The 57,173-nt window shown below is 39.9% G+C and overlaps 2 protein-coding genes across 4 annotated transcripts; one reads left to right on the top strand and one right to left on the bottom strand.

Moving 5' to 3' along the window:
- The first annotated feature begins 13,437 nt into the window (after positions 1–13,437).
- Positions 13,438–35,693, top strand: cplx2a (complexin 2a). Its single transcript, XM_006790827.2, has 4 exons — positions 13,438–13,643; positions 15,000–15,083; positions 32,613–32,791; positions 34,034–35,693. Exons 2-4 carry the CDS (start codon positions 15,053–15,055, stop codon positions 34,223–34,225), a joined length of 402 nt encoding a protein of 133 aa, XP_006790890.1. The 5' UTR covers positions 13,438–13,643; positions 15,000–15,052; the 3' UTR covers positions 34,226–35,693.
- A 698-nt stretch (positions 35,694–36,391) lies between these two features.
- tmod1 (tropomodulin 1) lies at positions 36,392–56,972 on the bottom strand. 3 transcript variants are annotated; one of them, XM_035907635.2, is made up of 13 exons: positions 56,600–56,972; positions 53,310–53,387; positions 53,129–53,188; positions 52,787–52,923; positions 47,302–47,458; positions 45,465–45,581; positions 43,736–43,825; positions 42,273–42,403; positions 41,908–42,015; positions 40,776–40,919; positions 40,267–40,411; positions 39,488–39,587; positions 36,392–38,618 (listed from the first exon to the last, which is right to left on the bottom strand). In XM_035907635.2, exons 4-13 carry the CDS (start codon positions 52,907–52,909, stop codon positions 38,600–38,602), a joined length of 1,134 nt encoding a protein of 377 aa, XP_035763528.1. In that variant the 5' UTR covers positions 52,910–52,923; positions 53,129–53,188; positions 53,310–53,387; positions 56,600–56,972; the 3' UTR covers positions 36,392–38,599. The 3 variants fall into 3 exon arrangements, with proteins under 3 accessions (XP_035763528.1, XP_006790891.1, XP_006790892.1); XM_006790828.3 differs by having other exon boundaries at positions 56,648–56,972; XM_006790829.3 differs by lacking the exon at positions 39,488–39,587 and having other exon boundaries at positions 56,648–56,970.
- Between the last annotated feature and the right edge of the window lie 201 nt (positions 56,973–57,173).

Raw genomic sequence — 57,173 nt, 5'->3', positions numbered from 1 at the left:
GCCCATTGTCACTATCTGCTTTCACTGGTCAATACATCCCTCCAGGTGCATTAGGAATAAATAAAGGAAAAGAATCCGGAATTAAGCGTCAGACTTCTTTTGTCTGAAAAAGAAAAAAGAATGATGCCTGGTTTGTTTTGTTTTTTTAATTTGAGAGCGCTCACAGAAGAACAGGGTAATTTCCTTTTCAGAGCTGCTGACAGATTTGGAGCAGTTTGATATCTGGGTGTGAGCAACCAGCACAGTAACACACAATATGCTCTGTCAGTAGTGGCTCGTTTTTAATTAGGGTGTTTTTCCCCACAAATTCACAATAAGCCCACATCATTATTTTTTTTTAAACTCACATTGAACCCAAAGTTTTCCCTAAGATGTTTAGTCAAGCATCAGAACCCAGAAGCCGACAGCAGTTTTATCAACTCTATTTGAATAGTGAGAGCAGAGTTTAATCAGCAGGTCAGTGGCACTGACAGGTAGTTAATCTGCAGAAGTGTTTGTATGCCAAAGAGGCTAGTGGTGACCAAGATGAGTTTGACAAACTCTTGCAGTTTTTCCCAATTTGATTTGGAGACTTTACTGTTTGTTTCTTGAGAATGTAATCTGGAGGGGTATATGGGCAGTTGGGATTCCAGGAAAGTGGAGAGAGGTTGGTGGAGAGATGGCTTTTAAACTTAACTCAATTAATCTCCCCAAAGCAACAGGACTCCAAGGAAGCTGAGCTATTGCTCTGCCTTCATGCAGTCTACTGGAGAACAGACAAGAGAACAGGGTTCAAGAGCTTGGAAAAACAAAGAATAGGTGAAGACATGAAAGGCCTAACTACCACTATAGAGGTTACAATAATCTGGCCAGCACAAGTTGGTCCTTAAGTACCTTGAGCTGACCAGTGAATGCAGAAAAGCTGTGGAAATGAGATCCCAGGAAGAAAAGGCTACTCCAGGGAGGAAAACAAGCCCACAACTCCACCTGAGAGAAAAAGAGGTGGGAAAAGGAAGAGATAAAGATAACGAGTCCTATCTTTACTTGTTCTGGTTTTGTCACACATAAAATTTAACAAAAATAATCCTCATAACACATCTCTCATTTTAATCATCATTATCATAGATGTGGGTAACAGTGCTAGAGGAGCTCAGCTCATATTTTGTCATTCAATGGGTTTTCCCCTCTGTACTTACGCTGAAACTATTTGCAGCACATTTTAAAAATAAAAATAAAAACCTCTGCAGTTGCACTTCTTCATTTTGTCCACAGGGGAGCAGCAGCGCAGCCACATTGCTGCTCTCATAGCCATCATCGTGACTGCAATGCAAGCCAAGGTTTCTTTCAAGGGCACACATCATATCTGCAAAGTCACATGTAAAGCAGGGAGAGGCTGTATGGGCGTTTTCGGCTTATCACACAGACTATGCAGTAGGGCAGAGAATGCTGAAGCTTAGTCTAGACAGTCACTAAATATCTAATCACAAATCACTCACTGACACCTTGTTGTAGTTGCAAATATTCAAGGGCGAAACCTTAATTTCCAGTAAACATAAAATGCAAGCATGTAGGTTTAGCAGATAAAGGATGTTTACTAACATGCTGACATAAAAAAAAAGGACAGATGCATATATAACAAATGCATCTTGTTTTGCAAGAAATTAGATTTTCAATCAAGGTAATGACAGACAGCATCCTTGCTGCGCTGCTTCTAATGAAAATCTATGTGCTATTATACATAGTGATGTATATTAAGGTAGAAGCTGTGTTATTCAACCTGAAAGGGCAGGAGAGACATCATAGCTCTCCCCCAGTCTTACCTTTTTATAGTCATCAAATATGTATGGTCCCTCTGAGTGTGTATATATAATGTATTCACAGATCTCCAGCACACTGAAAACCCTGCATCAGCAGTTTGTGTGTGCATCTTCAGAATAAGACAGAAAACCTAATCAATAAAATGATTCATGGAAGACCCATTCTGGAAGAAAGGCGTAGCGTGAGCGGCTTTGGACTGCTTGTTCTGAATATGTCAACAAAAGTGTAATGTATTTTCATTTTAATAGAACAGAATATCTTTTTCATTGTAACATGGAACATGTTTAAAACACATTTAAAATTAAATGTTTTTCTCAACAGTGTGAAGATCACAACAATCATGAGAAAACCTATATAAAAATATAAAATTTATAAAACCATCTACGAGATGAATCCACACCAGGACAAACACAACCCTTCTATATTCTCCCAAACTACACAAATCTCTTATTGCACCAAGCACAATTATATGGATATTGTTATTGCAGCATTTAATGCTTGTACTGCTCTGGGACCAAAATGGTTTTTCAGTCTTTTTATCCTTTTTTAAAAAATTGTTCAGTACTATCTAACTGACATTAACAATCCATCCCTTATGATGTCACTGCCCTTTGTTGAGGTAGCCAGACATGTATAGGTCATCCAGAGTAGGGAGAGGAGCAAGAAATAATTTTCCTGGGCTATATTGATAACCCTCTGGAGCTCCTTTATCTGTGCCGCTGTGAACAGGAGAACCACACACAGAAGCAATATGTTCAAATATGGAGCAGCGGTAGAAGGACACCAACAGTCTTTTTTTGCTCTTTCTGATGACCCTCAGGAAGTAAAGTCTCAGCTATGCCTTCCCAACCAGCTCTGTGGTGTTTATTTCCCCCGAAACCGCCAGAAAATGGAAGTCTGTGACTCTGTCCACATACTCCTTGCTGATAAATAAAGGCTTAATATTTTTAATGTCTTCCTGAAGCTAATGAGCACTTCTTTATTATTAGACATGTTAGAGATCAGGTTTCTGCCTCTGCACGACTCAAACAGCTGCTCCACCTCATCTTGATAAGCAGACTCCTCCCCCAAGAAATAAGCCCCACCACTGCAGTGTCATCTGGAAATTTGGTGAATGTTTTGCTGAAATCGGAGTAATCATATGTGCTCAGCACACAGAACACACAGCTCTGTGGAGCTCTAGTGCTCAGGCTTTTAACCAAATTTCACTAAAAATGCAAACATTTCTGTATATCTAAAAGCTTGTGCAATCATCAAAAAGAATAAAAAAAAACAATGCTTTCTCATATATGGGTTACTAATAAAACTGAAATAATAAGTAAACTTAAAAAACTCTCACGTCCCGATTTTTAACTCTATGACGTTATATATTTTCTTATTAAAGCCTATTGAGAAGTGCATCATATTCCATGACTTCACTGTACTTTTGGGTCTTTGACATTTTGTGCAGGATTTGTATGGTTCACTAAGTGGCAATGTTGGCAGCAGGAAGTAAACCTTTTCAAACTTTTAAAATGATACTTAAAAATGTTTGAATGATACTACTGTCAGTACACCCAAGAGGGCTTATACTCAGTAATGATACATGGAAGAAATGCGCGCGCACAAACACACACACACACACACACACACACACACACACACACACACACACACACACACACACACACACACACACACACACACACACACACACACACACACAATCACTGGACATGAGCCATGGGGTGGTTAATGCAAGATTGCTCTGTCAGCAGAATCTTTATCCTCAAAGGATAGGTGCTGTGGATCAGTGTGTGAGATAGAGAGAAAGAAACAACGCACATTGGTAAAATAAAAGCAGTAAAAGGACCATAGCTTATATAGCTACTGTGACCCATAGAGTATTGATCACTACAGTCAGGCTACTTTAATCAACATGCACATACCAAAAGACCCACACATCTTTAAATTCACCAATCCACCATATTGCTTAGAGTCCTCCCCTTTGGTGTGGTTGATACTGATCTTGCAGAAACTGCCTCTTAAATGCGACCTTTCAAGCTAATGTCCAGCTCCATTTTTTTATTCTTTAAATCTAATAGAGTATCTTCGCATGACACACTGTTTCAAATGATAATTATTTATCTGAGAGTGTATCTCTCGACACAGCCGTTAAGTTTGGCTACTGTCTGAAAGAAGCTGTTTTAGTTCCTCACTCCAAATTCTTCTGATTGGCTCCCTCTTGAAAATAGAAGATCCGAACAGTGATTGGGTGGAGCTGCTGGGCTTAGAGCCAGAACTAGCCTTGACATGAAATGCAAAATGTGCCCATATGTCTACTCTTCTCTTCCTCCCAAGCAAATAACCTTACAACACAAGGAGATTACTTCTGATCAGGTCAATTCCAAACTTATCCTGCCTTTCTATCCAACTTAATTAGTTTAGATTGGATGTTGCTTCTCCAATATATTTTCAGTTATGTCAATACATTTTGTAATAGTTTTTGTCCACATGCCTTAGTTTTTATTTAGTTATCATTTCCTTTTTGTCAGAAAAAGAAAAGTTGCTGTTACGGAACTTATTGGTTAACATAATTAATGCTGCTTATGGTTTGCACTGAAAACATTCATCTACAAAGCAGAAGTTTTGCCATCACTTTTTAGAAGGCCCAACTTTTCCTTTAAAGGCAAATATTCTCCATTTCTGGTTTAAGTGGTACTTTTTAGTTTCACTATCCCTTGGTGATTAGTTTTTGATTGAAGACAAGCTGACATCTTTCATGCGAAATATTGCCAATCAAAGCAATCGCAAGGTTTTGGGCAGATCACTTTATATCTCTTTACAAGCAGTTTCACACTAGCAACTGCAGGTAACCTCCAGCAGCCAGTCACCTGATGGTCATGGAATACACTTTCACTGGTGGTTACCAGGGAGTCTCCAACTGGTCTCAATGGGGCTTAAGCAATCAATTTCACAGATATTGCCAATAATCACTCAACATCAGGCGGAAAATACACATTACACCCTTGCAACTGATGGTTGGCAGATAGTCACCAACCAGTCTGGAGACCTGTGTAACTGGGGCTGCAACAAAGCATCTATTTAATAGATAGACAGGTAGACTGAAAGACAGATATGTGATGAATACAGCTTTGTATTATTTTGTTTAGGAAAGTAAAACATTCAGAAAAGATATTTTACATATCTTTCAGGAACATAGCAGTAATGTGGCTGCTTTATTCTGGCAAGCTGGACACCAGAAAGCTTTTTCTAATTTAAGAATACTGCTTTAAGCCAAACACTCCTGGCTATTAATTAGGCTGACTTCACAGACCAGCCAAAAACACACACACATACAAACACACTATTCTCAGTCTCTAAAAGGTGGGGGTGGTGCGTCTCATATCCCATGTATCACACTCACATTTTTTCTCTCTCACCTGAATCACAAGTCTGTTGTGCTCTGCTTTTTGTCCATACTTTCTACCCCCACATCAACACCAGGATGCTGGTGTTGATGTGGGGGTAGATGTGATTTAAAAACATGTTAAAAAATATCGAGTCTGATTGGTCTCTAAACAAATGAAGCCATGAAAAAGATTAGATTGCTCCTGAAAAACTAAAATCCTATTTCCTTGCTTTTCATGCATTTATCTCTTCAATATTTGTGTGAATGACTGCACTGCAGAATGTCTGACAGCCAGTGTTGGGAAGGTTACTTTTAAAATGTATTCCATTACAGAATACAGAATACATGCCCCAAAATGTATTCTGTAACGTATTCCGTTACGTTACTCAATGAGAGTAACGTATTCTGAATACTTTGGATTACTTAATATATTATCATGCTGTTTACAACTACGTGAATGTACTATTGCTGTGATTTATTACTGTTACTGAAGGTTCGCGGCTCCGAACCGTAGTAAACGGACCTCTGACTAATACGGTGGGCTCTGTGTCGGGCTCGTAGCTGAAAACTAGCTTTACTTTGTTGTCTGAGTCAACTTTGCTAGCGAGAGACAGAGAGAGGCGTTGAAAGGCTGCTCCAACAGAACTTATTGTTTTTGGAGGAAAACACGAACACGGTGTACAGTCGAGTCTTAATAGCTTACTTACAAGTAGGCTTGTCAGGCACTCTTCTTGGCTGCAGTGGTTATTATTATATTTACATGTTTCCAGCTCCCGTTTTTGCTCGATGACAGCTCCTACTTTTCCTTTTTCTCCCTCCCTCGCTCACAGACACATAACGGGTATGGCAGTCCATTCTCCCTGCAGCACGGACTACACTGCCCATGAGGCTACATTCTTTAGAGCTATACTTGTAGCATTCTGCCTATTAGCTTAGCATAACAACAACAGGCGCTCTCTCACCCAGGAAACACGCAGAGAGAGAGCGTCACCCTGTAACCATGGCAACCGTAACGCTGCCGCCTGGAACAACAGAACGTAGCTGTCAAACAAAACCCAAACAGTCCTGACCCGCGACAATATGAAACAGGGAAGTACCGCCGTGTAATCCATTTATTTCAACAAAGTAACTGTATTCTAAATACCACATTTTTAAACGGTAACTGTAACGGAATACAGTTACTCATATTTTGTATTTTAAATACGTAACGGCGGTACATGTATTCCGTTACTCCCCAACACTGCTGACAGCAAGCAGCTCTCTCTGGTATCTTAAATGAGAAGCTGGTTAGACAGTCAGACTGTCAGATGTAGTGCACTGGAAAATGCTTCCCCAAAGGAAACAAGACACTTTGGACCTGATTCTCTGCGCTTTGTTTTTCATTCCTTTCCAGGGGCTGAGAAGGGGGTGTCACTTTATAAGAGCAGGCTAATTTGAGCATTCACAGTAGCTTTTGATCTAGCTTAAACTTAAACTGCACTTGAACCACAATGTCTTTTATAATTTGTCACGTACAGCCATAAAGCATTTCATCATTCATTTTTAATCACGTGTGTCCATTTTGTATAATGGAAATTGACATATCAGATTCAAAAGATTAACAATGATTGAATCCTTAAAACATAATTCCTTAGACCCCCTTCACTGTTAGTCTGTTTCTTAATAGTGCTTTTTGAGCTGTAGCTCAAATGTCTTCAGAAAAGCCCCAAATCTCTGGGGTTCCCGTCCACTGCACTAGCTGCAGGCTCATATTTGGTACTGTGGTGGGTGTGAATTCAGCCCCAGCCGTCCTGTTGACAGTTCTACTGCACTAGCTTTCTGGGGCATGATGCGTTCACTCTGGATGCTTTCCAAGTGTTTTTTGTACAGGAGAGTGGGGAGCCCAGCCTCCTGCAGTATTTTATGCCTTCAGACAGGTACAGGGGGAGATTCAAAAGGATACTGAAGGTTTCAAGAAATTTGCACTGGTAAACAATAGTGTCCAGTGACCTTGCCACCAGAGCACAGTGAAGGAACAAATCAGCTCTGAGTCTTGGCTGTGCTTTCAGTTGGAAATGTCAACTCCAAATTATGTTTTTTTCACAGACAGATGGAGGAAAAATATTACTGTACTGTAGCTCGGCTATGACTTAATCCTTTCCTTTCCTTTCCTTATATTTTTTCTAAAATCTGTCCGTATGTTTCTTCAAACTGGAGTGTTTCCAGCTGTCACACTGAGATGCTTCCCTCACCACTCCTTTGCCCTGCTGTCAGACCTCAGGAAGTTAATGATCTTCTGACACCACAATATGGCAAGCTATGGTGACATCATGCTCGAGTATGAACTTCTCAGCTATGGGGCGTTTACATTGGTGTGTGAAAGCTAAAATAACGGATAACTGAGGAAAATTTTTACCTTTGTTCAAAATAAGTATATATGTGCATCACAATATATACATTTGCACAACAGAAAGCTGAACCACCCTTCATTGACAGGAAGGATGAAATTAAATCAAACACCCTCCTTCTGGGAGAAAAAAAAAGGTAAGCAGCAGTGTAGACTAGACACCGCTGAATGGCTTTCCTGCAATCCTTCACGCCCAGCTTTTGCACTCCTGAACTAAGAGGAAAAATAGCCATTCTCAATCACCTGCTGCACCTTCTCTTCTCTTCTCTTCTCTTCTCTTCTCTTCTCTTCTCTTCTCTTCTCTTCTCTTCTCTTCTCTTCTCTTCTCTTAATTAGTAAGTAATGATTTCTATATAAAATTTCATAATTGCCCAGCACTTTCAACTCTCTTCTTTTTACTTTTTTTACTTTTACTTTCTGAGTGTAGTTTTGAAGGGAGAAACCATGTGGTTCATATGAATTTGTGAATATGGGAGGAAAAAAAACAAAGGGTGGATTGGAAGAATGCTTTTTAGTGTTTTTAACATAGTGAAGATCATTGCATTAACTCTAGGGCTGACTTAGATTGGTTTGATGAGGAAAGATCAGAACAATAAAGTAGATTTATCACAAGATGAAGCAGACCAGTGGGTCTGTGATTATGAGATATGCAAGGTCTGTAAAAGCCTATAAAACCTATAAAGACAGCTCGGTAGTTAACTATTTTGACAGGTTGTTGTTGTTGTTTTTTTTCATAAAGAGAACTGTACTGTATGAAACTCTGATCCCATCAGTCAACCAGTCAGTCATTCAGCATTTCAGTCAGTCACACTCAGTGTCTGCTCACTGCTTGAAGCTGTAATGCCTTTACGCATTGCAGCAGTACACACCTCCCTATGTCTGGGACTTCAGAGGTTGATGGACACACACACACACATACTCACACATATAGAGACACACACATAAATTACATGCAATCCCTCAACTGCCCTCCCCTCCTTTTTATCCCTCACTTCACCTCCTCCCTTTCATTCTTTCAGCATCTCTGAGGACCTCAGAGTGCAGCAGGAATGATGGACAGCAGACTAATATCCAAAGAAAACCACCCCTCCCCTCTGACTTCACAGAATAGCCGGAGAGAGGCCAGTATGCCCTTCAGAAAAAATAAATAAATAAATAACATGACCTACCACTGAAAGAGAGGAAATGCTGGCAATGATACAGCACTAAGAAAAAAGGGTGGGCTGAGAAGTCATCAATATTGTAATCTGTTCTTTAAAATATGAATACTGAACATCTGCTCTAGAGACATAGACATTTCATTGTCATGCAATTATCACCTTGTGAATGCACTGATTCACTGGGGACTTTAAATATGACTAATGCACACAATGTCCCCAGTGAATCATGCTATTTAACATTTTAAGACTACAATTATGGAAGTAGAATGGATCTTACGTTTTTAACATTGTGAAGATCATTAGAGGCACCTTTGACTACACACAGGAGGTGATGCATGAATCCTCTATGCTATTTTAGGACAGTAACTATGTAGAAACTTGCTTGGGTCTGCAAGGGGATAGAAATGAAAGCAGGGATTATATGTAATATCATATGTAATGTGATAAAAAAAAAATGTAAATAACAATAAAACAGAAATAAATTTTCAACAAAATACATATTTTAATCTTATTCAATTTAGTTCGGTTCATTTTATTGCAGTTCATTTCAGTTCAGTTTATTTAGTGTTAAATCACGAAACCTCAAGGTGTTTATATTCTTAATTTCATAATAACTCTTACTCTTATTCTTCATCATGTGAAAGGGTCACACTTATTTCTGTGGAGGAGGTTTTTTAAGTACTGAATGGACCACCAGTCAAAGGTCATAAAACAGGGGCCTACTGGTTAGTCAATCAGTCCACGGGGATGGGATTGGTGGATTTGGGTTGTCTAAGAAGATACAATCCACATATTTACTGATGTGTGCAGGCAGCATTTAAACATACAGGTATGAAGAAGAGTTGTCTGCAATGAAATTAACAGCTGGCTTAAAAAACCTTTCTTTAAGAAATGGTAGAGCAGCACTAAGGTTCTTCATGTGCCATAATCCTCCTTATATTCAACAACAGCAGTGCCATAAGCCAGAAATTTAGCACCCACTGTGTTGTATTTTACTGTCAGCTTCTCTATTTCCTGTGGCACCAGCTTAAGTAGACCAGGTCCAAGTAACAATTTCTACAATGGAAATTGAAGTTTATAAATTGAAGGCCATTGCTGATTATCCTTCATTTATTCTAACATTGCTAGCGTTTTCATTTATTCCATACTTATAACTATTCTCTGATAAGGATTTTCTAGCCACATACCTTCAAACCTGACAAAATTGCTAAACGGCAGATGTTCACACTGTAAACTAAGATGCTGGATAAGATAACGTTTGAGGTCCCATTATGATGTTGTACAGTCATGTAAATAAATAAATATATGAAGTTGTCAATGACTCTATGCTGCAATGAAAAAAAAATACTGTGAGACAGTCCAGGGGGACAGTCCTGAGACAGTCCTGCTTTCATACTGTCTCACACTGTGAGAATTAGAATGGACCATTCAGGTGTGTGTTGATATGACGCCAATGAAAAGACATCAGCAGCGAACCGATTATTTCTGCTTATCTGAAAAGGATTATAAGACCAAACAGTCCCAAATCCATCATTCTACAGTAGATTATACATAAGTGGAAAACAAAAAAACTGTTGAAAATCTTCACCAGAGTGGACACGCCAGCAAATTAACCCAAAGGTCAAACCACAAAATGCTCAGAGAAATTGCTAAAAAAAATCCAACTGTCAAATTTCAGACTCTACAGGCCTCAGTTATCATGTTAAACATTAAAGTTCATGCCAGTACAATTAGAAAAATATTGAACATGGAACATGTATGGCTTGTTTGGTAGTGTTGACAGACACAATTACCTCATCCAGTTGTCCCACACAGTGGTGCAGGGCTGCTGATCTGGACTTGTTTTTCAGCTACAGGACCTGCGCACCATATATGTAATGAGTTGACTCTGACCTCCCATTATTCTAGAGCCTAATGTGAGCCCATCAGCCTTACAGCTAAAAATTGACCGAAATTTAGTTATGCAACAGTACAATCATCCTAAACCAGCAAGATCTACAACACAATGGCTGAAAAAGAAAAGAATCGAGGTGTTGGAATAGGCCAGACAAAATCCTGACCTCAACCCAAATAAATGCTGTGATGGGACCTTAATCGAGCTGTGCATAAAGAAATGCCTGAAACCCTAAATGGACTGAGTTAACGTTCTGAAGAATAGTGGGCCAAATTTCCTTTAGAAGAACAGAGATGGTTAACATCTCCCAGAAAATGAATACTACAGTTAAAGGTGACTCTACAAGCTACTGAATAATGAGGTGTCTAAGTAGAAGCCTCAACCCAAATTAGAAGAAACACATTGTAGTGATGGAGGACAATCACGGGACAATGGCGTATCTCCGTGCGTATGCGTGATGCTATTGTTACTAAATATTCTTAGGTTGTAAACTGCATGATGGATGTGTGTGTCAGAGTGTGCTGACTGGACACAGCTTCCTATGTCTTGATTAATTGATGGCAGATTCAGCAGTACAAGCTCCCTTTGGTGCATAGTGTTCTCTCTGCCTGTCTGTCTCACCATGTCTGCAAAGTGTGTCAATGTTGCAATATGAAAAAAAAAAAAGCACGGACATTATAAGTACTTACAAGGGCATTAAAAAAATCTTCTTTTAGAGCTGGAGGTTCACTAGGCCCGTAGCATCTGAAACAAGGTTAAGTTCAGGTGATAAATATATACTTTGTCCTTTATGTGGGTCATCTCCTATAGGGTGTGTACGAGAGAAAGACTCGCATAAGGACAGACTGGAACAATTAAGAGTTTCTAACCTTAGAAATATACAAATGCCTGCAAACACAAGAGTCCACACAGTAAAACAGCTTGACACCAAAGCATAGACAGACAAACAGCCCCAGGAGGCAGTAAAACTGTGGAACAGAGTATTACAAACCAACGAGGAGAAAGGACAAATATGGTGGTGGGCTGGTAGGCAAACAGGGAACAGGTGAAGATGTGGATTTCAGGTGGAGACAAAACAAGCTATAAACCTAAAAGAACTGAGAACTGACCTGATCCAGCTGCTGTGATACCTCTATATGCTTTCTGGATGAAAATGTGGATATTTTCTGGCTCCAGACATTGTTCACACAGACTTTGGCTCAGGAGAAATAGAGCGGGTTGTCCAGCATACATTGGCAGATTGATCTGAACTCATCCAGTCCACAGGTTAAAGAGGGGGAAGATATTGAACCTCCAGTTGATGCAGCCATTACTGTGTGGGTGCGTGTGATAAAAGCGCCATGCACACTGTATGTCACAAAGCACTGCACAAGTGAATTTGACTTATGAATGGTCAATAAACCTAAACATACAAGTTCAGACTGTGAACTAAAGTCACGGTACCGGCCTCCCTACTCAATTCCTAGCATTGCAAAGAAACAGATACTAAAATTTATCTCATCAAATCTCATCAAAACTGGAGCATAGACTTCTTGAAGGCCCTGCATGGTTGTATGTTGGAGTTCCTACAAGAGCCTACACAGAGCGTCATCTGCATGTTGCAGCTATGGAGTGAGACCAGGAGGCAGTGTCAGAAATATGTGGAGCATCTGGCCGTATTTGTGTCTGTGCTTTTTGAGCAAGCTTCAAATGGCTATTCCAGGAACTGCAGTTTTTGGTATTTCTATCTTCATTTTTTAATCCCTGAAGGTTGACATTTCTTTTACAACATGTTGTGTTTGTTACTTTACTTGTTATCCTGCTTCTTTAAATCCATAGTACTACATAAACTGGTGTGGACATAGCGGTACAGTGGTTGCCACTGTCACCTCACAGTGAGAAAGTTCCTGTTTCAAACTGAATGTTATATTGTTGTTACCTCCAGGAGCTGCAGCTTCCACAGTCCAAAGACATGCAGTTGGGTTAACTGTTAACCTTAAACTGATTATGGATGAGAAGCAGATAAAATGTTTAAAGTGTATAAGGTCACAAATCAAATAAGGCACTGTGTCAATAAGATCACAAAAGTGTTATATAAATGCTAGTCTGTAAGCACTGTGACACAGTGTATCGAGGAAATAATATGAGGACTCCTTCAGCATCATGACAGTAAACAACTGATACAAAACATCTGGCTTGACTTACTAAAAACAAAACTTGCAACAGTCTGATCTCAACAATGACGGAAGACGTCATAATAACGGCAGTCTACTCAATAATACCTGTTTAATATCTCGTTATAGCTTTAGTTATTCATTAATTAGTATTATTGTTGTTGTTGTGGTTGTTGTTGTTTATAATGAACTTTGTATAATGTGAATTCATAAATACTAACAAACAAATTTGGAGCATGTTTCTTTTGTGTGTGAACACTGGACATTTCAATTGAGGTCAGTTTGTATTTATCTATGTATGAATTATTTATGTTAACCATTTCCTGTGCCGTATTATTTACATTATGATTACGTTCTCTTTAAAAAGACAATAAAAATACGAATTTTGAATTGTGAATGATAACAAATCAAGAGCTAATCAGTTAAGAGGTGTGAGAATATCTGAGGTAACGAACCAACGCTGTAATAGCCTACTTCTTGCACGTTGTACCGGGTAATTAAGGCGCTCTTGTTATTTACTGTTACTGTTAGTTTTTAACGTTGTTATAATGAACAAGAAATGGAGTTTGGAAACTAGATAGAACCTCCAGTTAGCCCGGATTAGATTCATGAGCATCCCTCCTGCCCCCTCCCTCCTCCCTCTCCCTCTGCATGTTCTTCCCTCGTCCTGCAGGAATAGTCTTTCTTCCTCCACCGCTGCAGCCCGGCATGTCCGCAAACTGAGAGCGTGAGCGGTGAGACACGGAGAAAGACACAAGCCAGCCTTTAAGGCTTGTATTTTGCGCCTTCCCTTTGAAGGAGAGAAGATTTTAACACCGCGACGAAGCTTTTAGAAGGGACTTGGACGAGGATCAAAAACAAGGTAAAGGATGTCCCGAGCAACCACTGGGATGTTGACGTGTGGCTTCACTGTACGGGACAGGGTGCGTGATAGGTCCGGGCACTTGGTACAAGATGCCGATGCTTCCGTCCACTGAAAAACAACAACAAAAAATAACAAAGAAACAAAAACACTGGCATGTGTGTAAGTTGTGTCCCCTGAAAAGAGTAGGGGATGCATCGCTCTAAGCTTGTAGAGTAGATAGTACATTCTGTGCATGAACTGTGGCGACATGCTGCAGATATTAATACAGTGTTAACTGCGAGGGTTCATATGGGGGGAAGGAAAAAAGGTGCAGCTAAGGAGACTGATGAAGAGGAAGGAATCCAGGAAATGATCTGAGCATAAAATCGCTGACGAAAGAGCGATGCCGCAACCGTGCAGCAAGTTCTCAAGTGGATTTTTTTTATAATCCTGCTATAGTGTGTATTGCAATGTCAGTGGGATGGTGCGAATGCTGCAGAACTTTACATGGTTGTTATGTCCTAAAAAGGGATTTAACACAGGCTTTGAATGCTGTAGAAATGTCTGTGGGACATTATAATCTTTTGAAATGACTACAAAGTATCTTGACGTTTGCACGTTTCACTTGTGAGCCCCTTAGCAGCAGCGTAGAGAATCATAGCCTTTTTCTTTTTAAAGTTATAAATGAACTGTTGATTTGTTCTGAATACCTACAAATCCAATGTAAATGATTATTATAGGAATAAGACATGCAGTAAAACGCCACAGTTACCAATATACTCACACAAAAGAATCAGACGTACTATAAGAAATCAGCAGAATGCATATTAAAAGCAGTGTGGTCAAGCTTTCTAAGACCCATGCAGTGACACAAATTGTGCCTAGGTTTGCTCATCTTTGACCCCGTGTTTGTTTCCCTCTGCTTCTGGGAGTTATTTCCATGAAGACAAATCGCAGGCAGTCCAGCAGTGTCAGCATAAAATGCGCAAGACAGAGCGCAGTTGTAAATTGAGGGCACAGGTACCTCAACCAAACTCAGGACACAGTGTTATCCTGAAGGGTAACGATGTTTTAACCGCTCGAAGTTGAACTATTCCCTGTTTTATTCACATTTTGAGATGGTTTCTGTACATTTTTAGCGCAGCTAATGGAAATAAAATTCCAGAGAGCTACTAAATATGAAGATATTCTCTTTAGAGTGACTCCTTTACCAAACAGGGATCTCCGTCTGAACATCGTGTTGTGACCGCATTGTGCCTCGTCATTTCTACCCCCACCCCAAACCCATCCCATCAAACTTGTGTAAGAATCACTGGAGTGAAACAGTGGTGTTCCTACAGTCACAGCTTGTGTATTCTGTCTCCCTGGCTGCAGGTCTGTCCCTGTAACGCGACCACTGAAGGAGGAGAACACAGAACTGCTTCATCATGAATTTTGTAATGAAAGCTGCACTGGGAGGTGAGTAGACTGCCTGGCGTGAGGTTGATTTAACAGCACTGCAGCGTAAAGGATTTAACAGGATGCTTGGCGGCAGTAGCAGCAGTATACTGGTACTGGCCTCATAGTTATGGAGACACTGGACTGCATCCAACATCAAACTACTCTCTATAGCATCATATTTTTTTCTTTGTTTTATGCCAACTGCTTTTTAAAACCTCCAAGGCTGCAACATAACTTGTTTCAATAACTGCATCCTGTTGGCCAGTGCTTCATTATTGTCAAGAACTGCTGAGTGTTTTAACCTTGTCTTTATGGCCAGCATATCAGTCTGGAACCAGGTTAAGGACCGCTGCAGATGAAATAGGACGGCAGCAGCAGCAGTGATAGATCTAGTCATATACCAATAATACGTCGGTCAAGTGAAAAAGCCGTGTATCTCCAAAATGTCACCTTCTGAGGATGGAGGCAGTCTTACTGTAGGCTGATTTTAATGCATGAGGTTTTCACATGATTTTAATACCCAAGCAGACTCGGCTTTTCAAGTCCAACCAGTGGCACCTTTTGAGGCAAGAGAGATAGAGAAGGGCGGTTTTGCCAAGAATTAATGCTGACTTTTGTCCTTTAAAGCCTTCAGGTATTATCCCTTAGAATATTATCTCAGCTATTATTTGCCCCCTAATTAATCCTCATTATAGCTCTGTAATTCATCCTTCTCATCAGCTATAGCTTCAAGGTGAAGGGCAGGAAAGTGGTACCAGTAGCTACAATGCAGCGGTTTCACTCATACCTGGTCAGTCGTGAATGATGTTGAGCTGTTGTCCAGGTTACAGAGATGTTAGGCAGTTACAGCTGGAGTTAAAGCATAGCCCCAACTCCTCATTGGGATGCAAAGGATGCAAGCGCTGCCTTGTTCTGCATAGCCCCTGTGCTGTGCAGCTGTGCTGTGAATTCTTAAATCAACTGCACTGCACTGGATGTAGTTTTGCTCTGCATAGGTTGGGCTGCACTCCCCCTGCAGACATTGGGAATAGATTTGACAGTGTGGGTGTTTATCTGTGTACACTGCCAGTGCAGGGGCGGGGTGGTGTGTTATATAGATGTGTGCGCCTTATAAAAGATAAATTACAGTGAATGCAAAGGCCTGTCTGCGTGAACAGATCCTTGTTGTATATGTGAGAGAAAGGTGAGAGAGTAAGGATGCAGAGAAAAAGTTTGACGATTATCAGGATGGGTGTCATATTTAATATTTAATAATTATTCCTTCTGGGATGCATTGCTGTTAACGCCTTTGTATGTTACGCAAACTGTAGTTCCAGTCTGGACACAGTGACCTCTTTCCACGAAAATGTCCGCAAAGTATTGACACTGCAAAACATCATTAAAGCTCCCGGGGGGGGGGGGCAGTTTGAGCTATACAGTGCTTGTGGTTTCATTCCAACCAGTGACCTTTGTTATGTGTCAAACCCCTCTCTCCCTTCTCACATCTCCCTGAGGCTTCAGTGACAGCTATGAAATTAAAAAAAGAAAAGAAACAGAATAACATGTTTTATTAATTAGCAATGTCTTACAGTGGGTGTCTAATGGAGACTGAAATATGTTCAGTAATACTGGGTGGATTTCTATGACATGAGCGTGACTTAGGTACCGGTAACTTTTTTTTCAACATCTCATGATGTTTCATCAAGTACCAACATCAGTTCTAAATTTAATCTGTGCAGCACTGTGCTTAATGAGATATTAGGGAACATATCAATCAAAATGCTGACCGTGCCATAAATATCACTGTTCCTGATTTCAGTTTTGTCATCCTTTTCAACATTGTCGACTTGTGCAGCAACACACTGCTCCCAGCCCCCCCTGCTATGTGTGGAGCTGTCAAACAATGAGTTACAGGCTGGATGCACAACCTGTAATGTGAAATGGTGTCAATGTAAAACCTCCAACACATGTTTAGGCTAGCCTGCCTAGCATGGGATGTGGCATAGCTTGTCAGGCTAGAAATATCCTGGATGTCAAAATGGAGACTTTGGCAAAAGCCTGGTTTCCATAGCACTAGACTAGAGGGAACATCTTGTGGTGCTGTTGGGGAAATATGCTTACAAGTAACTCATTCACCATGTCGGAAGTTAAAAATGCTTTGAGTAGAACAGTGTTATATTTGAGCCAGTCCATTTACCATTCATCAGCTGTTTAGGGGCACCATTAGAGATAGGGTTATGGGCTTTGGAAGGGTCTCAGAATGGATCTAGCTGAGGTATCTTGGGGATCTGATTGGAACGCCTCAACAATGCTGTCTCGGAGAGGTTGTGTAGTCATGGGCAACCTTAAGGAGACCCAGAAGCTCTGGCTTGGAAAAGCTTTGGTGTTCTCTCAGAAGAGCTGGAAAAGCTGGCTCGGGAGTGTTGACCTTGTTAGTGTTGACCCCTACTATCCACACTAGCATGTATACACTGAAAAACTCCTGACAGAAACATTTATATGACCTCCATTTATTCCTGTGACTATTTTTTTTCTCCTTAAGTCAATATTCAGACAACCTTAATGAGACAATTTAAACAATCTGCAGAAAGGTAGCTTGCTGAGAGACAGAAAACAGAATAAATCAAGCAGCATTTCTTCATTTCTACTCCATTCGTTTCCATCCAGTGATGATTTTTTTTTTTTTACCTGTTTTTGGATTTGCTATCCTGCCACTGAGTGTTTTGCTGAGTATGTTTGGCGATGTGCGGATGAGAGTCTGTGTGACAGAGTATGCTGCCAGTGCATTAAGTAATCCTCCAAGGCTTCTTTAGTTACAGATACTTGAAGGAAAACAGTAACTGTGATGTGATGATTCAGCAGGACTAAGATCCAAAGCTTGAATAGTGCTGGGTAGTTTGCTGCATTTGCCACGATCGACACTGCTGGTCATGGGACTCCCAGACATATTATTTTTCCTCACACAACAACTACAAAAAAAAAAAAAAAAAAAATGAAAACCTACCAACATATTTTTATACTGTTGCTGTGTGCAAGCTGCAGAAAGCTCCTAGATGGGATATAAACAGTGTAATTGAAAAATTTGTAGGCACCTGCTTGGTGATGCAGACATTTTAAAATACAATGAAACTACTTTGTTTTTATAAATTTCTGTCTTACTGAGAAGCAAACAAAATACAAAGAAAAGAACAAGATGTAATGAGATGAAACAAGTATTTTAATCCAACTTAAGGAACTTCTCAGAGTAAAATGGCATGCACGGATGGGCACATACAGATGAGGGGTGCTTACAACCACTTGAACAGGTATGTTTAGGCATGTTTATATCATTTAAAAAAATTATTAAATTAAATTAAATTATACAGTACCTTGAGCTTCTTGGACTACAGTTTAAAAGCACACAGCATCCTAAAAATCTCCATTATGGAAACAAAAAATTATGCATTTAGATTAGATTTTATTATTATGATTCATCCGTGAAGATCTGTTGCTAGTTCTGAGCTATGGTACAGAGTAACGCAGCTTTTGCTTTCAATCTTAAAATTCCGGATCCACTTTTGTCTCCTTGTTAAGTGATTGCTTCGACCTCTGAGTGCTTGGGTGCTGACTTGGCACCTCCTGACTCCTAACTAAAAGTTGAAGTTAGTTTGACAGAACGGGAAGCTGTTAAATGCGCTAGTCATTTAGTCCCAAGGTCTGGAGCTCAATCAAACTCTGAAGGCCTCAGGCAACAGCAGTGACACCATGACTGCTGCATCTGCAGAAAGGTCAGAGGTGCAATCGTCTAGTCAATAGTCACATTTAATTACTCATTTAACGCACGTTAACGTAAGTTTTATATTTTTTCCATTTGTTCAACAATTTCTTCAGCTATGGAAAGGTTAGATGTGCCAAGAAGATTGTCTTTACACAGAATTTTGCAATTCGTGTACACTAGAGTTTATATGTTTGTCTGTTGGTGGCACCAAATGTGCAAAACACAGTCATGAAACTTTACAGGTGTGAAGTTCAAGTACACCTGAAGGCCAGCTTTGAAGATCTGTTTAGGGGGACTTTGCAGTAGGACAGTAGACAACTAATTGAATTGGCACAGTGGAATAATTATTGATATTGATATAATCATATTGATATAATTATCAAGGTGACAAGGTGACAAGATGGCGCCGTGGATGGCAGCCTCGGTACTGCGCTCTCTCGCACTTTTCTTGTTTCTGTTTATTTTCTGCGCTTTTGGTCACTCAGGCCACATCACTTTCTCCAGAGATCAACTGCTAAACATCAGGCAGTCGTCTCACTATAGTTCTTATCCATTTTTCACAAACCCGGAAAGTTTTTTGGAGATTTTAGTTGGAGGCGCAGCAGCTCTCTGTGGCTCCTGGAGAAGATGTAGACGGGGGAGTCGCGCTGGTGCGCTGGTGAAACTACGTCGGCGAGGATTCCGCACGGCACTCCCCTCCATTCACCTCGCGAATCTCCGCTCTCTTCCAAACAAAGTCGACGAATTACTGCTCTTAAACCGGACTAACAAGGACTTTGCACGCTCTGCTGCCCTCTGCTTCACTGAAACCTGGCTCAGTGAGTGAGTCCCAGACGCTGTCTTAAATCTGCCGGGCTTCCAACTTCACCAGGCGGACCGCGAAACTGAGCTCTCAGGGAAAACAAAGGGTGGTGGAGTCTGCTTCTACATTAATGAAGGTTGGTGTACTGATGTCACAGTGTTACAGAAACACTGCAACCCACACTTGGAAAGTTTTTTCATCAACTGTAAACCTTTTTATTCACCGCGGGAGTTTTCTTCCTTCATGCTGGTCGGAGTTTACATCCCTCCACAGGCCAACGCGAACAACGCACTGTGCGAGCTGGCTGACCAGATTACCACCCTGGAAAGGAAATTCCTGGATTCCTTTACAATTATTCTTGGGGATTTTAACAGAGCAAACCTAAACTACGAACTCCCTAAATACAGACAGCATATAGACTGCCCCACCAGGGACAACATCATACTGGATCACTGCTACACCACTCTAAAAGATGCCTATCGCTCTGTGCCCCGGGCAGCTTTGGGACATTCTGATCACTGCATGGTCCATCTTATTCCAGTTTATAGGCAAAAACTCAAACGTGCGAAGCCTGTAGTCAAAACTGTGAAGAAGTGGACTAACGCAGCAAAGCAGGAACTGCAGGACTGTTTTGACTCCACTGATTGGACTGTTTTTGAAGCTGCATCTGAGAACCTAGATGAGCTCACGGACACAGTGACATCATACATCAGTTTCTGTGAAGACGTGTGTGTGCCAACAAAGACCTTTTGCACATACAACAACAATAAACCATGGTTCACTCCTAAACTCCAACATCTTCATAAGGCCAAGGAGGACGCCTACAGAAGTGGTGACAGGGCCCTGTACAAGCAAGCTAGGAACATACTGACCAAGAAGATCAAAGCAGCTAAAAGCATCTACTCCCAGAAGCTGGAAGAACAGCTCTCAGCCAACGACCCAGCGTCAGTGTGGAGGGGCCTGCAGGAAATCACCAGCTACAGACGCCCCCCACCCACTGTTGAAGCAAACAAAGACCTGGCCAACGAGTTAAACACTTTCTACTGCAGGTTTGAGACGGACAGACTCCCACGCCCCACCCTCCCCTCCCCAGGGACATTGCTTCAGACATTGACCCCCAACACACCTTCCACCTCTCCCCCCTTCACCCTCCCCCTCCCCAATCCAGTCTCAACGACCACTCCCACCCTCCCCAATCCAGACCTAACGACCACCACCACCCTCCCCAATCAAGACTCAACGACCACCCCCACCCTTCCCAATCCAGACTCAACGACTACCCCCACCCCTCCCCAATCCAGACCCAACGACCACCACCACCCTCACCAATCCAGACTCAACGACCTCCACCACACCTCTCACCCCCCTTTTCTCCTCCCTGAAACTCAGAATACACACTGAGGATGTGAGCCGACTATTCCAGAAACAGAAGCCCAGGAAAGCCCCCGGACCAGATGGCGTCTCACCCTCCTGCCTCAAAACCTGTGCTGAACAGCTGGCTCCCATCTTTACTCGCATTTTCAACAGATCCCTGGAGCTGTGTGAAGTTCCCTCCTGCTTCAAACGCTCCACCATCATCCCTGTTCCCACTACTGTTGTCCCGCTACACTAACGACTGCACCTCCAAGAACTCGGCTGTTAAACTCCTAAAGTTTGCAGATGACACCACTGTCATTGGCCTCATTCAGGATGGTGATGAGTCTGCATACCGGCAGGAAGTTGAGCGGCTGGTACTCTGGTGCAGTCAGCACAATCTGGAGCTGAACACTCTTAAAACTGTAGAGATGACAGTGGACTTCAGGAGACATCCCTCAACTCTGCTCCCCCTCACCATATCAGACAGCCCTGTGTCGACTGTGAAGATCTTCAGGTTCCTGGGTACAACCATCTCCCAGGACCCGAAGTGGGAGACCAACATCAACTCCATCCTCAAAAAGACCCAGCAGAGGATGTACTTCCTGAGACAACTGGGGAAGTACAGTCTTCCACAGGAGCTGCTGATCCAGTTCTACACTGCAGTCATTGAGTCTGTCCTGTGCTCCCTCCATCACAGTCTGGTATGGTGCAGCCACTAAACAGGACAGGAGCAGACTGCAGCGGACTGTATGGGCAGCAGAAAGGATCATCGGCGCCCCCCTGCCCTCCATCCAGGATCTGTACCCCTCAAGAACTAGGAAACGGGCAGGGAAAATCATCACAGACCCCTCACACCCTGGACACAGACTTTTTGATCTGCTGCCCTCTGGCAGACGGTACAGAAGCCTGCAGACCAGGACCACCCGACACAGGAACAGTTTCTTTCCCCTCGCCATCTCCCTTCTTAACAGTTGACCTGTCACACTGCTCCCACTGCCAGACTGCAACTGCACCTTATGTACATTCTGTAGTATTCATTCCACCTCATTTCATTTCTGTATTTTATGTATATAAGTTTAGATTAGTTATTTATAGTTGGTTTACACAGCGTTGTGTATGTATGTGTATGTATGTGTAATGTGTGTATATAGACACGTGTGTGTGTGTGTGATTTACATTGCTGTGCTTGAGAGCCACCATCTACCGGAACCAAATTCCCTGTATGTGTCTGCACATATACTTGGCCAATAAACACGATTCTGATTCTGATTCTGATCAATATGACACCCAAAGAATAAAAGGCAGGAATTAGAAATTAAATAGAGCTGCTGATGCTCAATCAATCAATCAATCAATCCATCTTTATTTATAAAGCACTTTTCATACAAAAATGTAGCACAAAGTGCTTTACATGGTTAAAAGCAGCCCACCCCACCCCGCCCTCCAACTCACTCCCCACACTCTCATTAACATGAGCGATCATGGATACATACCCCCCCCCCCCCCCACCCCCACCCCCCCACCCCACCCCACACACACACACACACACACACACACTTAAAGAGTAAAATTGGGCTGGGCACACAGGAAACACTATCACAGGGAGCCGTCTGCACCGGGAGCTGGTCACAGACCGCAGCCACCAGGCTGGGCACACAGGAGGAGGGAGGCAAAGAAGCCCCCCAGCCAGGCTGAGAAGGCAGACAGGGCCCCAGCAGCCACGGTCGATCACAGTCCGGTGCAGAGAGCCCCCTACGAGGAAACACTGGAGATATGACCCAATAAGAATATATACAGGATAAAAAGATAAAATAAATAAGAATGGGATACAATATAAATATAAATAGCGTAAGAAGATAAAAAAAATGAATAAGAATAAAATCAATAAATATTAGGTAAAACCTATATTGAGTATTATGTTTTATTTGTCAGATGTTGTGAATGATATGGAGACTTGCATGTGAAACCAATGAACAGAAAAGCTGACCTTTGTTTGGGTGAAGATCAAAGTCCATGAATGGCAAAAGTCCATGAACAGGTGGTAAAACATAATGTAAGACTGACTAGAAACACAGAGGAGGTTAAACAGATGCTCTCACAAAGGAGAAAAGAACAGACTGGGCCTATATACTGAAAATGGGGAAAGAGGCAAGGGGAGGTAAACAAAACAAAAAAAGCGCAAGGAACATATGACTTTCAAAATAACAGAGGAAGTAACCAAACAGGAAATCGCCAATAGTGATGAAAAATTTTAGAATAACCCATAGGGAACTCGGGGGGGGGGGGGGGGGGGGGGGGGGGATAAACAAGGTAAGACTGAAAAATAAAACCAAATAAAAAAGATTTCAAGAACAAAGAAACTAAACACTGAGACATGACAATTATATGGAAAAACCAGAAGGCCATAGACTAATGAAAACAATGAAAATCAAACTATAACCAAAAGCTGGAGCTAAGAAATCAGACTCAGTCCCAAACTTGAAATGCTTGGTCAAAGACCTGAGATCATGACATGAATAATGCCTCATAATTAAATACACACAGTTCCTTCATCATTAAATTAAAAGATCAGTATGCCAGCATAGCTGAATCGCTCATTTCTGCTGTTGTCTGGAAACCATTAAGGCTAGATACCATCTTCTGACCCATGAGCACCCAGTAATAATTTCTTCACCACATATCTGGTAGTTCCTGCTGCAGTAAAAGACTCCAAGACCACATTTTACCATGATCAAACACGCTTACACAGACTGCTAACTGTTGGCTAAAGACTACAAAGAATTAGTGAGCAAATTAGTGTTCTACATATTGTAAACAAAATGAGAACATGCTAGTTTTTCCTGGTAAAAATATGAACACCCCATCGTTTCCCTGCTGTAATAATATTTAGTTATTTACTCTAACACATAAATGTGATCATAAGACATTTTCAATAGTTAAGTCTGACAAAACTGTGTTATTTGAGGTGGAATGAACAGAAGAGACACCTTGAGATTTTGCTTGCTCACCCCATCACCTCAAAGTAGAGATAATCACATTTAGCAAGCTTCTAATATGATTGGCAAAGAGAGTGAGGCCTTCATTACTTGATTGGTGTGGAGGTCTACAGCTGACACCCACACATAATTTTCCCATTTTCTTCTTGTGTTAACTCCAAGAAATCAAATCATTTCCAAAAAGTGACCTTGAGCTTTTGCTGGAGTGCAAGGTGTGCATGACTGCATGTCTTTTTGGTACATCCAGATTCAACAACTAAATTATTCAACCATATAAGGTATTATTAGTGAAAGAGAGAGACGGGGGAGGGGTTCTGAGAGAGAAAGAAAGGCAAATTCAGAGAAAGTATCACTTTTCGAATTCATAGCCTGACGATTGCAATGTTACATGCTGCTGCAGCATTTTTATTACTAATACCATTTTTCCTGTGCTGAAATGGCCATGTACCTTCAGAACGAATCTCAAGTCTTGCACAAACTTGCTTAGAAGACAGCTCATGAGCTCAACTGCTTGTTAACGCAGCTATCTAATCAGCCAATCACATGGCAGCAATTCAGTACGTTCAGGCATGTGGAAATTTTCAAGACGACCTGCCAAAGTTGAAATCAAGCACCAGAATAAAAAGAAGAGTGACAGAACGATAATGAAAGTCTGTGTATTTCAGGAACTGCTGATCTGCTGGGATTTTCCAGCACAACCATCTCTGATTTACAGACAATGGTCTGAAAAAGAAGACAATATCCAGTGAATGGTAGAGGAGATGTTAGACTGCTTTGAACTGATGGGAGGGCAACAGTAACTCAAATAACCACCTTAAAACGAAGGAATGCAGAAGAACACACATGTTGAACAGTGAACAAGACGACACCGGCTGCCAGTCCTGACAGCTAAAAACAGGAAACTGAGAGTAGAGTTTGCATGGGCTAACCAAAATTAGAAAATTGAAGATTGGTCTGGACTGATTGCTCACCGCATCTTGACTTTAGCTGCAACGGTCAGGCTGCTGTTGGTGTAATGGGGTGGAGATGTTTCCTTGGGACACTTTTGGGAGAGGAATATAAGCTGACATTAAAGCTGCTACCAATTAGTAGGCTAAAAAAAAAATCAAAATCACAGTCAACATGCTCCCCACCATCTCCTTCACTGTCTCACAAAGCTGTTATTGAGACAATGACTTATATCCCAAAGGCCAAACTTGCTGGAAATCTTTACAGCACACTTGCGAACTTTCTCGCCACACACTGGGCTTAGAGGGGATTTGCCCGAGAACTTTGAGTGGGAAAAGAGAGATAAGTACTGTTTATCTGATTCTGTCAAAAGTTGAAAGTCTTCTTTGCCACTTTCCCTCAAGACTTTGGATTTAACAAAGTTTTACTGAAGAACTTTCAGAAGGAAGGGATTAAAGAAATGACACTTCTTATTAAGCAGGAAATGCCCAAACATGGAGGGAAGAAATCATAGTATATTAATTAAAAAGAGAGGTGATACAGGAAAATGACTTAAAATGTTGTACCGGTACTTGGATTATCTTGGAATTGTATTTTCGATGTGGTCAGTTGCAAGATTATCTACAATATCCAATGGCACAGCAGGGCATGTCTATGTCTGTTATGGATAAAGTGGCTGATATTACTGATTTTAATTGAAAAACATAGCTCATCACAGCTTTGTGATAAGAGCAAGCTAAATAAATTTACTTTGGTTTAAAAGGGCGTTAATGTATCTGCGGCAAATGGCTTATAAAACAACATCATTGCTCAGTTTTAAAGCTATCGTCCTTTATTCTATTTGAACAAATATGATCTGAATGCACAAATAGGAATTTGTGAAATCAGACCAAGTTTATTTTGGTTTGATTTAGTGTTGTTAAAATAAGAGCTGAGGGCCCTTTTCACCGTGTTTTCCTAGTGAATTATTTGACAGTGAGGCTCAGCTAGTTGTGAGTCATTGCATTACTGACAGGATTCAGCGGCATTGTTTACACAGCTTCTGTTGGAAATATTCCAGATCTGGGCCATAAGCTGATCTTGAAGTCCATGTTTATCTGGGATTTTCTGACACTGACAGTATCGATTCATGTAAACATTTATTTCAGTTTCCATAGTTTCGCATAGTGCAGTGCCTTTTTCCTGACTAAACCAGTGGTCAAAGAATAGTGGTGTTTCAGTTAGTAGTAATCATTGTCTGGGCTGGTAACATTCAAAATTTCTTAACTTAATACAGCAGGTTCTCTACTAATTGGAAGGTCGGTTGATTGATCCCTAGTTCCTCCAATGTGGTGAAGCATCCTCGGGAAAGATACGGAACCCCAAGTTACCACCAATGCATCCATTTGAGTGTGTGTGTGAATGTTAGATAAAATTACTATATATTCTATAACTGCTAGTCCATTTACCATTTAAATGGCACCTTTTCTCAGCACATATGAAAGCAATACAATGTTTATCATCGTGTGAACATGTGTGCACATTTTAGTATATGAAATGTGCACTTGCATTCAAAGACATATAAAAAGAAATTGCATAACCATGCAAAACCTCATGTTTGACCATATATGTTGACAACTAAGGACTTTAGCTGTAACCTCCCTCTCTTTCACTGTCTGATACAGATGCAGACGTGAAAGGAGCAAGTATAGCATGCTCTGCCAGATGTTGCTGTGTTGGCTTCTATGTGCTACTCATCCAATGCTGATGCAGCTAATACCTCACTTTACCTTGTTTTTTCCTTCCCTCTGAATTTATTCTCTTTAATAAAGAGATTCTGTCTTTCTCTGTCCTTTTCAGTTTAATACAAGTGGCTTATTAATGCTGCTGATAAATTGCTTTAAATGCTGAAAAATGTGCTGCTATTGCAATGCCTAAAATCTTCGTTGAGAATAAACTCACTGCTGGTTGGGTGTGGATAAGCAGGGAATACAGATATGGAGTGAAACTAACTTGCATGAACATAATTTGTATTGATGGAAAAAGAAATAGAAGAAATTCAGTTTGGATTGTTTTTATTCTCATTGAATGATAGAACTGAAAGAATTTGGAGTGTGAACTTTTTCAGCCTCTGCAGTGGGAAAAAAGTCTGAGAACCACTGAGCTTGTTAATAATTGTAGCTTTGCTGCTCTACACTTCCCATACAACACCTGTTCAAACTGTCTTGAGATTACAGTCTTCTTTCCTAGCCCCTGGGCTAGAGCTATTACTAGTTCTCCAGTTGTCAATCCCTTATTTTTGCAAGCCTAGCAAAGTACAAGCGGGTGAAACCAGCCGTAGGTGGTGTAGCTCCAGGGTTAGAAAACTTTTCTTCCCTGTTATAGATTTTATTTTTATGTTTTTTTAACATTAGAACATTAATGTGTTCCATTTCATACACGAGTTGGAGCTTATTCCGTTGAGTGTACTTTTTTACATAAGCACTGGCACAGTGTGTGTTTGCAACCTGAGCTGTCAGAGTTTTACTGTTGTTTTAAGTCTTCTTCCTTTGTAATAAAATCTCTGTGAATCTGTGGAGCCCCAGAGCCTTAGAAATAGCCTTGTAACATTTCTAAGACTGATGTCTTTCAATCGCCCTCTTCCTCATTGTGTCTGGAGAGCTTTTTAGATTTTGATATTGTGTTCTTCTAGGGCATCTTTCAGCATACTTAAGTGTAGCCACAGCCCTTTAGCTGAGGTCCTGTTTTGAAGCCTTATTGTGAGCATTTCTACCATCACCATCCTGTTTAGTTAAATCATGAGTGAGAAGTGGATCTGACTAAGAAAATGAGGACACTCAATACACTCATTAGCATCTTGTCAGTTAAAGTAGTTCTGTGCTAAATCGTACCCTATTTCCATTTTAGGACTATAAGTTGTAAATTATATGTGCTATAATGTGTATAATCTGTTGTATTAAATGTGACTTAAAATAAAAAATGTGACTTTTTTAATGTATTTTTATTGAGGTTATAGATCAAATGAGCTGTAGGGCCTTTATTACAATTAGAATTTTTGCAAAAAATATATATATATATATATATATAATTTGGGGGTTAACTAAGAGGGCAAATAAGCCTACTTCTCCATACAAGCTGTAATGATTCAATGTTACGAGTGTTGTCCAGCAGTTTTACTATTAGTCTGTTCTAACAAAGCCCAGATAACCTTTTTTGCTTATGTTAATACAGGCATCCTTTAAAACTTGTGTTTTGTGACTACTCAGGTTGCTTTGTTTTATGCTAAATTCTGTTTGAATATTTGATGCAATTTATTTTGAGATGCGAGCAGAAAAACTGGTGTCATTTGTGTTTTGTTAATTACCCAACACAAAAATGTGTTTTTCGTTTTCTGTCCTTCAGCACCCTTGTGCTCGCCCATTGCCAACTCATCTTTTCTTGTCTTCTGCCTTAAATGTCTTTTATCTCTCTCCACATTTTGCTACAGTTTGTTTTTATTATGCTGATGAATCTGAAAAACTAACAGCACCAGGGGAAGACGAAGGAGCAGTCAGTCTTGTTTCTTGGTTGCTTGATTTTTCTCGTCCGACGTCCTTGCCCGCCTCTTATCTTTTCAGTCCCACTCTTCGTTCTAACCTCACTCTCTCGTTTACTTCACTGTTTTCTAACACAACTTATTCCTTCATTGAGCACTTTCTCCATATTGCTTCCTTTCCAGCTTTCCCTCTCTCTGTGTCACACTGTAACTTCACATGAACTGTTGGATAATCCCACTAACTGGAACACTTCAACAAATTGGACTTGATTATTTTTGACAGATTCTCTCCTTCTCATCAAACTCTTCTTGCTTCCCTTCTTGTTTTGTCAAAACGTCCAGATGTAGACTGCCTTGATATCCTAGATTCCTTATTCTCCAGTTCTTCTTTCCGCCTCTTCGCTACTTATCTCCTCCCGTCTTTGCCAAGATTCTTCAGACCACTGGTTTTTCTCCTAATCTTTTATATCATGATGCTTGATGACTGTTTCTACTGTTTTCTATTGTTCATGTTTGCAGAAGTCAACATTTTCTGTACTGAAATCAGGAGGTATTATTTTATTAGATGTTTAACTCTGACAGGCACAGGAAGCAGATTTGTGTAAAGCATATTCAAAGGCTTATGCCTTGTAGTTTAATATACAGAACTGTGTACTCTCTGAAATCTGTCACCATTCTTTCATCCTGTGTCATACTGATTATACTGTTAGTCTCTTGAGTACGTCTTTCTTTCCTGTTTGCTTCTGATTGTTGCAGAAACAGCGTATGCCGTGTCATCTGGCAAATAACTGTATACATCAACAGTGTGCTATGCAAAAACCGTTTGATCCATAGCCTATCTGATATCATCTATGTTCCTCAAATTCCACATTGAGACTTATTAGGACTGCAGCCATTACTGGGATCACTAACATTTAAACTACTTAGTTAATGCAGAATTCCATTCAGTTCAGTTATATTTACATAGCACTAACTCAGTGTGCTTTATGTTGCAAGGTAAGGACTCAACCATCAGGCATTTACCTGGCAGCAACACTCGGCAACAGTGGGACAAAAGAACTCCTTTTCAACATGAAGATTCCCAGCACAACCAAACTCATTACGGACAGGTTATGGGATGAGGGGAAAGAGAAGAGGGGGGAAAAGGAGAGCATAGACACAAGGACAAAACACAAACTGTGGGAGAAAAGACTACATTTCATGGCATGCCGTTTACTAGCTGAAGGAAGTCATTTTCAGTGCATCATGGGTCATCTTCCAGCAGCATAAGGCAGATTAACAAAGGGATAGGTCAGCGTCACCTGCTGTAGCCCTCACTATGTGCTTCTTCAAAAGGAAAAATAGAAAAATTGTAATCCTGCTTTTACAAGTAGAAGCGTGTCTGTTTCCCAAATACAAGCTGGGAGACTTTCTGCTTCTCAACTCAGATAAAACTGAGGTCATTGTACTCGGCGCTGAAAAGCTTAGAAATTTGGTATCTAACCAGATTCTTACTCTGGATGGCATTACCTTGGCCTCCAGTAACACTGTGAGGAACCTTGGAGTCATTTTTGACCAGGATATGTCCTTCAACGCACATATTAAACAAATATGTAAGACTGCGTTCTTCCATTTGCGCAACATCTCTAAAATTAGAAATATCCTGTCTCAGAGTGACGCTGAAAAACTAGTTCATGCATTTATTACTTCCAGGCTGGACTACTGCAATTCATTATTATCAGGATGTCCAAAAAACTCACTGAAAAGCCTTCAGTTAATCCAAAATGCTGCAGCAAGAGTACTGACAGGGACTAGAAAGAGAGAGCATATTTCTCCTGTTTTGGCTTCCCTTCATTGGCTTCCTGTTAAATCCAGAATTGAATTCAAAATCCTGCTCCTCACATACAAGGTCTTAAATAATCAGGCCCCATCTTATCTTAATGACCTTGTAGTACCATATCACCCTATTAGAGCACTTCGCTCTCGCTCTGCAGGCCTACTTGTTGTTCCTAGAGTATTTAAAAGTAGAATGGGAGGGAGAGCCTTCAGTTTTCAGGCCCCTCTTCTGTGGAACCAGCTTCCAGTTTGGATTCGGGAGACAGACACTATCTCTACTTTTAAGATTAGGCTTAAAACTTTCCTTTTTGCTAAAGCATATAGTTAGGGCTGGACCAGGTGACCCTGAATCCTCCCTTAGTTATGCTGCAATAGACGTAGGCTGCCGGGGGATTCCCATGATGCATTGAGTTTTTCCTTTCCAGTCACCTTTCTCACTCACTATGTATTAACAGACCTCTCTGTATTGAATCGTATCTGTTATTAATCTCTGTCTCTCTTCCACAGCATGTCTTTATCCTGTCTTCCTTCTCTCACCCCAACCGGTCGCAGCAGATGGCCGCCCCTCCCTGAGCCTGGTTCTGCCGGAGGTTTCTTCCTGTTAAAAGGGAGTTTTTCCTTCCCACTGTCGCCAAAGTGCTTGCTCATAGGGGGTCATATGATTGTTGGGCTTTTCTCTGTATCTATGAAGCGCCTTGAGGCGACATTTGTTGTGATTTGGCGCTATATAAATAAAATTGAATTGAATTGAATTGAGATGGTTCCATAGGAGAGCGGTCAGATAACCTAAGACTCTGCCTCCTGTTTTACTTTTAAAACTCTAGGAACCCCAAGCAAACATGCTGTGTGGGAGCAAAATGCTCTGTTTAAATAATGTGATTCTATGATGTTTCTATGTTGTTTGACTTTTTTAAAACTTTGTATATCAGGAGAAATTTATTACATTCAATTCAAGATTTTTAGGGGCAAATACAATAATCCCAGTTTTGTTTTATTTTAGAAGTGGAAGGTTATAGGTCATCCAGACCTGTGTGTCTTTAAGACATCCATTCATGTGAAGTATTCATTTTTCTGCCTTTTTAGATAAGAACAGCTGGGTATCATCCGCATAATAGTGAACATGTATCCAGTGTTTTATGATAACATGACTTCAGGGAAGCATGTATAATATAAAATCCATTGCTTTCAGCACAGAGCTCTGTGGAAGACTGGAATTTAGAAGGAAAGGGCAAATTCAACTATGTTTTAATTGCCACCAGTAGCCAATATTTGCTTTTTTTATTTTAAAAATGCCTTTCCAGCAATATTAAATAGGGTCTAACATAAGGTTCTTTTTTGCAGCCTTTTTTGGTATACTTTGCTGTCCATTTCATCAAAATGTGTCTCAGTTTTGTATGAGTCAGATGATTGTTGGGACCAGATCATCTGCACTGGTCTTTCAAATAGACTTTGCCTGATATGTTTTGGTTTCATTTCCCCAAATCAAGCAAAATGGGCCATACTGTGAGTTCTGAATTAATAACCAAGTGTTACCAGCAGAGGGTGAACATCATGGTCAATGCAGACATCCATTTCCCTCTATTTTATTGTGACACGACATGTGAGGGCACCAACTATAAACACATGTTCCCCAAATGGACTGTGAAACAGTATCTGGTTGGAATTAGAATAGAAGAATCAGAGAGCCAACAAAGAGCAATGACAATAAAGCAAAATTATGCTCCACGGCAACTGTGCAGGACTAAAAAAAAAATACAAATAGTAAAGACATCAGGAATAATTTCAGTCAGTTGTGGGTAACTGCAGACACTACAGTAGAGTACTTGTTTTTATTGGGTGCCCTTGTAGTGCAGTGTTTGCATTCAACAAAGTGGATGGCATGCTAGATTAATAAGAAGAACTGTGGTGTCCAAAGCTAATCATGAGTAAAGGTAAGCCCTTGCTTTAGTGGTGTAGCTGGAAGTACCACATTTAAATTGAAACCATGCTTGTAACTAACTCAGGCAGCAAAGGAGCTGTGCTAAAACAATCTTTGAAATCAGCTTGTAAACATATTAGAGGTGCCATTAATAACTGCTCAGACAGTATCTGTTTAAGAAAATTAAATAGTGAGTGAAAAGGGCCAACAAAAGACCAAAAACGGAAATGTTTTTGCATTTGATGTCAAATAGCATTAGATACTGGCAGATAATAATAGCTCTAAGGTGAAATGCTGAAGGTTGTACCTGTGTTTGTGAAATACATCTGCCTCTATTTCATTCAGTCAGTTTATCTGCTCGTCATCTCGTGTCTTGCAAACTAATTTGACAGCTCAATCTTGAAAGCCTGCTGGAGCAGTTGTTGTGTCTAATGTGTTTCTTTTTTGTTTCGTGTCTCTCAGGAGGCCCTCCTGATGTTGGCAAAATGCTTGGTGGGGAGGAAAAGGAAGAGGACCCTGATGCAGCGAAAAAAGAGGAGGAGAGACAGGAGGCACTGAGGCAGCAGGAGGAGGAGAGGAAGGCCAAATATGCCAAGATGGAGGCTGAGAGGGAATCGATGAGACAAGGCATCAGAGATAAGGTATAATGAAAAAAATGGATTTTGCACTGTGGCTAGCTAAGGTAGTCATAAAGTAAAATTTACAGTTATCAACCCAACAAACAGAACTATAGTAAGGCAGTCAGTCTTGTAAGGAAAACAACCACCAAAACAAAGACAATAAAGAAACAATTAATGCAGAATTAAATAATGTCATACAATGAGCACTGCTTACTGCACGAGAGATGCATATGGGCAAAAAACTTGGATTTTTAGAAGCCATTCTGTCTTTTGTTTTTCACGTACCTTCTAAAGGCTTCTCATCTTGGTGGCTTGACAGCACAACTGTTTATTTATATATATATAAAAAACTTGTTTAAAATAGACTACCGTGACATTGTTGTGCTTGCTTTGTGCTATTTTTAAAGCTCTCGTACCCATGAAGTAGATCAGTAGATCAGGAAGGAGCTGTAGAGAAGTAAAAAGCTGTTGAAAAATGAGATGAGATTGGATTGATTTAGAAACAGTAATGGTAGCCAGGATACAATTGAAGCTACATATACATATATATTATTAGGCCATTATTTGGACGTTTATCTTTTTTCCATGATTACACACTGTATTTCTTTTATACAAACTAGTCAGGGCTGTAGAGACGCTGGAACTGCAGTGGCTGCAGTGTAACCACTTCACTGCAGTGTGAAAGGCAGGCAGTCTGTGGGTGGGACAGGTCTGAAGGGAATAGCCCACTGTGAATCAGCGGGTTGAAAAGCAGCACTCCTCCCTTGGCTCGCCACCTCGTCTATACTTCTTAAGTTCTCCTGGAGGGAAAACAAAGAGTGAGGAACAGCTCCTAAAGTGCTTGTCACCAAAAGGATACTGTCAGTTTCCTCCACAGCTTCATTCCTTTGTGCCAGATTGTGTGAAAAATGCCCACACTATGTCCATGTCCTTGCTGGAGCATGGCAAAGCTAGCAGTGTCACATGCATAGCTGCTTTATTTTATGATTACCAAATTACTTGACTGACATTTGTCAACCAGAAATGGCATCTTACAAATGTAGTGTGTAGGCGTCTATAAAAATGTGATTCACAAGAAGCATTCACGCTTTAAAAAGCTGGCTGACAGCGCAATAATACTTCTTTTTCCATGATGTTTTGATTGCAACATTTTTTTTTAAATGGATTTTTTTTTTCTTTGTGTGCTTTTGTCAAATACAAATTTGCAATGTATTTTTTGTCTGAACTCTTATCAGCAAACTTGTGTTTCTGTTTCAACTCTAGTATGGCTTGAAAAAGCGTGAAGAGGCCGAGGCTGAGGCAGCAGCCGCCCAAGAAGAGTCTGCAGCGGGCAGCTTGACTAGACCTAAGAAGGCTGTGCCAGCTGGCTGTGGTGATGAGGAGGAGGAAGAAAGCATCATGGACACAGTGATGAAATACCTGCCAGGCCCACTGCAAGACATGCTCAAGAAGTAAGCTAGGTAGCTAGCTAACACTATCTAGCTTAGTTCACAGGCTACAGTTACTTTAATTTGGTTTTTCTCCTTTTTCAACACATCTAAACAAATAACATGAAGTTACATTTTGGCAAGGGGTTATGTTGTTTGGCAAGTCAAGGTTTTGTGATGAAGAAATGCACCAACAGTGTGAACTGCAGCCATTGGACTAAGCTAGGCTGGCTTACCGGCCATGTGAACGTTAGTTATGTTACAAAGCTAACAGCAAGCAGAGGGCAAAGACAAATGTTAGACGATTTATCCTTCTAGTCTGAGAAGTTTTAAACTCCCCTTTCTGTCCCCTGCAAGGGATGCAAAAGCTTTCTTGCACCACTGGAAAATAATACCCTTGTACACCATATTCATTCAGTTTGTACATAAATAAGGCAGTGCATAACAACCCTCCATGTGGGCAAAAAAAACAATCAAAAATATTATATATTAAAAAATATTATTCTGTATGTCTGTCTATAAAAGAAAAAAGTAATAACTTGATAAGCCATATTTTAAAAAGGAACTTTAAAGACTACTCTTGTGTGCTCCTAAAGCTCGTTTTATGTTCAGCCTTGTCTAAAATTAATGTGAAACCTTTTGCACACAATGTTAAAATCTCTGTAAAACCTGTCGTCTACTTTCCTCACACACTCCCACAATGCCCTTCATGTAGTATAGTGTTTAAAATGTTTCTATTCTCACATTCTGTGTCTCTTCACGTCCTGCATGCCATTTGTCTGTAAGAGTTAGTCGTGTGATTATGTGCTCCCATCATCTCGGTCTCCTTTTATCCTCTTTGTTATCATGCAAAAAATAATATGGCAATAACACCTGAGTTTGACTGTGTTTTCATGTCTATATAACCGTTAATATTATTAGTAATAAAAAAATATATATATATATATAAATATGTATGCTTTCAGGAAGTTTAATTTACATGTTTGCAGGGTTTTCCTTTTGTTATTTTATTGTTTTGATGAAGAATGACTGCTTGGCTGTTCATATAATAGCCAAAAACCTTAAGCTTTCAGCCATAAAACCAGAATTTACAGCATATATACTATTACCATCAGGATCACTTAAAAGGGAAAGAATAATAACAAAACAGTGTGAATAAAAAATGTGTTTTTGAATAAGCAGCGTTGAGTCGAGAGTGAATTATAAGACCAGGTTTCGCATTATACAATGATTTGTGAGAGAAAGACCGCCTTCCCTCAATACGCACAGACACACAGTGAATACTGCAGTTTGCCTTCTAATTTAGCTACACAGAAAAAAGCTGGTGTGTTTTCAAAGACGATTTAAAGTGATGCTTGATTCAGTTTCTTATTGTTGGCTTAGATGTGATGATGGTCCAATGAGGGCAATGCAGGTTGCCATGAGCAATAAAGGTTTATCATGTATGTTTCTGCCTGAGATTCAATAAAAACTTAAAACCTTGTTCACACATAAAAGCGTGTCGCTGTCTTATTTGTGATATTCCATATTTAAATCATGATGGTAAGTTGCACTTTACAGTCTCAGTATACATGCAGTATTTGTTAGATTGGAACAATTACGACGTTCTGAACGGTACAATAATAGAATATAAATATGTGTTTGTGTTTGCCATGTTGAATTTCACCAAATTAACAAAAACTAAAAACCTTCCTTCTTGAATTTTATTTCATTTTAGTTACTTTTGTAATAACACAATTCCATTTCCATTCCACAATTATCAGGGATTGTAACATCTAGCCCTTTTACTGAATCATTCTCATTTTTATTTTTTATCACGATTAACTAAAATTGTTTTAGTTTAGTCCAGTTAACTGTAATAACCTTGTACTGAAACAAATGATGCATAAAACTGTAATTTTTCCCTCCAATGAAATTAAAATATTTTTTTTTTCAGATCATTGCTTACAACCTCCCTGGAATGACAATGAGAACCTGTAATTTTTCATAAATATGACATATGACATGTGGATTTTTTCCTCGTTGCTGTATAAAATCAATTGCAACCAAGCGCCACCACTGAGGACCATAGCCAAGAGAGCCAAAAGGGATGGAAAGCTTCACCAGCTTGGTGTAATTCTGCTCTTTCGCCACAGAGGGGCACTGTGGGCCCTGCAGTCTTTGTATCAAATGTGCTGAAGGTGTATAAACAAAGACAATTTCCAAGCTTTATTTAATTCATAAAACAGAACAAAAAATGTGAACTATCTATGAAAAAACCGAGTCAAGCAGTACAATATGAAAAAAGCCCTACACAGGAGAAAAGAACATGACACACAGAGACTGTGAGAGCAGAGTCCTCTTTCACTTTTAGCTTTCAATTCTTCATCTTTATAATGAAGATATCGACCATTCACTGGACATTGGCCTTGACACTGTCAGTAACAAAGTGGTGATAAATAATAACACTGAATGTGTTATTAGCCCTTAAACGTGCAATCAGAATTTTGAGCAAGAGTTGTTCACATTAGGAAGACATAAACGTTTCCTAAAACAAATAATTCATTGACAGCTAATAAAAGCTAACAAACCATCCTGTGATTTTTACTGGAACTGTTCTAATTCCTGCTTATATAACAGCTAACTCTACTTTTCCCTCATTGCACTGCTGACTTTTAAAGTTATGAGAAATCCCGCTATCTGCTCCAAAGTATACAGCAGCATAAAATCAACATTTATTCGGGTGTTTTTTTTGGCCTATGATGAGAACCATTTCATTTTGATCTCCAAAGGATTAAGGTGCAATACCATATTTCTGATTTTCAGTACCTGTCATAGCTAGACATGCTTGTAAATAGTCTGTTTTTCATATGAATAAGGGGGATTGTTATAGTCTGAAAGCTGCAAAGACATGAAAGGTTTCCTGCATACAAAAATACAACAAACCTGGATTTAGGGAGTAATGTGAAACCTGTAGTAAAAAAGTAATTTCATACTAAAACACACATTGTAGCTCCAGTAAATACAAATCAACACAAACAATCAACAAACCAGACCTGGCTGAAAGTGTAAAACAAATCCATTCAAATATTCACAAGTTGCTTGGGTTAATATAATCTGGTGACTGTAAGCAAAACCCTCTTGCCACTCGGCAGCCATGTAACATCTATTCTAAAAAACTGCATGTAAAGAATCTCATCAAATTATCTGTTTCAAATTGTTACTTTTTTTTTTTGCAGATTTTGTCCCATCACAAAGTTTTTCAAAAGCTTTTTACTCTCTGGGAGGTTTTTTTCTAACACCATCTTTAGTTTTGGGAATTTCTCTCAGAATTTGTTGAGCTTCTTGTGTCTCTCTCTCTGGCGCTCTTACAATGCCGCTGCTGTAAACACTTCTATACAACAGTGCCGTATTCGCTGGATATTTAAAGGAAAATATAAAGCACATTACACTGGCATTTGAATATTGCACATTAACAGGCAGCGAGTGCTAATATAAACGCTGGATAACGTCACAGTGTAATTTGACAGTACATTTTCTTTTACAGCAACGTTTTTACTACTGGTTATTTGATGATCCAGCATAGTCAAACCAAGTCATATGAATGGCTTCTGACTCTTTCCCAGGTCTGTTTCAATAAATACGTATGTAGTGACAAATCTCACAGTTGCCAGGTTTATACAGCTATTTGTAAATTGCTCAAGAATCTGTGTAGCTCAGTATCGAAATGAGTCACTAAATACTTTTTTTACACTGAAAAATGAAAAGAGAAAAACATCAGAAGATGGGGGCAAAACCAGATGTTCATTTTTTTTTTCTCAATTCAATTTAAATGAATGATTCTGACATGGCAGAAATTCGTAGTCTTGTAAGGTGTCCTGGAAGCAACAGCAGTAGTGACAACACCAGTCATTTACAGCACAGTAGTAGTAGTAATAATAATAATAATAATAACTATTAAAATTCAACTCAGCAGACTGCTAAAAGTTGCCCATCGCTTTTCATATGGGACCACATTCAAAACCAGACCTTAAGCCCTTCACTGAGGTCTAAACACTCAGTGAAGCATTGAAAGACTCAAAATTACAGAGTAGGAGTTGGTTTGTACAAAAAGCTGCAGTTGTAGCTGTCCAAGCCTAGAAAATATGTCAAAAATGCAAACTTCAGAGCACAATGTAATAATATCAATGTCACTTTTTTTGTTGTTGCATGCACTGGAAACTCAGAAGGATCTGTTAATCAATCCAAATGGATCATTTAACATTTACTAAGTAAAAGTCTGTAAGTGAAAAAGTTCAGACACTGTCTCTGAAACCAAAACAATTGAACCTGATAGAGTGGAAGGGGGTGACAGATGGCAGGAGTTGAAGGTAGCCCTGGTTTCTACACATTTGTCCGACACTTTGGGAAAATGGGTCCTCCTTCAAGCCTTCTCTTTCTTACTGTAGACAGAGGGAAAATGGAAGGTTACAGGAGAAAGAAAGATGAAAGACAACATCAACCTCATCATCTTAAGCAACAGCACAGCAAAGCTGACCTCTTTAACTGACAGGAAGCAAGATAGCTGACAAAAAAAGCAAGGCAAAAAGAACATCACAACAAATTGGTGGCTGCAACGTGTAAGAAGAGTTCTTTGTAAATAAATACACAGGACAAACGTAAGCAAGTGGAAAGAACAGGACAGTGTCTTCTTAAATGTGACCTTAGGAAATTGTCAGTAATTACTTTGTGGTTATTGCGCACAATAAAACAGAATATATGTTCATCTCTGAAGAAAATTCTGTCTCAAGATCACGTAATAATGCATGTTCAACAACCAGAAACTAATTACTAAAAAGTGATCAGAGACTCCATGAGAGTCCTGTGGGTCCACTTTTGGGGCTTTTGAAAGGAGTGAAAAAACAGGAGGAACCAAATTCCTCCGAAAATGCAGATAAAAAGAGCAGAAAGACCAAAGACTAATCACTCAAAGTCAGTATAGAAAAATACAGCATAATTTCAAAGTCAAATTCTGTGCTATGAGATTCTTTCTTTTTTTATACAGGTAGTTATCTCATCTACATGTTTCCAAAATTGCAAGATTTTTGCGCTATTTCAGGAATGCCGTGGGACTAAAGAGCAGTCTCCGTAAGCTAGAGATGATTAAAAGAGTGAAGATGTGGACAAGCAACAGAAACTCTCAGAAGAGTATGACAGGAGGCAGCAGAGCTTCCGGTAGTCCGGAAAAGAACTGGGAGATGTTGGCAGCAGAAAGGCAAGGCTGAGCGGTCATACAGTGTGTGACTGTACTGTACTTTTTTTTGTTTTTTACTTAGTCTTAGACTTGAACTTTTTCCCAAAGGCCCTCTCCAGCTCAGGGACAGATAGAGTGAGGGTGAAAGAGCCGTCTGTCTCCGACCTGACAACCCGGGCTTAAAGATGACGTGGGGAAGAGAAAGTATCATAAATGATGTAAAGTGGTTTTGAACATCATATATATATATATATACACAAAATACAAGAAGATAGTAAGACCATTTAAAACAAAACACAAACAAAATCATATCCACATCTAATTTAGTTTTGAAGCTACATTCTGTAGTGTGAATGTTACAGCAATTGAGTCAGAGAGGATTTATTCTGCCCTAGTTTGTTGTACAAAGTAAATATTTTGGGGAAAAAAAGTTGAAAATCAGGTCAGCAAACACAACAATTACTGGTGAAATTTGTGCATGACAGGAAACACTCCACTCACTCGCTTCATTATGTTCTCTCTCACGCTCACAGGCTTTTCTTAGTGCTGAGGTCATAACTCAGGAAGGTACTGTTATGATTGGCTGAGGCCTTTTGGCAGCTCTACTGAGTAACCAACTGATGATATCACTCTCATTCTTCTATTAGCCTCTGATTGAAGTAGAACTCAAGGAGATATAGTGATGATAAAGTGCACTCATGCCCATACTGACGTCTAACTCTGCCAAATGAAACATTACTAAAAGACATAACTAAAAGAATGAAAATAAACTTTAATTAGAGTATTTACTTGACGTTTTGTCAGTTCGAGACCTAATGCCACATCCATACAGTGATCATGCAGGTGTGTGTACCCACCCAGGTCATTGTTGTTCATCATGGCATTGGAGCCCCGGAGGCGTGGACCCTGCTGGGTGAAATGATACCCAAACTTCAGCAATGTGGTGTTTTTCTCCAGCATGTTGGCTATTTCCATCTCCACTTTGTTGCCTAAGGGCTGACTCTGGAGTTCACAGAGAGTGCAGGAAAGGATGGTGGAGAGAGGAAGACGAGAGAGGAATAGATGATTAAAGGCAAAAAAAAAAAAAATCAGTGGTGGGATTGAGGGTTTAAAAAAAAAGTTGATTTCAATCAATAACTGGACTTGAAAAGCAAAAAAGAAAGGGCCAAGAACAAGGAGAAAAATAAAAGTAGGCATTAGTGGGCAATGAGTCACAGATGTCCAACTATGGCATATGAGACATTGCAATGCAATCAGCGAGCATTAGACCAAAGTGGCAATGATGAACTGTGTACACTGCATGACATACATACTGTTCCAGTGTGTTTAAATCTGTCTGTACTCTATGGAGGGTGTGAGCTTTTACCTGATTGTCTATCTTGAGCTCCAATAGTGTGGTGTTATTCTGCAGTGACTCTATGAGGGCCAGGATTCCAGTCCCTGTTATGAAGTTGGACTCAACGTTCAGACTCTTGAGCATCGTGTTAACTTTCAACATCTCTGCCAGGGCCTGAGAAAACACACAGCACTTTGTATTCAGGAACAGCTTTGAAGCCAGGCTGTTCTTGTCAGGCTTTCGTTGTGGTTTGTTCCCCGTTTTGATTTTGATTTTCTTCTGTTCATATTGTACAAATGTCTCCACTGTTTCCTACTCTTAGTCTCTGTTTTGTCTGTGTTAGTTCCCTCGTCTTGCTTGTTTCCATCTCCTGCTTCATTTTGGTAACTGCTATTCCTTGTGCGTCATCTGTGCCCTCACTTTCTGTCTTTGTTTTTCTTCTCATTTCCTGCTTGTTTCCATCTGTGTCTTCGCCTATCCGAGTTCTTTCCACTGTGCTATCTGCCACTTATGTCCACCTATGTCTCATTCTAAAATCTGGCCACTGAGGCAGGCTGCCTCCTGGCTGCATGCCAAATATCCTTAGGCAAGATACTAACCCCATGTTTACCTACTGGTGGTCAGAGGGCCCGGTGGCGCCAGTGTCCGGCAGCCTCGCCTCTGTCAGTGCGCCCCCGGGCAGCTGTGGCTACAATGTAGCTTGCCATTGCCTGTGTGTGAATGACCGAATGTAGTGTAGTGAATGTAGCTTTGGGGTCCTTAGGGACTGAGTAAGGTGCTATACAAATGCAGGCCATTTACCATTTTCCCTTTGTCTGATCATCTGCTTGACTCCACATGTACTCCTATTTGCGTCACATTTTTCTGTATTGTTGGGACTAATTTTCCTTGTTGCCTTGAGTTTGGATACCTTGCTCTTGTTCTGCAGAGCTTTTTCTTCTTTTTGTTTACGCCCTGCTTTTTTACCCTCTTTGTGTATTTTGATCTGTTTAGGAGGAACTTTGTCAAACCACAACATGTTTATTTTAATCTTCATAGTGTTTGTCAAAATAGGACTCATCCCCATTAATGATAAAAAGTGAAAAACTGGGAAGCTGTTAAGATAAAAAGGAAAGAGAACTGAAAAAAAAAAGCAACTTAGGTTGAAAAGCATTAGACTTACAAATGCTACAGGGTCATTGCTCCTTGTTCCTACAATACTGAACCTCTCCACCACTGTGTTCTTCATCAGAGCCTCGGCATATGCCTTCAGAGTTGGGATAGGAATATTCTGGGTACAGAAAAACAAAAAAATTAAATGTTGAAAAACTTATTTCTATGTATTTTTGCATTTTCCCTTGTCATAAACAGTAAAAAATATTAATTGCTGTGATTCATAAGGAAACAAATGCTTGAAGTTTATGTATAAAACTTGAAACCAAATCCAATATACATCCAAATTTAAATATAATTTTTATAATAAATATAGATTATTAAACCTGCACTGTCTCTCTCTTTTTTTTTTTAAACACAACCCAGCATTCTTACCTTGATGTTATTGAGGTTGACTTCTACCAGGTCGGGATCATTCCTCTTTACTCTCAACAGAGTTTCCTCTACATCAGTGGAGTTGGGCTCCTCATCAGGGACTGGCTTGTACTGGGTACACTGGATCACACCTGGTGTGCAACACACGTATAATATAAAAATATATTTACAAAATCAGACTGCTGATGGATAAATTTGCTTTACTCAGGGTCTGATTGGACTAAATCTCATTTCAAAAGCAGCACAAATAATAAGCCTCTCCATTAACTAGTTGACCCAATTTCTGAATCTGCGACTCTAAACATTGTAAACAGCATTTTCTGGATGATTGCTTGAGACTTTGCTTGTGTCAAGCAAAGCGAATACATTTATTTGGTGAAAGTATAGTTTTCCACATTCAGTGTTGCTTTTGGTCGTGGAGTACTCTGCTGGTTCAGAAATGCTGTTCTTCTTCTCCATGCTTGCCCCCTTTTTTTATGGTAATCCAGGCTAAACATCTGTGCAGCTTCACATTTATTTTACTGACAGGGGATTGGTATCAATCTTAAGAAGGTGATTAAGCGTACTTCCAACGAGAGTTTTTTGCAGAGCACAGTACAGGCAGAGTATTAGTATTTGGCCACAATAACCTCAGGAGATTTTCAAAATGATATTTTTTATACTTTGCTGTACAGAGTACCTCGTTGTAAGTGCTCTGCAGCAGAAGATCTAAAATATGGAAAAACTAGAATCCGTTTGGTTTACCAGCACGGGAATTGTGCACCTACTTTAGTAATGGATTGCAAATCTCTGAGATTCAGTCATTAAGGTTAATATGGACCAATGCTTTTGTAAAAAGGGGTTTTGTGCCCTCCTCTGTATCGCTACTCAAAACAGAGTGACAACTTCAGCAGGAGACTCTGGGTTGCTTTATAAGGTAGTCATATTTGGATGTGAGATGCTCAGTCTCTGTTTAGAGCTGGAAGCGTAACTATAGGATGAGCCACCACACAAGATAAACAATAGCTCATTAACCTGTGAAGGAGAGCTAAAAGTAATCCCAGAATTCAATCGTTTACACGATGTAGCATAACATGAAGTGCAAACAGATGAACCAGCGATAGTGTATTCCTGGCAGGATAATAGCAAAATGTATGTGTGCTTATACTCTTTTATCTACCTATCTGGTTTACTTAACATGTTTTACATTATTTGTGCATGTATCAAGTGCAAAACAGAAAAAAAATATGAGCATACACTGTTTTTGGTAAAATAAACATTCTGCAAACATGAGATCACACTTTATTCCAATCCAACTGCAGCATTTTTCTTAAATGATGCAATTTTTTGGTACTAGTTGAGTGATCTGCTTTATTTTAGAGCCCTTTTACTTGTTCCTCAAAAGTCCCTGTAATTCATGTGTACTTGTGTCCAGTAGTATACATTTTGGTAGGTGAGTGCAAGCATGTATGTGTTTCACATACTGTTAAGGCCTTGCTTGTTGACTATAGTGCTGCTGGCCAGGGCTTCATAGTACTGCTGGTTACTCATCAGCGTGTGCATGCCCAGGATGGCTGGAAGAAGAGAAGGAGACTGAAGAATGAACATTTCTTGAAAAAAAAAAAAAAGGATTGAGAAAGAGGAAGCAAGAGAGCAGTGCTGACACTGAGTGGGCTTATTGATTGGCTTGCAACCTTACACCAGACCACCATGCACCAGTCGCTTTCAGCATTGCAATCAAGTCAAACATGAGAAAAAAAAAAGCTCCCGTATACTGGCTTTGACTTCTGCAACCACAGCTGACCTTCTGCTCTTAGCAGGCTGAAGCCAAATCAACGTGCAAGATACTTTATTTGTTATAAAAAATAATGAGATATCAGCCAGCCAAGGCAAAAAATCTATGATGTGCTCTGGCAGCAGGAAATCTGAAATATGTTTCCAGCCAAGCAGTTACTCTGAGGACACAATTAACGGAGCATCTTTGCCTTGTTTCTTTGTCAGAGAGATTGAGAGTATCTGACTGTTTATTTGATTACTGAATGCAGTGAAGTGCATGTATTGCAACAAGCTAAGAGGCTTGTTCACCACGAGCATTTCTCATTTTAAATCCCCGTCTTCTACCAGCAGCAGGGTTGGATAATATTTTTGTCACACATGAAGTATGCATTGTCTTGTAATTACTCTGACAGTGGTTAAAACTAAATGTGTTTACATGGTATGAGTAAGTATACTTCCCACAAAGTCAACTCACTGTCATCCTTAATATAATACGTCCAGCACATTGACTGCAATAACTCAGGCAGGCTAAAAACAAACAAACAAAACAGACAGGAAAACCCCTGAAACATCAGCAACACTGTTTTAATGGCAGCTCGAGTTTCTCCTGATGGTATGGACATTGAAAAAGTTATTATTTTATAATTTAAGGCAAAGAAAAATAACTTCAAACACTATTCAGACAAAATCCAGCAAATGACAATAACTGCAGTGTGTAAAGTAGAGCTGCGTCATATCATATCATACCTGCTATAGCGGTGTCATGCACTTACATTCCCAACTGCTGCCACCTGCAAGCTGCAAGCTGATAAAACACTGGGTGTTTTCTACATCGTCATTAATATAATTTTTACAATTTTTTTTGTGATGTAGCTTACATCGTCCTTCCCCACTATGCAAAAAAAATGTACCAGCAGGTCCAATCGCCCTGCATGAACTAAGTTTTTTGTTAAATACAATGCACGGTCCGCACATGCAACGACACGCCGACTACAAAGTAAAACAAAAAGCACAAATGTCACAGAAGACCAGAGTTGTTCCATGCAGGACTATGTGCAGCGTACAGATACCCTGGGCGGTGATGAACTAATAGATAGAAAGATCCAGAAAATGAAGGTACGGATGATGATGATGAAGAGTTGAATGGTAAGAGTGGAATGAAGATGAAAGGAGTGCTAGAGGAAATGAGTGAAAGTTAGATTAACAAGGGCTAGTTAAACCTATGGTAGTCTACTTACATTCTTTAGTGAGAGCACGCCTAAAATCTTCATATAGAAATATATAGAAACAACTCTTGAAATGGAGAAATGTTATAGTTCAGCTACATGTGCAGACGTAAAATCCAATTAAACTTAAGTACTTTAATTTGTTTGTTTTCTTGGAAAAATTAGCCTACAGAGAAAATTAGCCTACAGAGAGATGTTGTGTGATAGTTACCTGCAATATCACAGAGTTCAGCATCGGAAGCACTGGACAGGGCTTCTTCTAACTCCGGCTCCAGAGTCACAGACTCTATGATTGGATCCACTCTTGTTTTAGGCACCCAGGCTTTTCCTGTAATATAAGGGGGGATATATATATATTCAAAGTAAGTGACTGCAAGCACTACTATTACAATGACAATTATCAGTAACTTTAATTTAGCATTTAGTTTAGAAGTTACATTTGACATACTCCAGTTTTTCCTGGATTTTTGTCAATTTAGGGACCTCTATGGCTACAGATTTGCTTCTTAAGTAGCATTTTTTCACAAAATTACCCAAAATTTCTATATATTCTGTGTGGTGTGACCACATGCAGTGGAAATGCAACTTTATAGTATATGCACTGAATTTCTCTCTAAGGTTGAATTTGTTGAACTGCTGTGTATTAAGGTTATTAAAGTTAAAAATAAAACTAAAAACTAAAGTAATAAAAACTGAAACTAGGCACGAACACATATTTTTGTGAACTAAAATGAAAAAAAACTACACCTTTGAAAAAAAATAAAACTGATGGAAAAGATTTTGTGAATTTGGAAAACTAAACTAAAATACAATTACAGATGAAATGTCTTTACTTTTTGTATTTGTTAATGTGTTAAAATTTGTCATTTATTATAAACTGCCTGATGAGGATTTGATGAATGCTTCTATTGAGGCCAAAAAGTCGAAAAGTTTGTATTTACATTGTAATATCTACACTGATGTTTCATAGTTCTTGCCTCTGGCGTTTGCCGTAAATAAAATAACAAGAAATAAAGATTGAAACTAATGAAAGCTAAACATTTTCAAACAATAAAAGCTAAACTGAAACAAGCAAACCCACTCTGGAAACAAACTGAAACTAAACTGGATTAACAAAAAGTCAAAATGTTTTTTTTTTATTTCTTAAAATAATGGCATAAACAACTTTTTTCCGGAAGTGGATTGTCCCCTCACAGCGAGGGGTGTCAAATCCACTAGACAGTGAAATGTGAATTGCAAAAACAAAGAAGACCATCAACCTGTTAGAACCTATAACTAGTACTGAATACAGTACATACAGTAGTATGGAATTTGAATGTAACTGTCAGTCTAAGGTGAGGACATGTAAGACAAGGTCAGTCCAGTTGCCAAAATCAGTTCTGTTACACAAGCTGTGTGAGGTGAGTATGCTTTCATGTCACACCTGACAAGCTGCTGACTCTAGAAGCCCAGAGATGTCTTTACCGATAGGTTTGCTATGTCTGTATTTGTGTGGCTTGCTCCTCGAGTTTCAGCCAGACATTTTTTCTGATGCTCATATGAACACGTGGCTCTGTGAGAGCAGTTTTTGGAAAGTCACGTGTGACCTGTCTTGGTTAAATGTCATGGCACCGCTGAGAGCACGGCAAAAGCTGTGGCAAGTGGAGTGAGTCCCAAAGCAACAACACCAGCAAATCAGAACGTAACAAAAGTCAGAAAAACAGAAAGAAACTTTATAGAGTTTAAAGAGTTTGACATGGCTGAAGTTCTTCACCACCAGTCAAGTCTGTGTCTAGGCTGTGGATTTCTGATAAACCGAGTTTTAATGTTAACACCTGAGCTACAGGTTGGCTGTTTTCACTGATCAATTTGCCTTTTTAAAATCCATCCACGAGTCCAGAGATATTTGTTTCATTACAAAGTAACACCATCATTTAAATCATGTTTAAGGAAACTTTAAACAGCTTTCATTTATTAATAATAATAACAATAATATCTTAATAAAAAGATTAAACATGAAAAAAATTTGCCTGATTAACTTGATTTTTATTAAACACACCAGTTCCTACCTCTCTTCTCCCCAGTGTAGGGCACCAGGTCTTCTCTGTCAGGATGCTCTTTGGCCTGTTTCTCCAGATGGGCCAGGAGGTTGTCTCTTTGAAACGTCCCTGTTGGTGCTTTCTTTGTCTGGTCCTTCTGGCGCATCCCAGCAGGCAACAATGCATTCTAGACACGGATTTACATTTACAATATGTTGGTATTGCATGTTGGAAAAATAACCCATACTTTTGCTAATTTGACCAGTCTATGCTTTACACTGTGTGAAGTGTGAAGGAATTTTTAGATGCTTTTAGCCAGACTTGCTCCCTGCTTTACAATTCCAATCCAGCCTAATGTAACTCAACATTCATTCCCCAGAGAATGAATCCTTGAGTTTCCCAAAGTACCTTTCTACTCATTCTATCATGTTAAAAAGGTTTTTGTTTTTTTTCCACAGAACTTGGTAGCAGAGACTGTATACGCTCCAAGAAAGAAGAAAGAAAGAAAGTGTACTTTATTGATCCCCGTGGGGAAATTCCTCTCTGCATTTAACCCATTCACTCTGTGAAGCAGTGGGCAGCCATTGGGCGCCCGGGGAGCAGTGTGTAGAGACGGTACCTAGCTCAGGGGTACCTCAGGGTAGCTGTTCAGGGGAATCGAACCCCCAACCTTCCGATCATGGGGCCACCACTCTACCTACTGAGCTATCCCTGCTAAGAAGCCAATCGCATAGCAACAACTTGGTCTCAATCATGCAGACATGGTCAAGACTACCTGGTGAGGTCTAAATCGAGCACCAGAACTGGAGTCAAAGATGATTTGAGCGACTTTGAATGTAACATTGTTGTTTTTGCCAGACAGGCTGGTCTGAATCTTTCAGTGAGTACTCATCGACTGGGATTTTCCCACACAGTCATCTCTGATTTATAGCACAAGACCACACCTGCTGTCAGCTAAGAACAGATGAGATGATGATGAGATGATGAGATTTTTTGCTGCTCCAACATTAACGCTCCATGTCATAAAGTTCAAATCATCTCAGTGACAGTGAGCTCACTGTACGCAAATGGCCTCCACAATCACAAGAGCTCAGTTGAGCATCTTCAGGTTGCGGTGATGTGCCGATAACAAATCCGAAGCAACTGTGTGATGCTATCGTGTAAACATGGACCAAAATCCCAGAGGAATGTTTCCTGCACCATGTTGAATCCGAGCTACAAAGAATTAAAGCATTTCTGAGTGCTTTAACTAAGTCCAACCAAGTATCTCATATCTCACCTCATAAGGTGTCAAGATGTCTGTAGCTTCTGAAAAGTAAAGTGACTTACACCTGCATTCTTTCTAATGGTCAACAGGGCAGCTTCTTTGACTGCAAAAGCAGGGCAGTGCAAAGTCTATGATAAAATTACACTAATCAGACTTTTCAATCACATCCTTCAAGCACAGCATAGCATATCTTTCTTTATATTAGGATTAAAGTCAGTAAGTAGCTTTGTTGGCACCGGATCACTTAGTTTATGTTTCCCTATGTCTCTGTCAGCAGTTATCTCATGCTAAAGTTGTCTCGAACAGGTGCTTATGTGGTTTTATTTTCTTTATCTTGTTCAAACTTCTCTTTTAGTTAAGTCTTGTAATATTTTGAAGCAAAACATAAAGCTAAGAACAAACGACTTTGATTTTTTTTCTTCTGTAACAAGTTTTATGAGCTGCTGAGTGAACTGTATGATGTCAGGCCTAGACAGCATGACACCATATAATTCTCTCTCTCTCTCTCTCTCTCTTCTCTAGCTCAACACAGGACCAAGAAATCTCCCAGACCATTAGTGCACACCAAGTTATTTTGAACCTAAAGCAACATTCAAAACCATGCTCTTAGAAGTGCTACTTATAGCTGCATATCTTATCTGCTTCTCAGCACTTAGGGGCCTCCCTTTCTTTATAAGTCGGTTTCTCTTTTTGCTTCTCACTGTTGTTCATCTTCAGTCAGACTCTCTCCTTACATTAGGAGCTTCCAAATAATAATCTGGTTGTACAGCAATTTAAAAAAAAAACAACAACCGAACATACCCAACACTTTGCGCAGTCAGCACAATCTAAGATATCACCAACACAAAGCTTATATCAGCTGTAGATTACAGCGCTCAGTCCCAGTATTTTATTTTTAACAGCACGAGTCGGCCTCTGTTTCCCTCAGCAACCATCAACTAACAGTCACATGTACAATACGTGTGTCTATGTGTCTATGAGCGTGAAGCTGAGACGATATCATTTCACGATATACGACACATCAAGATCCATTTGAGATACCAGCATATTTATAACGCAAATAAAAATTACCACCTGCAACAAATGCAAACAAACATCAGCACAGATTTCAACTTTCATACGCTCTAATAAATATATCCAATAATACCTGCCAGCAAAACACCACCTCCACCTTCTCAGGAAAATATCCGTCTATTCTGTAGCTACAGGCTCTCTACAACTTTCTTAAAATGGGAAGTTGCAGTCTCAGAGCCATTTTGATGGTTTAATCTATGCCAAATGTTTCACTTTGATTGGAACTTTTTCTACGTGTGATTTGTATTAATCCACACAATCAAACAACTGAGTATGGAGCAAGCTTGGGTCAGTACACTTGTGAGGCAGTACTGTGTGTTGTAAAACACAAAATGTTCTTGTAATTGTTGCTTAATAATCAATAATGGCAGACATGCGTGCAAACTTTCAGTCTGTTTACTGGAACTGATGTGGGAAACCGTGCCGGGAATGTTACAGTCAGAGCAAATGGGCACTTTACTGTTGTGTAACAGGTGACCCTCATAAACAGGCACAAACAAGGTAAGGACATACGCACTGCTTCTCTCTGTTTCCTCTGTTTACGTCAGCGAGTCCCTGCAGTCACTCACTGCTGGCATGAGCCTCGCTAACAAACACACGCACATATCTACTCCACATTATACCCTTCGAGTCATCCCCTTGGCACTGAGGGGGACTCCGGTCTCTTTATGAGGAGTTAGACATTCATCTGGCAGCTATTGCAGCAGCTGTCCACACCTCGACCACTGATTTATTACTCGGTGGTCTGTCGGTGGACGAGAATCAAATGCAGAAATAAACATATCATAAAAAGCAGCAGTGAATAAACACGAGTGCTGATGTAGTATTATAAGTGCTTTAGCTGTACTTAATACAAAAGGAGAAATACTTTGAATAACAGGGAAGACTAAACAGTAACAAGAGGTTATTATTTTAAGGTTAGTATTTTACTTTTTCACACTTTCACTCTTCATTTTTCTATTGTTTCACCACTTTTACATGTATTACTGAATCAAACACTGCCACAGACACAAAAGAACTTCATGTTTAGTTGTAATACTTTTACACAGAGAATCTAAGCTGCGCTCAGCAACAATACAGTCGCGGTCCAAAGTTTGCATACGCTCAATGTGGTAAAAGCTCTAAATGATTTATTTGAACTGATATTTTTCCAGGGTGGAATGAATATACAGCATATATCTTTAATGACTTCAAAACATAAAAATAAAGAATAAAGAATTTATTTCATTTAGGATTTTCTCTAATTCACACAAGGTCAAAAGTGTGGATGACACCCCAACTAATATTTGGTTAAACGTCTCTTAGAAAGTTGCACCTGGAATAGATGTTAAACAAATTCTTCTAAGCAAAATTGGTGGAGCTCATTTATTTTGGCTCATTTTGTGGCACGGAACCAGCTTTACAGGTTATCCCAAACATTTTCAACATGGTTAAGGCTGGAGGTTCGGGAAAGCCATTAAAGAAGCTTAATGCTGACCTGTTTTATTTGGAACACCCAATTCTGTCCATGTTTAGTCTAGTGTGAAGTGAAGTTGAAGAATTCCATCTATTTGAGTATTGTAACAGTACCACTAGCAGCAAAACAGCCCCAGAGCATGATGCAACCACCACCGTGCTTGAGAGTTGGTACAGTGTTCATAGGTTTGAAAGCCTCATCTTTACTTCTCCAAGCATGCCTGTTGCCATTGTGGCCAAAGAGCTCAATCTTTGTCAAATCTGACCAAAAAACTTTTACCAAGAGGGATTTTAACTTGTCCATGTGGGACCCTCTCAGTGCATGGTGATGTAAAAACTGGCTTCCCTGTGGCAGTTGGTATTCCAGTAGTTTCTGGTTTCTGGTAACCTTGAACTTGAGGTTTTTCCTGAACAACCATCCCTCATCTGAGGGTGACAGTTTGGGTTTTCTTCCAGACCTTGAGAAAGTGGTGACACATCCAGACAAGATGTGCTTACGCATAATTGTTTTGAATCATCTTGGAATGTGCACTTGTTTAGAAATGGCTCCAAGAGACCTTCCCAACCTGTGCAAATCTACTCTTTTCTATTGCTCTGAGTAGTGACCAATATTCAGAGCAATAGACAACTGCTATGAAACAAATCCTTTTTATGCTGGCAAAGAGAAAGTACCAGTTGTAGGCCTTGGCTTTGTCAATTTAAAAGAGACTATGGAACCTTCAGCACCGCTTATGAAAAAATGTAAGTGAGTATATGTATATTTTATTTTATTTTGTGTATACTTTTGACCGGTGTGGATCAGAGGAAATCCAAAATAAATTGCTGCTTGTGCACCCAATTCTTGTTTTTACAAGTCATTAGAGATATATGCTGTTATAATCAGGGGTGCACATAAGTGGTCCCCAAGTGCGCATTCGCTGTCAAAATAAAAGACGCGCACCAGATAAGAAGTTGCAACGCGTGTTTGCGTACATAGGATTTTCTGGAGGAGGAAAGACATTTGTTTAGAACTCTTAAAGATGCCGAAGAAGCAAGCTGCTTTAAGCAATTACTTTAGTGTTTCTCCACCTCCAAAGAAATGTGAGAAGGAGTCCGAACCGCAAAACAACCACATATTCTCAGAAAAGTAGTTGCAGGAGGTGAGCTGGCTTCAAACAAATGATAAACGCACAGAGATGTGGTGCAGAATATGCCGTGAAAATCCCACTGAAGCAGACAAAAACAGTGCCTTTTATATGTACGCAAACGCGCGTTGCAACTTCTTATCTGGTGTGCATCTTTTATTTTGACAGCAAATGCGCACCTGCGGACCACTTATGTGCACCTCTGGTTATAATCAATGCACCCTGGGAAAAAATGTCTCAAAGAAAACATTAAAAACTCAAAATTATCATGACATTCATTCCCATGATGAGTTTATGTAAACTCCTGACCATAAATGCCATGGCTTTGTAGACTTTTGTTTTCAGTCCTTTCCTTCAAACATATTTTAACAATTGCTACTGTACTACCACTATAAAAACTAAGATTTATGTTATTTTAAAAACAGAAATTACCAGCTAACAGCAACTCAAACGAAAGCACACTGCAGCTCCAGTGATATACAATGTGATACATTACATTGTGCTGTCTGCTGAGCATGTATGCCCCCATTAATCCCCACTGATACTAACATACTGACATAGCTTCTCCTTATGGACTTCAATGTTATAAACTTACATCAGGATCCAGCTCCTCTAATTCATCCTCTAACCGCTGCAACTCTTCTTCTGACAGTTTCTTCAGCAGCTCGTCCTCGTCTATGTCTCTGTACTTCTCCATCTCCTTCCTCAGAAGCGCCATTGTGGACAGCACACCTGGGGGGGAAAAAAGAGTACAATATCTTGGAAAACAACAGAAATAAAATATTTACACATCAATTATGAGCAATGACGGCAATCAATTTGACAGTTGTATTGTTTGAGGGAATAACAGTATTTATTATTTTCTTGTATTCTCTTTGCTCTTTGTTATTCTTGGGATGTGTTCAACATGTGAGGCATATTCAAACTGTTCTCTCACCTCAGCAACGCCTCCAAATGAAAAAGGCAAACTGTAGGAGATCAGGAGCCTAGATTATATCTATGGATGGAAACAACCAAGAAGCGAGTAATTAAAATGAATGTTGGAATAACAGTGGGTTTGAAGGATCAGAGAAAAGCAACACAATGCTTTAACAGTGGAATTCAGAAGACAGACTGACCTTAATGACCCCCACCTCGGGTAAAATAACAGCAAAGGCAGCCAAGTGCCCGTAGCCCTCTTGGGAAAGCAATTACACCTGAAAGAGGCACAAGTAAATAGTGTGAAGAGAGATTAATAGCTCGCAGAATTAGAAAACAATAGTACGTCATGAACATGGAAAGAAGCGAAACATCATATTTCTCTGCTTGTCATCTCTTCTCTACTACTCCGATTTCCCAGAAAGCAACTGTCCGGAAATACAGAAGGCTTGAAAATACGAAATTCTTTGAGTGCAAAAGAAATGTAGGAGAATTTGTCAAACATTTTCACTGGTAATGCTTTAAATGTTCTTCTTTTCATTTCTCTTATATCGTCACATAGTTTTTGAGAGCTGTTGGAGTGTTCATTTTCATGCCCTCAAAAGGTTTCCATGTGCCACACTCACATCTTTAGATTAAATATGATGCTACAGCCAGCAGGTTAGTACAACTTAGCACAGAGTGGAAAGATAAAAAGCGCTAACCTAGGCCTTCTCAAAGCTAACAATTCCCATCTACCAGCAAATATACAATTAAGCTGTTAACAGAATTGCTAGATGGAACTGCTCCTAGCCAAGACAAGTCTGGTATATAACTGCATCTTTAAGCTTTTATGGAGGTTTTTGAATGACTTAATACTAAATATGAATGAGTTTACAAATGCAGACAGGTGGACAAACTGCACCGTTAATTATTATTTAAGGAGAAATATTTTGAAGCCTTCCTAGGTGTTTTATTATTATTCTCTGCAAGAATTTGTCACCATTTCAATTTGATTCAATTAGACAAAAAACACTGATTGAATTGGTTGGTTTTCACCTATTTGCTTGACACTTGGTAATTTTGCACATATCCTGTTGCTGATCATCTGCTTATTTTCTCCAAGTGTTGCCCTGAAAACTTTATAAATGTTGGATAGGTCAAATATGCTGTCCGTAAACGTGTCTTGCTCTTGTTTCTTTCTCAAACAGCTATGAAGACTCATTCCAAATCTTGCTCTCGAACTCTGTCTTGGCTCTGTGACCAGATGACTGAAAATGGATGAGCTACAGTGGAACATTTGTGGACCAGAGCACCAAACACTGGGCGCGCACACGGTCTCTAAGCCCCAAGTTCCTTAAAGCTCTAGTTCAGACTCTGACAAGTGTTGAGCTGCTACCGATGGATGCCCACATAACAACATTAACTATAACTTCACTGAGCTTGTATCAGGTGAAGGGAATGATCTCAAATTAGGCAGAAAATATAGAGCTGGAGCTCAAAGTGCAGAAAATTGTGTTTTTGAGGAGCACAAATGTGAAAGAAAGCCTATCTTTTTGATCTTAGGGATGTCACCAAGTGTGCTTTGGCTTTAATCCTAAAAAGCGGGGTCAAGCGTGTTGTTCTTTTGTTCTGCTTTCTCTTTTCACTCCATGTCAAGACAAGTTTCCAAAACCAGAAATGAAGAACTGGGCTGCACTCCAAATAGCACTGCAAGCCCACTGGAAGACTGCAACCTGTTCTGATGATATCGAACAGACACTTGCCTGTATTTAGAACATTTCTATAAGCCTCTGCTTCATTACAGGACATTCACTGAGCAGAAAGAGCAAAACAACTAAAAGTGACCTGAACCAGAATGTACCCTCTGCAGTCATAAACATCTAACTTGCCTCTTGCCCTTGAAAGCAGGCCTATTCAATCCTTAAGCCTCTAAGAATAGCTACACTGATACGGGATAATTAATCAAGTCAGATATGTGTAAAACCTTGGGAGGGCAACTGGTCTTGCATGAGCACAGCCTTTCACTAACTGAGAGCAGAAGATAAAAAGAAGATTTCAGAACTAAAGTCTTTTTAAAACTGCGTGTATACAAGTTAGCTACTCCTGGGTGAAGGCAAGATTTTTTTCAGTCATGAAGTACGCAGAGATGTCTGCAATATACACAAATCCTCTCAGAGTGAAGAAAACTGAAATATTCATCACAGAAATGAGCTCATGCAGCAATATTAAAGTAACTTGATTTTTCTTTTTGCAACTCCTCGTTAACTGCTTTCAAACAGCATACAAATGGCACGTGAAGCCTTTGTAGCCATCTTCTACTGGCTGCTGAAATGACCTCCACAACATCTTTGTGCATAACTACTTCACAGATTCACATTCAAATATAAGCATAACTCTACATATCTAAAAAAGTCAATTAAAAGTGATTTTAATTGATTAAATTACCCCTAACATATCTTAGCTGCTCAGTTTGTTCTAGGTCTGATGCTGAAATTGAATAAAACTACAATAATCACACTTAACTGTGCTAATTTTTGGGAAAGTTGAAGAATTAAACCCTAGTTTTGTGCCACACAATCTAAAGGAAAGATAGCAGTTGTAAAAATTGCACAGATATCTGAAATGTCCCAGCAGACAACAGCTGAGAGACAACTGTTCTCCTTTACTCAGCCACATGTCACAATGCATGTGGCAGAAAATAAGCTCTGTGGAAAGGATGGCGTGTTTTATTACTGCCACTCCAAAGAAAAGGCAGTTTGGTTTGTAGATTTAGACCTGGCATTGAAGTTGTGCATACAACCAAAACCATTAAACGCCACACGTTAAATAATCCTTCATTTTGCTGAGGACATTGAACACATCTGTGGCCACTTTTTTTTTTTTGCTTTGGGGCCAGCACAGAGTCATATATCATGATCTGTATACCAGACCAAGTAGCTCACTTGCTGCCTTGGACCTGGGGTCAGGCCATTTGTTCATTCTGCGGAGGTCAAAGTGTCATAATATTTTTGTTAAGTGTAATATCACCAATGAGTGCTGTTATAATCCAGCTGATAATATAATACACGGCTAAACCAGGAGGTAAACAGCAGACTTCTGAAGCGCCATTAAGAGCTGTGCTCATAAAATAAAAATGACTGACAAACAGAAGTTCCACAGCTTAGTTATTTCTAGAGTGGATGTGTGGAGGTCACAGAAAACCAGCAACTTTTGTATACTTCTGAACTCCTGTTTCTGCAAAGTTGTAATAACTTTAATAATTAAATTAAAAGATGTAGTTATGATTGGTCCAAATACAGTCACAATAATAATAATTTAAAAAAAACAAACACCCAATCTGCATTTTTCAGTTTAATATTTAACCTGCGGCAGCCAAATAATGAAAAACAGAAACGGGGAACTTATATTTGGTGTTAATTTTTCCTAGAAAACCACTTTCCCACTTTCAGTAAATGTTAAAGTGTAATCCGGTTCACGGCTTTAACACGGAGAATTGACCTTAACTTACTTGATCGCTTTGCTGCCCGCAGTGTAATGTATGCATTAATTTCCCTACCTCCTCCAGCGCTATTTATAGCCGGCTGGTCCCGCTGGGTGACAGCAACGAATACTTTGACCAGATATGGTTTCCTTCACAGCCGCCTGGAGTCGCAGCAGTGCGAAGTACGGTCCTCTGCAAGCGCGCAACTCCGGGAATCCGCCAAAATCCCCCTAAATCAAACCGTCCATGACCCGCAGACAATCTTGAATCCAGAAGATTTCAGCGCTCACAAAGTTTCCTCCCCCGGCTCTGGTCGACTCTCTGTGGAACTGTTGGGACTGAATCTCATCTCCAGCAAAGGGCAAACCAAACTTCTGGGGAAGAGATCCTCCTCCTCTCCTCGCTCACGGCTGCTGTGTCACTCCTGTGATGTCACGAAGATGCGCTGCCTCCATTATCGGACAATGGTTCGCTATGTAGCGTAGCTCACGATAAGGTTTATGGTTTACATTCGAGCTGCAAGAGTCTGGGTAGGATATCGGTTAGTTTGGTGACTGTTAACCACTTAAGTGCTGGACTCTGGATCCCTATTACTTTACTG

This window comes from Neolamprologus brichardi, chromosome 6, assembly GCF_056152115.1.
Source record: "Neolamprologus brichardi isolate AB-2024 chromosome 6, ASM5615211v1, whole genome shotgun sequence".
NCBI lineage: Eukaryota > Metazoa > Chordata > Actinopteri > Cichliformes > Cichlidae > Neolamprologus > Neolamprologus brichardi.
The sequence above is the reverse complement of the archived record's forward strand: the minus strand, read 5'-3'. Positions and strand labels throughout refer to the sequence as shown.

Excerpts from the sequence above, each read along its gene's own strand:
- cplx2a (XM_006790827.2), top strand. The coding sequence starts at position 15,053 with ATGAATTTTGTAATGAAAGCTGCACTGGGAG. Across the intron at positions 15,084-32,612 it reads AATGAAAGCTGCACTGGGAG|GAGGCCCTCCTGATGTTGGC; the intron begins GTGAGTAGACTG and ends CGTGTCTCTCAG. Across the intron at positions 32,792-34,033 it reads GACAAGGCATCAGAGATAAG|TATGGCTTGAAAAAGCGTGA; the intron begins GTATAATGAAAA and ends TTTCAACTCTAG.
- tmod1 (XM_035907635.2), bottom strand. The coding sequence starts at position 52,909 with ATGGCGCTTCTGAGGAAGGAGATGGAGAAGTACAGAGACATAGACGAG. Across the intron at positions 45,582-47,301 it reads CTACACTGGGGAGAAGAGAG|GAAAAGCCTGGGTGCCTAAA; the intron begins GTAGGAACTGGT and ends CTTATATTACAG. Across the intron at positions 42,016-42,272 it reads TCAACCTCAATAACATCAAG|AATATTCCTATCCCAACTCT; the intron begins GTAAGAATGCTG and ends TTCTGTACCCAG.